Below are 72,089 nucleotides of genomic sequence, written 5' to 3'. Positions count from 1 at the left end.
GCCTGCATGTGCTGCCTCGATTACAGCCTGCTGCGTTGGTGGCACGCTCACGCACGACACAACAGTGCTTACGGGTTCTGAAAAAAGAAACGCTGGCTGCATGGGTGCGAACTGTGTAGTCGGACCAACCTGGATTTATTGGCATAAATAGGTGGTAAAGTCATATGACACAAGTGTATTCTGACTCCACAAGAGGCTGCCTTCGTATGTCTCACCGAACAAACTGCCTGCTTTCTTTAGTGATGCAGACCGCCAGCGTTCCAGAAGTGGACTCGCAGTGTGTGCAGTCATCTCTATACATGGCTTGCACGTGACGTCACGTCTGTCTGCGCCGCTGCGGCCGTGCCCTGGTGGAGCCCCGTGCGCGCCGCCCTTGCGTTGGCTGATCGCGTGCGCTGTAGTGTTGCTGTCTCACTGCCTTTGCTAAGCGGATGTCAGCGCTCCACGCGAGAAATTCCGCCCGTTTACAGTAGGCCTGCGTTTAAGGAGGCCCATTATGCAGGACCGATCGGGTCGGCGCGTGCGCGATGTCAAGAAAGAGTAAAACTGCGCGACGATGTGGACCCGTACACGTTGCGAGCGGGTGTGAATACTACGATGGACGTCAGCGCTTTCCTTGAGGTCTTGCACGGAGACCTTGTCACCTACCTGGTTTTATCTTGAGGCGTGCCGACACTGGAGGAAATGAAGGCTTATAAATCGCTTGAATCCCACAACTACTTCACGAGTGGTTGGGTGAAAACACTCTCGACGAAGCGGCTGCAAGGAGAAAAACTGCTCCCACTAGGAGAGGTAAGCTGGAGCCCTCGTTTTCAGTCTCGCATTTGGTGCAGAACATTCAGAGGCATTCCCTTGTTAGTCAGTGGTGCGTGCAGGAGACATGCAAGATTGGAGCTCGGTGCAGAGAGAAAAGCAACTGACACTATTCATTAAACAATCGCACAAAGGCGTAATTGACATGATGGAGTCAGAAAATCTTGAAACAAGACGTTGCAGCTTGCGCGAGTGTTTTGTGGCTGGAAGAATGCGGTGCCGACATGCTATGTTTTATTTGGATACCTCTGCATGTATGTATTGATCTCAATATTTAAAAGTTTCTTTGATTGGCTTTACAGAGAATTCACAGTGTGTGTGCTTTCCATGCTTTCTAGATATATTTTATTGTGTATATGACGTGTGTTTTGAGCTCAGCAGTTTAATTTTCCCTTAAGTGGTTTTGTAGGTGAACCGTGCACGACTGGGCGAATGTCCACCTAAAGTGTGGATTCTTTGTGAAGACAGTGATACTGTGTCGACTGCACACTGTATATGCATGGCTGGTGTGGGAGAAGCCTGCTAACATGTCGGTGCCTGTTTGGTGTTGACACAGGCGTGAGGATGAGGAACTCGGTTAGCTGCAATAAAAAAAACATTCGGCTCTCTACCAACGTAGAAAAGGTTCAATTCAAAAGATTGAAAGATGATGATTTTGCATCTGCCGAAGAAAAAGAAACGACAGCTTGGTGATAGGATTAAGAGCACCCCCACAAACAAGAATGCGATAAAAGAGAGGTTTCATGTGCCACCATGAAAATGCACCAGCAGAAATGGAACACCTGTGCAGTGTCTTTCAGGGAACTGGTGTTGTTCCTGTGCTTTTTTCCGCGCCTTCTGGCCGTTCCACTGCCTTCAAGGAACCAGTGCCCTGTGCAAATTTGCATGTAGTGATGCTTTGGCAGATGGACTCGACACCCTGGTTGACAAGGGCAACCAGTGTTTCAGCACACTTCATGCCACAGACGAAACAGTGAAGTTGATTGAATCAGAAACATAAAACCAGAACAATTCACCTGACTGGTACCTTTACCGAGCCTGTAGAGTGGTAACAGCATCTCTAATAAAAAACGTCTGCCGAACAGCTCTAGATAATCCTAGCCTGTAGTTACTGAAATTAATGTTACCCAGAAAAATCGCTAAAGGCTCCTGCCACTGCATGGGGTTTGGAGCATGAACGGGATGTACTGAAGGCTTATGAAGATCCAAATCTGGTGTTTGCCTGAGTGCTTCATATTCATTTGCTGGAGCAGCACCAGATGCACTGATTCCATGTGCTCATGCTGTGCTAGAGGCGCAGCCGAAGTGAAATGCCCCTATTTGCTGCGTAATGCCACCTCGTTTACTGGGGCTGGGTCATGTTTGGTAGACATTAATGGAGCTCTGCAGCTTCCTAAGGAACACGAGTATTACTAACAAGTTCAAGCTCTGATGGCTATATACAAAGTTGACTGTTGCGACACTTCGTTGTATGGGGTCCGAACCTCCTTCGTGTACAAAGAAATAAAAGAGACGAGCATTTCTGCAATCGTGTGTTTGCAACTGCAAGGGAATTTTTCGTAAGGGCAATTCTTCCCAAGCTCTTCAGCGAGTTTTTCACACGACATCAGAGAGCCCCAGAAAAGGCATTGCCACCAACAAACGTTGACTGTTTTTGTCAAATACCAGAAACAGGCAAGATGATGGCGTGTGGCAACCCATCGGGCGCACTTAAATGGCTTCGTTCTTCATGCGGGTGAATCACACGCGCACCAAAGGCAAAGAAGTGGCACTGTCCACAATGCAGGCAAGGCGAAGAGAACTGGTTCGCTTGGGATTCATGCAATATTCTGTTGGGCTGGTCTCTTGAATAACCAGTAATCAATTGAATTAGGAAATAAACAAACGCACAAGATCCAAAACAAGCGTGTTATATTTAATGAGGCATTATGCTGTCACTTTAAGAAACAGCAAGGCACTTGTGAGATTTTCGCACTACACGATAATGTAGCCAGATTTCTCTGTTCGGAACAAATGGGTCACGTGTGGCCAGCAGCAGCGCGGCTGCTCGAACCCACGCCAACCTGGTACCACCGCTTGCTCTGGCGCCCGGGCCACGCGGGGCTTGAGGGCAACGAGAGGGTGGACGCGCTGGCTCGCGAACTTTGTAACCGAGCAACGCCGGACGGTCCCTCCCCGCAATATCCTATTTTGCGCTACAGAAATGCTGAAAAGCCAGTGCTTCGAGCGTCAAAAATGCGGGACTCCTCACAAGTCCCTCTCGGGGGAAGAGGTTGTCGAACTTAGAAAGATACAGGATAACGTCTATCTGAATTCACTAAAGTTACACACGCTACATCCTACGCTATACCCAGCTCGTTCGTGGTGCAGAGGTAGGTCCACACTCTACCACATTTCGTGGGGGTGCGTGAGGAAACCCAGAAGTCTAGATAATTAGCTAGGTAAACCATTAACTCCCAGTATGGAACAGCGAGAGGTACAGCTCGCCAGCTCGGACCCAGAGGTGCAAATGACGCGTCTGAGCCAAGTCCGGCGGGCAGCCGAGGCCAGTGGAGCCTAGGAGTTCGGGCCCCACCGATAGTATCTCCATGGCCATCTCACACTCTCAATAAACGTTTTCATCATCAGCATCATCATCCACCTCCGGCATACATGTCTATAGAAGTGCAGTTATTGTTCAAATGAAAAAAAACATGAAAATGAAAAACGACAGTATTGAACAGTATAGTATGAGCAAAGGCTTGTTAAAGCAGTACACACTAATGAAGCTCTAAGGTAGGTGAAGTCCATTCACCGTTACTTCCCTTAGCTCTGCTACAATTGATGGACAAAAATTAGGCAAATCACAGCCTACAGTGACAATTATATCGAGTGGCGGTGTTTCATTATGTTCTCGGCGGGCAACATAATGGGGAAAGTGCCTTTCAAGATGATCGACTTATTCCTTCTAAGCCCAGTCACTCTCTCCACATCAATCCGCACGCTGGCGAGTTTTCTGGTGTTCAAGGCTTTTTCTGCCGACAGTTGTGTTGTGCCTTTAGCGTACGCTGGAACATGCAGCCACGCGCGATAGAAGCCGACACTCAGAGATACTGAAGCCTCTGCCGACAGGCACAACGTCACCAGGACGCAGGTTATCAAAAATGCCACAATGTTTTGTGGTATGCTTATCAGTGCAGCGCCCTCCCAAACCCTCCGAAATGAAAGTGACGACACCTTGAGGGGCAATGCCAATGCGAAACTTAGCAGTGTTACTCTGCTTGTATTGCGACCACATTTTGTTGCCTCATAAGATGATGGCCGCTCTATTCTTATTTCAAAACAGTCAATGACTGTCGCCACATTTGCACTACAGGAATAAAAAATAAAAGCCTGCGGCATTGTATGTTGCACTGAGACTCGGTTTGGCCACGAACTCTATGGTATAAATCGACAATCTGCAATGTACGCCACTTATCAAAAATGCGCGACACTGTGGCCTCCGAAACTCCAAATCTGAAGCCAAAGTCATGATCATCATCGTAATCAGCCTGTATTATGCCCACTGCAGGACGAAGGCCCCTCCCTGTGATCTCCAATTACCCCTGTCCTGCGCCAACCGATTCCAACTAGCGCCCGCGAATTTCCTAATTTCATCCCTCCATCTAGTCTTTTGTCGTCCTCGATTTCATTTTCCTTCTCTTGGTGCCCATTCTGTAACCCTAATAGTCCAACGGTTAGTTTTGTGCAAATTCAGCTTCAGCTTTATTAGAAATATAATAAAGTATTGAAATTTTGATAGACGGTTGTTCACACTGTGTGGGACACATAGCAATCCACTACGTTAAATGTGCCATACAAAATATAAAAGTTTGCCACCCCTGTGTAGTAGACAATCTTGGCTTTACTCTCCCTGAACGCTGCCTCAGTCCAATTTAGTTGGCCCATCTGAGCACGCAGGGCATACATGTTATCATTTAGTCCAGTGCACTGTTGCTCCAATGCTGCAATGTCATGGTCATCTGTCATAGTCATCTCTGCCTACGCAGAAATTCCTGAAATGAACAGTACAAACTTAGAGATCAAAGCAGAATGGTTCGCCAGCATGCGGACGTTTCATGACAGCGATGTAAACACACCAAACAAAAATCCAGAAGGAACGAGATCTGCCTCTGAGACTTAAACAAGGAAGCAATGGATTTACTGGCCTGATTCATTTTCGGCAGCCTGGACTTCACATTCAGCTCGCAGGCAGCGGCGAGCTGTCTTCTGCGTATGTGCCGGCGTCGCCGGCGTCGCTGTGGTTTTGTGGTGGCGTTGCAGTGGCTCCAGAAGCCCTTGCCGGTGCAGCGGTTTCCGCGTCGACCTCGGGAATCATTCGTCTGGACCACCGCCTTGCAGCACGCTCGTAGCGCGTAGTGTCCTCATCCTTTGCTTTGTGATCTAGCAAAAGTGTTGGCACCCAGCCCGGGTTCTTTTCTTCACAGAGCTTGGACCTACAAATGCAAACAACCGCGATTCTAGCATAGTGTTAAGCGCGCCTTATGTAATACTAGCGCAGTGTCACCGCACACTCGAATGTTTGGGAGATCGCCCTTGAGATCGGCGGGATTGATACGCGCAATTCACAGGCTGCGCCGCTTGAAGCTAAGTGCCTCCCGCTTTGTCATTCCACAACCTTCGGAAGCCGAAAAATGTTCGTGTTTGGCGACTCCTTCCTCGAGCTGATTTTGCTGCGATTACAACATCCAACAACTGCGCAAATAGCCATTGCGAAACAGTGCCGTTCGCATACGGCTGACAGCGTGGTTGCCGTTTTCGCGCGGTGCTCCACTATGCCGGAAAACTAACCCGCGTTTGCGGGAAGTTACGTCATTGCAAGCCATGTATTGCTGCCTCGCAGCTTTCTGAACATCTTCGCTCCTTGGCCTTTTTCCTGACTTCATAAAGTTGCGATTAGGGCGGGTAAGGTAGACCGTCTAGACGCGCCGCTCCCCAGTCAATATAGTCGACGCTAGAAGCCGGTATTTTCTGCCCCCGGGGCCTCCTCCAGATTTGTGTCAGTTCCGTATATAACATTTCCGGCGGAGCCCCCACATACGCGTTATCAACAAGCAGCACAAGGACTTTCAACAGTCCGCGAACTATTCGAGACAGACTGGAACCGGCTCAGTGCACACATTGTCGAGAAACCCACCATACAGTCATTCTTAAGTGCTTTATAATTCTTCCATCAGCCTTCGATTTTCAGCAACACTCATCATCTCGCCACATATGCCATGGTTCTCTCGCAAAATGCTTCGATAAATGAATTACAGCAGTTTGTCATATCGTGCGACGCGTATTGGCAGCTTGAATGGTTCGTAATCTTATCTATTTTTTTTTCCTTGTCAAGCACTCTGTCAATGTATCAGTGCACAGTTTTATATCTGTAGCACGGATTTGTATGTAAGCGACGTGCAAACTATCGGTCTCTCGCTGCTTTTCTGTGCGTGGTGCGAGCCTTGTGTAATGTCTTCTTGTCTTGTTATTTTTGATCATTGCTTCATATGTACTGTCCCCTGCTGCCCACGGCCTTCTCTGAAGGCAGGCAGTATTTCTCAAATAAAAAATAAAAAATAAGATGGTGACTTAAGCCATCATATATGGCTGAGCATTCGCATGCACACTCTTTCAAAATACCATCGTCGGACACGACATAAGGTGTTGTAGTCTTCTTTTGGCTCCTGAAGCACTTCGGGCGTACGCGCACCCGCGTGGAATCACTGCATCGAAGTATGAACGCTGAATTGAGTTCTGCAATTACCATAATAAACGCAAAGAGGCATCACATCTGTCATATGGAGCTACACGTTATCCTTCCGCACGGCAAAACACTTTGCACACGCGGGTGAATCAGTTTGTGTGTCTTATGAACGGTCGTTGTATCGTATAACAAAAACGCCACAAAGGAAGCGAGAAGAAAAGGATAGCGAAGATACTTACTTACTGCGTTGTGAAAGGGCGTGTTTCAAACGTCGAGCATTGGACAAAGCTTTCTGCGACGAGGTTATGGCTGCGTTGTGCATTGTGGTTTCCGGCGCTTGTAGACGTTTGATACGTTTCTATTTTGCCTATTTCAAGGCTTTTCGGTATGATAAAGCGCGGCTTTTGAACCAAGGCATCCTGCCGCTGCGCTCCCCGGCGAAGCGACCAGCGAACACAGCATCCCACACGCACATGACCAAGTAATGGCGGACAGGCCATAGAGTAATATAGTAACAGCACGGAAGAGCCTCCTGGGTCGGTGTCGCCAGACTGAATTACGAGAAGGGTTTATACCAGCTTATAAATGTACGCATTGCTCCTGCCTACACTTCTTTTTTTTTTCTTTATCCGTGGTGCTACACTCTTAAACAAATGTACACCGTTTGAGGTGCCACCCTTTATTTGCCACCCTAGAATATACATGATCTGTCTTGCTTGCGTTTCCTTTTTTGAAAACTCTGCGCTCACTACTTTCTTGTCGAAAATTATCTCTCATGTTGATAACATGACATAACATTCGTGACATGGAAGTACCGGGCTTCCGGCATTAAAGGAAGCAAATGCGGACAAGACAAATGACGATTATTGTTCTTTAGCAAGACCCAGAGGGTGTAATTTTGTTTAAGAGTGTACTTGCTTTCCAAACAAGTACACCGCGTTACTGCGCTTCCTAAATTATTTGATCATAGTGAGAGATGTAACCAAGCCAAGAAATTACCGCCACGCTAGGGCCTTTGACTCTAAAAGCAAGGCGGGAACTAAAGTTCATGATTTCAACATGCATCTTTCCATATTGGATGAGTGCGTAAACATGGCTCATGCAAAGCATGCTTTTCATAAATAATCCAATAAGTATTCCCGAAAAACCCGTCCATAAGGCGCTTTCAGCACGCAACACTATTTACGCCCGTTTGGTTAGAAGACTAGCTTTGTTTTTAAGCAATCATTAATTGCGATGTCTTAAATTCGGACTGAGCAGCTTTCCCTTGTGTAATTCTTTTCCCTTGAGGTAAGGCTAAATTCGGCATGCATGTTAAATATTATTACTCGGTAGGGACGACGCACAAGAAAAAGGCTTCCGACTATATTTATCTATCGTTGATTTTATCGCCCTCTTCAGCTGTCTGGTCCGCACGCATGCCTGACTCGCAAGAGAAGAACGCTACAAATCAAATACGATCAAATAAAACATTGTTCTATTCGCAAAAGCTTTAGGGACGCCAGGGCTCTGAAAAAGTACTATCAGCGTCAAATGAAACTTGAACAGCGGAGAGCGTGGCCCGAGCATAAGTGAAGATATAGTGCGCGCCGTCCAGTCATCACCATTGACAGGCGCGCACATCCGGTTTGGCCGCACTGCGCGATCCCCCTCTAGTGAGATAATTTGGCTCCTGTTCTGGTTCTTACACTTGGAAGGAAGAAAATGAAAAATAAAAATGAAGCTAAAATATTGCAGTTTATGGCGAGTCTTGTCGCACAGATCACCGAAACCGCAAGTGCTTTCGGCGCGAACAGCGATGCGCGTGGTGCAGTTTGCACCGTCATCGCAAGGTATATTCGCCCGCGCGGATACCGCTGTTCGCGCCGACAGCACTTGTGGTTTCGGCGATCTGTGCGACAAGACTCGCCATAAACTGCAATATTTTAGCTTCATTTTTATTTTTCGTTTTCTCCCTTACAAATGTAAGAACCAGAACAGAAGCGAAATTATCTCACTAGAGGGGGATCGCGCAATGGGGTCAAACTGGATGTGCGCGCCTGTGAATGGTGATGACTGGACGGCGCGCACCATATCTTAACGTATACTTGGGCCACGCACTCCGCCGTTCAAGTTTCATTTGACGCTGATAGTACATCTTCGATGCAAATAAGACCGCTCTCTCACAGAAACAGCGCAGTGTGCTTTCTGTGTGAGCGAAATATTGTCGTCCATCCGAGGGTATCTCGAAGTCGTAAAGAATATCCAGTGCTTTCTTTCTGTCTTGCTTCAAATTTTTATTTCTGAGAGATTTCATGAGTTTTGATTGCAGCTTCGAGGTACTTTTGGATGGATGAAAAACTTTCACTTTGGCGAAACTACCTCCAGCACATTCCAGATTTTTGCCAGATTGATTTTCGCCAGTGTGTATTGTAATGCCTGGAAGCGTCAGTGGCTTGTCCGCTATGCTAGCAGAAAACAGCCCCATCTGTGCATTCATCACACACTGTTCTTAGCTGCGAGTCTGCCCGGTTGTTTGCGATCTTGGAATGAATCCAGAAAATTCCGCAAGCGTGTAGGCCTCTGAGTAAATACGCGCGAGAGTCAATGTCACACAGTGTGCCTGCCATATCAGCACGCGGCCTTGACCGAGTGCGAAATGGTCTACTGCGCTCGTCCGAGATGTAAACATATTACCAGGATGACAAAAACACGCATGCCCGTTTCCGGTGGTTGCCTGAGGCGCAAAGCTTATGTCGCAACTTTCTGTCGCCGTGTTTCGCTTGAGCATTGATTCATGAATGAGCCACTGAAGGCTGAGTTCCCGCCGCAGTTATAGCGTTCTTTCCGCCCCGCCTTAGTCATCGCAGGTTGACTTGAAAACAATACAGTAGGCATGCGCGGCGAGCACCATTGAAACTAAATCGCAGCAATGGGCTTCCTTGCACCCCGTGCAGCGAAACTGGCTGCAGGGATGAATGCCGGCTGCGCGATATTTGGCGGCACCCTGGGCTCCAGCTTGAATTCGACAAGAACACAAACTTTGGCGCTATTCTGGGAGTGCATGGTTGACCCCATAGCGCCAGTAGGGCGATAACAGAGACAAGGCAATAGAGAGCTTTAGATTAAGTGGCCCCAACGCTTGGCATCCCCTTTATCTAAAACTGTGTAATGTCCTCATGCACAAACTCCGTGGTGTGTTCAGATAAGGACAGACTGAACGGGGGTCTCGACTGCTTGCAGTTTTCAGCGAGATTTTTATATGACGTGGGAATATGTCTCTGTGAAGAGATCAACCTTCGTTTTGCTGAACTTAGCACGAATTTCTCGCAAAAAAAAAAAAAAGACTTAGATTGTATGTCACTAAAGATGGAAAAGAGCGTTTTAACGACTTGGAGATTGTACAGATTTGAAGTCCGTAAGGTTGACCCATTGTACCCCACCAAGAATATTTCGGTAAATATACACCTAGTGCTGTTGCGTCTGAGCGAGCCGGAAATGAGGGCTCTTTGTTTTTTGTGATCGGGGTGCCGGGGGGGGGGGGGGGGGGCATTTTAGCTAGGGCGATCAAGCTGAAATTATTTCTGACAAACTTTCGGAAAGTTTCTCGCAAACTAGAGAAAAGTATGCAACTAGACCACCTATTTATTTCATTAAAAAATACCAGAAATGTCTAAATTGCAAATAGCGAAAATATGAGCATTACAGAGATCATTTTTTTAACTGTCACTGTCAATTTTTATGACAATTCCATCATCATACCTTCCTAGAGAAGCAGCGCACTGACACGGACGCGGCGAAGACACACAAAAATGCACGACACTCGCTGCACTCGCAACTATATTATTTCAGAAGACACACTTCATATTTTATATACCTGCGCACCCTCAGGCGTCAAAAATTGATGACAAAGACATTACTGGTCAATTTCATAGAACCAGGACTGGCAGATATGGTACTGCAAATATATATTACGCTATGTGTTTTAGATTAGCAAATTGAGCCTATTTAAATACCCATATATATGGTCCTTCCAACGACGCGTCTCGTTCTAATATTAAAATAAAATAAAGGTCACACTCATATTGAATTCTGAACTCTTTCTTCTTGCTGTAGTAAAGAAGAGTGACTTAGACTGTGTCTCATTTCCCTCTTTTTAACCTTAAAATGAGCTGAGCCTGAGTATCCAGAGCTGCTGCATCCGGTATTCCTACGACGAGCGTTGAGGTAGCAAGCACGCGAGAGCGGGTACAGCAAGATTTCAAAGACTAGTCGGGGGAGCCTATTTCTGGCACTGATCCCTAATTACATCTGCTGCCTGAAACATTCCCTGTGTAGGTGAACGATGCGCCAGCCTGCTGGGAAAGCACGATGTCGCCATTGCACTAAATGAGCCAGCTGGATGCAGTCGCAAAACGGGTCCCGAATATTTTTTTCATTTTCACTTAAATTTTCAAGATTCCACACCAAGGAACTGCGACTTCTTTTGGAACACTTTTTTTACAAGCAAGCAATCTTAACTGAGACACGGTGCATATATCCCGTTATGAAGTCGCAAAACTTTTTTTTTTATAGTTATGCAACTACCTGCAGAGCAACAAGGGCATTATTGCGGGGGGTACATTTGTCGCGAAAAGGGAAACATAAGCAAAAAAATTCAGAGCCATTCCACTCTGTGAAGGTGGATGACCAGTCGAGCTCTATATATGTTGATAAATCAATCAATCAATCAATCAATCAATCATTCAAAGGTGTTCATTAATGTGCCCAGAAACAACCTCAAGGGTCTTGGTGCTGGCGCACTCGGCGTAATAAAATGCACAGTTAAAACAGTGCAGGCCCACGCACATACACACGCAAGCACACATAAAAAAAAATAATTTGGCAAATATAGATTTTAACACAGCATAAAATGTGTGTGCGAAGGGAATGCAAAGTAAAAGTGGACAAACAGAATATGATTACAGAATGACCGAACACACAACAGATATGCGAGTTGTTTGTTCAGTTATGGAAATTCCTCGGCAACTATTTGCGGAAAGTATTAAAATCAGGTACGGAGATATCCAGCCACTCTGAGTGGGCGTTGTATGTCGCTTGTACTCTAGATAGAGGGTCACGAATATGGGAAGGCTGAAAGGTGCGCTGTTCTTTTTTTGTGTTTTTCTGCAGACTGTAAAAACGAACATTAGAAAGCAAATGCAAGCAGCAGATTTTTCCATGTATTAATTTAATGAGAAAAAGAAAGACATCCGATTTGTCGCGTCTACCGGTGAGGGTAAGTAACGTAAGTGTCTGTGTTAGCTCTTTGGAGATGGAATGCTTTTGACGGAATTCATGTTCAAATAGGGAACTTCTTCGCGCACTTTCGAGAAGTTCACAATATGACCCACAGGAGCCGCACCAAACGACGGAGGCGTACTCAGGAACTGGAACGCACACGCCTTTGATATAAATTTACAAGTGGCGCAGGTTGTTCGAAGTCTCTCGTCACCCGACATACTGTCCCGAGCGTTCGAAGCGCACACTGCCTCGTATCTCGAACGAGGGGCGAGAAACCTAGAGAGCTATCGAAGTACACTGCAAGGTCCTTTGTTCCCTGAGCTCTTGGCAAGAGAACGCATTTAATGCTATAGAGAAATAAGGTCCTGTTGGTATGTTGATAATAAATATGTTGATTGTAAATGAAAGACATACCGCAATGAATTTCATTTTTTCACGATTTTTCGTTGTTGTTTATTTTTAAATTGCATACTCAATGCTTTTTTTTAACCTTCTTTTATTGGCTTTTTTTTCGTATTTACTATTTTGTCAGCAAGGTGACTGTCGCTTTATAATCGCTATGATATACGATTATATACGGACAGTGGCTCTGTGGTGACACAGGAAAAAGTTCTTGGCCAATGCGAGGTGTATACACGACCGACAACGCGTCGTGAGCACACCGAAGTTTGCGCAACATTGCGTGCCGAACCTTTCCAAAAGTTACGCCCCGAACCACTTTCCTTCTGGCCGAAACACGTCTACGCTGAAATCATCCACAATTGCGACAGGCGTGGAATCGGTAAGGGTGATCCAACCAAAGGTGTACACGCTTGGCGTTTGCGGCGCCATCTTCGTCCATGTTACATGCTGCCCGCCGTCGCCGCGCACACTCCCGCTTCTGATCACAACGGTGTTCTTCGTAGGCGTGCTGTTCTTCCGCTGTCCTCATCGCACGAGGCCTCCCCATTGCACGGCTGGAAGGGAACTGAGATAAGGTTACCTGGTTTGCCTATGCAGCCCGTGACGTCAACCCGCGGCCCATAGTTCCCGGGTCTCTTCCGTTTTAACTCCTTTTATTACAATGTTTTTCTTATCATACCACATACGGCGATACATACGCTCGGTGTACGTATATATATATATATATATATATATATATATATATATATATATATATATATATATATATATATATATATATATATATATATATATATATATCTATATATATATATAAACGAGAAAGAAGGGGGTTAACCAAGGGGCCCGATTTTTATTAGTCATATCATAAGAAGCCAACAAACACTGACACCAAGGACAACATAGGGGAAATTACTTCTGCTTAATAAATGAAAATAAAGACGCGATAAATTAATGGAAATTAAAGTGGATGAAAAAACAACTCGCCGCAGGTGGGAACCGAAGGTTGCGACGGCTCTGGGTTCGGTTCCCACCTGCAGCGAGTTTTTTCATCTACTTTAATTTGCACAAGTAATTTCCCCTATGTTGTCCTTGGTGTCAGTGTTTGCTGGCTTCTTAGGATATGACTATATATATATATATATGACTATATATATATATATATATATATATATATATATATATATATATATATATATATATATATATATATATATAGACGCTGCAGCAGTTTCTGTTCTGCCCGCTCGGTCTACGCGATCGTTCTACGCACAAAACGAGCCGCCAGAACCTTGCCTACAACAGCTCCACTGTAAACAGCGTGGCAACAGGCTCGCGGACGCCTTTACGTCTTAGAAAACTAAAGAATCGATTATCGCACGAAGCGCCGATACGCGCTTACAAGAGGTTAGACAATAAAACCGATCGAAACTCCGCACATATAACATTGAACAATACTCTTAGGGAGCTTATTCCTGTTCGTCGAAGTAATAAGGAAAGATGATATGCGGAACATCAGTGGAACAGCGTATCTCAAGAATTTTAAACTATTCATTACTTCGCAACGAAATGAAATAGGGCCGCAAAATTTACAATTTCCTTTTTGTTGCTGTGAGACCAGAGTAAATTGGGCAATAAGAGCCTCAGTTCTTTACTAAGCGGCCTTATAGTAGTGTTTACTAGCCAAAGTTTCTTTAATTAGTGTAATACCGCTGTACAATTTGTAATTTCCATAAACAAACCTGGCAGCGCGATTTCTAATGTCTTCAAGTGTGTCTATAGGATAAGAGGTCTGAGGGTGCCAAGGCGCCACAAGCGTACTATAGAGTACTATTCGAATATTTGTGTTGTAAAGCTGCTCTTTTACACTTTCGGAGGCTTTATGAAAATTACGCCTAATGAGGTTGAGGATTCTCGGTGATAATAAAGTCAGATAATTAATATGTCTATTTCAGGTCACATCTTCGGCTAAGTAGACTTCAACATATTTGTATTGTTCAACCCATTCAAGATGCAGTCCATCGAAATTATAAAAGAATCTCACGGGGAGTCGTTTACGGGTGAAAGACACTAGTTTACATTCTGCACTCTTTAATACATGTGAATATTCTAGCACCAACCTTGAATTGTGTTTAAGTCACTCTGTAGGCAGCTAACGTAATGATCATTTTGTATATCTTTATATATGACGCAGTCTTCTGCATATCATCGCATGTTGCACTAAGCCCTTGAAGAATATCATTTATACAAACAAAAAATAACAACTATCCCAAAACCGACCCATGGGGCAGGTAGAAGTTACAGTAACACCAGTTGATTTAGCTTCGTTGATGAAGACATGCTGCGTTAACCCAGTAAAATAATTTCTCACCCAATCGACTATAGCAGGACGAATGCAGAGACACGATCATTTATGTAGCAGTAAGGCATGATGAACTGTGTCAAATGCCTTTATGAAGTCCAAAGATACACAGTCTACCTGGTAAAAAATTATGGGGCTTTACGTAGTGAAGGACTCACGGCATAGTGGAGGACTCCGGAAGTTTGGACCACCTGGGGCTCCTTAAATCGACGTACAGGGGTGTTTTCGCATTTCGCCCCCATCGAAATGCGACCGCCATGACCGGGATCGAGACTACCTGGTAACCTAAGTGGAAAGAGTAAAACAGATTATCGCAGAATTCTACCAGTTAACTGTACGTACTGCAGATAACGTCTTCAATTATTTTGCAGCCCACGAATGTCAGAGGAATGAGCCTGTAGTTCTGTACTGTATTTTAGAGACTACTTATATGAATTGGCACTACATCAGCTACTTTTTATTATCTTCCAATTTAACAGCTGTGTGATGATTTATTAAACAACTAAGAAAAAAACAATTGCGTGACAGCAAGCGTTGGTTAGCCGAAACGGGATAGAGTCAGGACCTCCAGCAGATGTATTTTTTATATTAGAAATGGGAGCTTCAAAACACCATTATAAGTGACAGTAATTATGGGCCTATTCTCGTAGGCTATTCATGCATTTCAGGATGTGGACTAGTGTTGGCGGAAGAAAACACGGGTTTGAAATAATAATTAAGAGAGGAAGACTTCTCATAATCGTCAGACACTGTTCTTTTTTTTTTCATCGACTAATAAATTAGGGACTGTGGTCATTTCTTTCTGTTAAATTTAACAACCTTGCAAACTATAGAATGACATATTATAGAGAAGTACGTTAACTCTTTCATTCCACATCTATACCCCCTCGGACACGGAATTAAGGCAATTTGAATTTAATTACTCTGAGCACGGTGCGAAAAAAAACGGGGAATCTTCTTTTTTTGAAAGACATGGCATAATTGGCGGATTTAAAACCAATTTTGATGGTAATTTAAGAAAGAAGATGTAACTCTAAACATTTTACGTGTGTGTATGAAACACGTTTCGCAACAAGTCTTTGGACAGAACTGAAATATACAGGAGCATAGTTTTTGGTGATCTCACTAGCATCAATAAGAACTGCGTTGTTTAAGACCAACAAGGAGATAATGCTTGTTATTCAAGTGTTCTTAAGAGAATTATTGAGGGCAAGTATTTTGCGAACAACAGTGTAGATGGCAAACTTAAAACCGTTTTCTTACTGCACATGATGATGATGAAGTAGAATCCTTCAGAGAACGGAAGAAATAAAAACCTATATATGTCAGGCAGGCGCAAGAAATTCAGACAACCTGCATGTGGCAGAACGTAATATCTCACTGGGGAAATTCTTTGTAGTTAGCTTAGTGCGCACACACATAATGGATGAAGTAGTGAACCTGCATTCTGCAAAACTTCATTAACCAACTGATTATTAGTGGTTGTGGACAATCCAAATAAACTATTTTAGAAATGTTAGACCTCAAGCTGCGGCTCTTACGCTTTCATATGACTGTCTCACAACCTCCCTTTCAAGCCACGTTGCGAATGATAATTAGTCAACCTCTATTAGCCCCGTGATAGCTTCGACAGAAACCTGTACTACGATAATGCTCGGGCTGGCTCTGCTTTATTGCGATCAAATCCAGGCTCCATGAAGTTGGTTGCTTTATAAACAAAATCAGGATAAGTACGCCATTGACCGTGATAAGTGAAGGGAATCATTATTCCTACTCTACATAGAATACATCTTTTTATTAGAAGAGTTAGCAACACATTATGGGAAGAAGTTCGTCAAAACACGTTACTGAAGTACCCACAGAAGTTGGAAATTTCTTTATTTAGTCAAAAAGATAGGCGCAGGCTTTACTTTTTGTGCCCTCTTTTTGTAATTTGTTATCTAGTTTCTAGCAAAATTCGTGAATTCTCTATTTTTTTTATTTTGTAGCAGCTGACGAACAACGGAGCAAAATGAAATTTGAAGTTGAACCCTTAAACCAAAGCGCGTTAAAAAAACGCCCGAATAACCCTATAACCTTTTCCCATGCTATCGGACGAATATTAATTAAGTTCAGTTCGCCTTTATTCAGTGTGAGAGGTGGTACAGATGTGAAGCAAAAGGGTTAACGTGTGGAAAACTGTGTTCTCTATACCACTCACTTTCGAAGTTTGCACGTTTTGCGACTTGTTAACCAAATTCTTGCACTTTGTCTCAGTTAGGATTTCTTGCTTGAGAAGAAAAAAAGAACTGTTGAAAAAGTACGCGGACGCGTACACCCGAGTGCAGCAAATCAGGCTCGGTGAAGGCACGTTTGGGGTGGCGGCGTACCTGGCCCCACCCGAGAATACGTGTAGAGGAGTCATAAGAGGAGTCGACGTGGAAGTCATCGAGGCTCAACTCAGAGCGAGAATTGTAAATAATCGGAATGCGGGCGCTTTGGAGGCCAGGCGAATCAAGAACACTACAGCGGTGGTGGTGCTTTTCGAGGGAATGAGGGTGCCCAACTACGTGGCATGTGGCGCGAGCATGTTTCGCTGGAAGTCTGCTACAGTTGCGGAGGACTGGGACACCGGGCTGACGTGTGTCCCAACCCTGGAAGCAAATGGTGTCGCACCTGCGGCAAACGATCGCCGGCGGAAGATCACCAGTGCGATCCGCAATGCACGTTGTGCGGTGGCCCGCACCCCACAGCGGCCAAAGAGTGTAGGGACAAATTTCAAATTCCATATATTGTCAGAAGAAGACGGCGGCAGCGGCGTCGACGCGCCGAGCAGCTGAAGCTGGGAACCGACGTCATCACGGCGGGCGGCAGGAGCCGCTCGCGTACGCCAGCTGTGCAGGAGCGTAGCACCGAAAGAAGCCGCTCTCGCACGCCAGCTGCGCAGAAGCGCGGTGCAATCAGGCAGCGCTCCAGATCAAGAGGGCGCTCGGTGTCCAGCGTGCGGATCCAGGAGGAGCCTACCTGGGCGGATCGTGTCAAAGGGAAGAAGAAGAAGGCGCTACAGAGACCCACGGAGGTAACGCGGTCGGCTTCGCCAGAGCATGGTAGTAGGTCGCACGCGGACGCATTACTTAAGGAAGTTAAGGAGCTTAGAGAGGAGGTACGCCGACTCAAAGCCGCCAAGGCAAACCCAAAGTCCTTTGAAATAGAGGCGTGCGACCAGACGCCACAGGTAGTCGAACATATGCCCCGCGTAGGGCTCACTAAAGCAAAGCGCAAGGCCCCCCTTCCTAACGACGAGAGTGACTCGGAAACGTCTGAGGGAGACGTCCAGCAAAGAAAGATGTTGGAGGAACTACTTAGGATGAGAGAAGAAAATCAGGAAAGCGTAAAGCTTTTGGTCCGAAGAGTGACCGTACTAGAATAAAGGCGGCGATTAAGGCCAAAGCCAAGGTCCGAGCGCAAAGCAAGGCAGTGATTCACTCCGAGGTTGCTCCGGCTGTGGAGCAAGGTATGTTGTTGTAGCATCATGGCGGGCGATCACAAAGAGCTGGTAATATGGCAGTGGAACTGCGCTAGTTTTCAAAGGCGCAAGGCTCCGCTACGGCAACTTTTGGCGAATGAGGTGGAAAAACCGCAGATTTTGTTATTACAGGAAACACTATGTGACGACCCTACCCTTTCTGGCTTCAACACTGTGTCGGTCAGGAACGAGGGAGGCAGAGGACTAGCTACGATGATCAAAAAAATCTAGCCTTTATTGAACATCCAATCCAATCTGGACGGGGTAAGATGGAGGCCCTTTTCGTGGAGGTTATACCGCACGGGCGTCTCAAGCAGAGCGTCTTTGTGCTTAATGTCTATAGCCCGCCGTCGGACCAGAGACAGACGTTTAACTCCCTGCTTAGGAAGGCGACTTCGATAGCCAAACACTCTCCTCTGATAGTTGCTGGGGACTTTAACGTCCCTCATAATGCATGGGGCTACGTCAGACGGACTGCAAAAGGAGAGAACCTGGCGAGGATCCTGGATAATCTTGCGTTTTCGGTAATCACGGACCCAGGGTTCCGCACTAGGCTGGGCACGTCAGTTGCGCGAGACACAACGCCTGATTTGACCTGCGTAAGGAACGTAGGTAACGCAACGTGGGCCAATAAGCAGGAGAACCTGGGCAGTGACCACTTCATAGTAGCGGTAACATTAACGGTGGAAGCCCGACCGGCCAGGGTGTTTCGAGTCACGGACTGGGAGGAGTTCAGGAAACTTAGGAAGGAGCGAACGAGCACATTTTCCTCGTTTGACGAGGCTGTCGAATCGCTAACAGAGGACGTCGAGAAGGCTACTAAGGTAGTACAAACAGAAGCGGAGGTCCCAAGAATGGATCCGCACCTAGCGCATCTGTTGGAGGCGATATCGTCCATTCTGATGAGATGGAAAACACAAAGGTTAAATCGTAGGCTGAGGAAAAAGGTTGCGGAGCTTAATAGAGAGATTGAGAGATATTGTGCGGAGCTCAATAGGCTACAATGGGACGATGTCTGCGCGGCAGTAGACGGGTCCATGCGCTCAGGAGGCAAGTGGAACCTCCTCAAGCACCTCCTGGGTGACGCGCAGACAAAGCATAATCAAAGGCAAACGCTTAGTAAAGTCATACACCGGCACAAACAGGAGGGAGGTACTGAAGAGTAACTTTTGAATGCGATCGCAGATAGATACCTTCCTATAGGGCCGACGCAGGAAGAGGATTATCCGCAGATCGAGTGCGCGACGGTAGAGGAACTGGACGCGCCTTTCACAGAATCAGAGATCAGGGCGGTGATCTACAATTTAAACAGCAGATCGGCTCCGGGTCCGGATAAAGTTTCTAACAGGCTATTACGAAACCTGGACGATAAAGCAGTGGAACTACTTACTAAGGAGGTCAACAGGGTATGGGAGACAGGACAGGTGCCTGACGGATGGAGGTCGGCTATAGTGACACTCATCCCTGAACCAGGAAAACCTCTTCATTTGGACAACATGAGGCCAATATCACTAACCTCGTGCATAGGCAAGGTAGCGGAGCACGCGATCTTGAACAGGGTTTCCGGGTACATAGAGCGCAAAAACCTCTTCCCACATAATATGGTTGGTTTTCGGCCCGGCCTATCGACGCAGGAGGTTATGCTAATGCTAAGGAAGCAAATCTTTGATAGCGGCACCCGACGTGAGAGGGATTCTCGCCCTGGATCTCACTAAGGCGTTCGACACAGTGTTTCATAGATGCATTCTGCAAGCCACGGCCGGGATAGGCCTGGGAGTCAAATTCCAGGCCTTCGTCAGGTCCTTTCTCATGAATAGAACTGCTACTATTCAGGTGGGGCAGATTCGGTCGAGTGTGTACGAATTGGGAGCTCGGGGTACCCCTCAGGGATCAGTCATCTCGCCACTGCTCTTCAATATAGTCATGAAGGGTTTATCAGATAGGCTGGACGGCCTCCAGGGCATAGGTCACGCACTTTATGCAGATGACATCACGATCTGGTGCCCAGGGGGCTCCCTAGCTGAAATGGAGCAAGCTCTACAAGCGGCCTTGGACGAGACGGAGGCTTACCTCGCGGACACGGGTCTCAAGCTGTCTACGAGTAAATCGGAGCTGTTGCTTTACAGACCCGCAAGGCAAGGGGTTCGGGGTCTGACACCCCTCAACCAGCTACCCGTGGCATTATACGCGAATAATGGGCAGAAAATTCCCAGAGTCGACTCAGTTAAGATCCTAGGCCTGCTCATAGACGCGAGGGGCTGTAATGCCAGAACAATTACCCACGTTACAGCCAAAACAGAGAATATGTTGCGGCTAATTGCTAGGGTGTCCAACCAAAAGAAGGGGTTAGGTGAAGACAACCTCCTTCGGATGTACAACGCGTTCCTCATGAGCCATATTAACTATGTCGCGTCAGCTCTAGTGTGGACAAAAACGGAAAAGACCAAATTAAATACACTCATGCGCAAGAGCATCAAGAAAGTGCTCGGCTTGCCTATTGCCACGGGCTCCGACAGGCTAGATCAACTCGGTATGCACAATAACATAGACGAGATTATAGAGGCACAGGTCACTGCCCAGGTGGTTAGGCTATCTCGACCCAAGCTGGCAGGCGAATTCTCGACGAGGTTGGCATGGCTCCTAGGATAATGGAGGACCGGCGTATAACATTGACACGAGAAACGAGGGCGACCTACCTGGTAAGGCCCTTCCCGCGGAACGTACATCCTCAGCATAACGAGGGTAGACGTAAAGCCCGTGCGCGAGCCATATTGAAGAAAGTTAGAGATGACAGAGACTCCGCGCTCTTTGTCGATGCGGCGCAGTACGGGAACAGGAGAGTGTTCGCGCTGTTGGTTGTAGACGGGCGCGGGGTGCTTCGGTCCTCGGCCTCGGTCAGAGCGGCCACCGCGAGTATAGCAGAGCAAATTGCGGTTGCGCTGGCCTTGTGTGATACAGAGCGTTCCTACATTTACACCGACTCGAGAGACGTAATCAGAGCTTTCGAGTCGGGTAACCTCGCACGAGAAGCGGCCTCTATTTTAGAGAAAAGGGCTTACCCCGGTTTTCATTTTATCACGTGGTTCCCCGCACACATGGGGACGAACGTTCTCGAGGGATTCCCAAACCTCAGCGAGCTTGCCCACGACCGTGCGCGAGAACTCACGCGCCGCGACGGTCTGGAGGCTCCGGAGGGGCAGGAAGGGCTTCAGCAGAACGATCCACTCCTCACATTTAATGAAATCCCTACTTGGTCGGAGAATTTATCCTCTGCCTCACCCGAAGCTCAGTAGAGGTCAGTCAGCTACACTTAGAATGCTGCAGACGGGATCTTTCCCGTCGCGGGGATTCCTCAGTAGGATGTACTCGGATGTGGACCCTAGTTGTCCCGACTGCACTGAAACCTTTTGCTCAATGGCTCACATGCTCTGGCGATGTCCCGCGTTGCCTAACGACTTCCTCTCCAGCGAAGCCGAATGGGAGGAAGCCACCAGCAGCACGGTACTCCGAAAGCAAGCCCAGGCTATCCAGAGGGCCCAGGAAAGAGCGGAGCATCACGGCGTTCTGTCCTTTACGTGGGCGCGGGCAGCGGCTACAATGGCCTCCCGTTAGGAGGTCCTGGTAGCTCCTCAGGATTAAATAAAGTTCGTTGTCTGTCTGTCTGTCTGTCTGTCTGTTGAAAAAGTAGTCGTAGCTCTGCGGCGTTGAAGGATGTGCATGCCTTATATAATCATGTATGTTAAAATTAAAAATATTCGTGGCCCGCTTTGCGACTGTCCTCATATCCAACTAACTCATCCACTGCAGTGGCGTTATCGTGCTTTCTCACTAGACTGGTGCATCGTTCACGTACACGGGGAGCATTTGAGGTAGCAGATGCAATTAGAAGTCAGTGCCGAAAATAGGTTCGCCCGACTAGTTTTCGCAAGCTTGCTGTGCGCGCTTTCGCGTGCTTGCTAACTCAACGCACCGTAGCAGGAAAACGGATGCAGGAGCCCTGGAAACTTCAGCTCAACTCATTTCATGGCTAAAAAGAGGCAAGAAATACACAATCTGAGTCTCTCTTTTTTAGTACTAAATAAGAATGAGTCCAGAATTTAATATGAGCGTGATCTTCATTTTATTATTAGTACGAGACACATCGTTCGGATGACCATACATTGGTCTTAAAATGGGCTCGATTTTCTCAAGTAAAATAACATAATGTAACATATTTTTGCAATACTACATTTACCGATCCTGAATTGGTATTCTACGAAATCTCCGAAAAATCTTGGATAATAGTTTTTTTTATGTCTCTATAGTGTTCCAATCGAATGTTTGGCATTTTTTAACAAAATAAATAAGTGAACGAATACCTTTCGAATGAATAAAATTTTCGAAAACTTACTGTAGGGGACGAAAATTCTACTTCCCGTGGGCCAATAGTACTGATGACGAAGTTTTACCGAAAATCTTCTGGCGGCGTGCAGTGAATTCATTTTATAGTGGCATGCATTCGAGGTTGTAATATCTGCGATTTGTTAAAACGGTTTTTTCCATCTTTAGTGGAATAGGATTTCTTTTTTTTTTTTTTTTTGCAAAGAATCGGCGTTTTGCAACGCGAAAGTTAATTGCTTTTTACAGACATATTTTTCCGCCGCATAAACAAACTTAGCGGAAAACTACGCATAGTCGGGACCCCTTTAGTCGGTCCTTATCTGAATACACTTTCAGGCTTCCATATAAGGGGGGGGGGCTTATTTCATTAAACAAGCCGAATTTAACCACCGTAAAAAAATTGTCGAAGAAAAACCAAGCTGAAGCTCGTGCGCCCGAACAAGGTCCGAACTAAGGCAAGGACACTACGGGGCGATACAAGAAAAGATTTTTCAGGACACGCCTGGTTACTGTCAAACAAGTTCACCGAAGGATGCTTGACACACGTGGCATTACTTATTTAATATGGAAGGCGTCAACATTTTCTCGAGTTGAACCACCTTGGCGCTTGAATACAACCGAACTGTCCTGCAATAGCGGTTCGTACCCGCATTTGTGACAATGTAATGCAAGATGCGAATAATAAGACGCCCGTCTAAAGTGCCCAGGTGGCAATTGTACTCTTTGAGCCTCATAATCAAGCAGATATGTAGTTGTCCAATGCAAATGCGCCGACATGAAAAAGGAATGTGGCAGAGTCCGCCACCTACACATGCGCGAAATTTTAGTCCACGCTTTTTCGGACTCTCTGCCTTTCGCACATTCTTTTCCATCGGAGGCGCTCGTACAGAACTCGGGAAATGTCGCCCAGCTTGTTCCTGTCCGAAAAAAAAACCTGCACCCTCATTTCATTCCGGACAACATCTTATTTAGTCGACGCAATAGACCGTGAAGGTCTTGGATTACCATGAACGTTTTTATTCCCCACCCCCGCCCCCCGTTTATTACTCCATAAAGATCGTTACTGCGATACGGCAGACCTCTAATTTCAGAAAGAACCGGCGCTGCTTAGTTACTTCTCGCCGTTTGTTAGGTAGCTGCCATGCGTGTTCAGTTATTCCCAGCCATAATTTCATCCCTAGCATTTTTTTGACCCGCCGTGGTTGCTCAGTGGCTATGGTGGTAGGCTGCTGAGCCCCGGCCACGGCCACGGCGGCCGCATATCGATGGGGGGCGAAATGCGAAAACACCCGTGTACTTAGATTTAGGTGCACGTTAAAGAACCCCAGGTGGTCGAAATTTCCGGAGTCCCCCACTACGGCGTGCCTCATAATCAGAAAGTGGTTTTGGCACGTAAAACCCCATAATTTAATTTTTTTCCCTAGCATTTTGTTCACTTCTCTGTTATTCTTGTGATCCATTGTAAAGATATGAATGGACAAGTATACGGGCAGACAAACGGACGCCGTCAGTGCCTACGAGCGACGCCTGTGTATGCAGAGCGTATCGCGTGGTAGAAAGCGACCCCACATGTCATCATCATGAGTGTATCTTACGTCCAGTATGTACAGTGCAAGAAGAACGCGCCTCGAGCTCCAATTACATCTGTTCGAGTCGCATCTGCCTATTCCATCCTACTGCTACAAATTTCCTGGTATAATCAGACCACCGAATCCGGTGTCCTCCACTGCGTTTTTCGCACCAGTGGCGCACATTCTCTTACTTTCACAGACTATTGGTTGTATGTTGCATCGATTATATGACCTGCACCACTTAACTTCTCTTTTCTTCAATTAATTTCAAACGTAATATGAGCTACACCTACTTCCTCTCTAACCCATCCATGCCTCCTAACGTAACGCCTACGTTGCTTCTTTTTTATTTCACCCCTCTTTGAGCTGTCCATAGCTTCTTCCCAACCCAATTTGATGATCTACAATTTTCAGCGTCAAACTTTAGTACAAGTAGAATATACTGATTGTATACGAAATACTCTATGTGTACTCGCGTATAAGAGGCGCACACCTTTTTTTCGCACTCTGTACGAGGTGCGGCCGTTACGCGCGGGCCGGCCTCTTCGGTCACATTTTTCTGGCCATAGCCGCAATAGCCGTGATTTATTTGTACAAAAAGATCGAATGCTACTGCTTTCATCGAACATCTATTTGGTCACGCATGCACCCGCCACGCACTTGGTTCCCGCCTAGTTCGCTCGTGCTGCCGCTGTCACCTCGACTCAGGTTCGGTTCGGCAGCGTTCTCGGCGCGCTCATCATACGCATAATAGCGTGAAGAAAAGACGAGGACGGACGAGCCAAGACAAAGTGCTTTTTCTTGTCTCGTCCGTTTCCGTACTGTGTTCGCGCCGTTTAACAGGTGATGACGACGAGTTGTTTCTGGCTCTGCAATTTTCTTCCGGCATATGAATCCAGCTAAAGCATAGCCTATGAGATTCGCTTCTGCTACTCGGAAGGAGCCGTCACTTGGGCATGGATTTGGAAAACACGTATGCAGTATTAATTATACACATTGCAAGTACATCGGTAAGCCGCTGGTCGTAACTTGTTCGCCATATGCGCTCCAGCTCGTTTCGATTCGTTCGAAAATTTTTTTCTCGTGATCTCGATCCGCCGTGACTAATCTGTCTGAACTACTGCGGTTTTGGCAAAGTGTGAATTTTACAGCGTCAGCCCTGACACGGAAGGAACGATAGTAACATAGATAGCTTCTTGTTGCATTTGTGTAGTGCGGCGTGCAGTTGAAATCAGCTATATTGCCAAGACGTGGCAGCCAGTCGATCTCATCATGCTGTTAAATATGCATTTGCACGGCTTCAGGAACCTGAGTACAAAACACGAATTCATATTCTCTTGTCATTCTACTGAGAAACCCGTTAGATTTTCGCATATTTATCCACATACCTACACACTGAGACATTGCTCACGTCGACCTATCTGTCCTTCCTGTCAATATATTTTACCTTCTTACCGTTTAACGTCTTCGACCATTTGTTTGTAAATCCGTCCTCATCCTTGTTGCGTACTCCAAGGTAGCGTATCGTGCTGCTGCCGAGTTGTAGCGACGCCGGTTTATCGAAGCTCGACCGACGCTACCATTGGGTAGAATGGCGTTGTCGGCGGGCTGCAGGCATTCGGAAGACCATGGCGACCATGCTAGGACGAGACGATTTTTAGTGGGTAACTTGCACGGTTTATTCAAAGGTTGGTGAAAGATGATGAGAAGAGAACGTAGTGATGAAAAGTACATTTTGGAGCCCCGTAAACAGACTCTCTACAATCGTGGAAGGATCTTGCTCCCGTCGACGTCACGTGACAGGCAGAGTCTGGTTTATCGATGGGCGTCCCGCCTCTATATATACCAAGCCGCTGCAAGGAAAAGGGCGTCCCGCCTCCGGTTATACCAAGCCTGCTGCAAGAAAATGGGCCTCCCGCCTCCGGTTATAACAAGCCTTCTGCAAGGAAGCGCGCGTCCTGCCTCCGTTTGTACCAAGCCTGCAGCAAGGAAAGAGCGTCCCTCCTCCGGTTATACCAAGCCTCAGGTCCAGGAATTGTAGACGCTTGTCCTTCTCTTTTGCGTGTTGCTTGTTCGCGGAAGTTCCCCCGTAGAGCTTGACAGTTCGAGGAAAGGGTCCCTCTAAAGTCGCGCACACACAAAAGGGCCTGTAAACACCAGACTCCAGACGCCAAACTCCAGACTCCAAACGCCAGACCGGTCTACACTCGAGACAACTACGGCAAATTAGGAAATCACACTTTGTTTAGATGAGGCATGGTGGGCGAGAGTCCTTTCTGCACGGGGTGCTAGACGCCAACCGTAACACCCAACTGAGATAAGAAAACTTTTCTTTAGTGCACCCGCCGCGGTAGGCTAATGACTTTGGCATTGCGCTTATGAAATCCAGGTCGTGCTTTCAATCCTGACCGTGGCAGCCGTGTTTTGATGGGTGCAAAATGCAAAAAATGCTGAGTATTTAGATTTAGGTTCACGTTAAAGAACACCAGATAGTCAAAATTATTCCGCAGTCCCCCACTACTGCGTGCCTCATAATCACATCATAGTTTTGAGATATAAACTCTCAGAATTTATTTTTTCTCATGCCATATCAAATATTTTCATATGGTGTACTTAAAATACGGTGTTTTAATAGAGGATCCCCACCCCCTGTGTTCATGTAAGGATGTTTGATATGCAGGTTATGGGGCATATGGCTTTTTTCTCTTTACGACAGCCTTTCCACTATAAGCCGGGGGATCGCACTAAAATCCTGCCATATCAATTTTTACTGCCTTGGTAGGTATTTCTATCCTCTTTCCAGCCACCTCCTTCAGCCTAGTGCAGGGTAGTGAACCAGAAACTCTTAACTGGTGAACCCCTTTCATGCGCTTCCTCTCGTTCTATGCCTTTCTGGCCGCGACTCTGTTGCTGACATCTGACATCTGCAAACACTATATAATTGACGACATATTAACGGTTTATCCTCAATCCTATTCATTCCGAGACTGACATTTACAGTACACATTCCAAGTATCCAGTGAATAGAATGGCAAAAGACTTGTTTTATCGCCCGGTAACCTTGTTAATCAGAATATTACCGCCTTCCTCCTGGAGATATTGTTCTTGTGGAATCTCCTGATTTGTTTCCAAACACATGTAATTACGTATACTTTCTCTAGTCCGAATGGTTTTGTTGCACCGACACCATGTTTTGGCGGGTGACAAATAGTCGAACGAACTAACGAAAGGAGATTTGTAAGCACCTGTGTTACTCACTTATATACGTATAGCACAGTTTGCGCGTATCCTATTCGCCATTGCCTTTACGCCTTTAAGCACGTACCCGGCGTGGTTGCTTAGTGGCTTTGTCGTTATGCTGCTAAGCATGAGGTGGAGGCCGGGGCGACATGCAAGATTCGGGGGGAGGTGAAATGTACATAACGCCCGCGTACCGTGTTTGGGGTGCACACTGAAGAACCCCACGTGGTCGAAATTATTTCCGAGTCCCCCACTTCGGCGTGCCCGATAATCAGACGGACGATTTGTGCAGTTCTGAGCGCAAAACACTCCGGCGAGGTATATATACGCATTACGGCACGCGCGCGCGGTCTCTCTCACCCAATGCAGCGAGCGGAGGTTACGGAGTCGCACGTAATACGAGCAAGGCCAAGAAGGCGACGTCGTAAGGGGCTTCCAAAGGGAGCGTTTTATGGCGGCGCGTCTTGCACGCCTGCGCGGCACTTCGCGCGCTCGTGACAGATAAGATAGGCCCGAAAATACCACAATCTTGAGAGTCACTCGCGGTGACAAGACGCGCGTGGCTGCATTCTCGGGCGCGCAGCTGCTACGCCAAGCGACCAGACGCACACAACTGGCACGCGCGCACTGTAGCGACGCTGCAACGATTTCGGCAGCGCGAACTGCATTCGGGAGGAGCCGACAGAGGTAAGCACATGTTCATTGGTGAATTCCCTGTGCTCTCCCAACGAATATGTTCTGATGCGGCGAATTTCGAGAGTCTGCCCTCGGTATTCCACATAACGTTTTCAGTGGAGCGTCTTCGACTGTAGCTTCTGTTCTACCGTTACGGTTGCCCTCTGTGCCACCTCCGATATTTCCGCGTCTGGGCATAGGGTCCTTCGTGTCTGGATAAAAAACGATAATACCTAGTTTTCGCTCCCCTAGCAAAATTTGTGAAAATTGGGTTAAAACGCATATATCCAGGAAGTTTTCGCTTTTGTAAAAGGTAATAATAAATGCAGGCAGACGTCACAAACCATTAACGCTGCCCATGTTTTGTCAGCGCACCGGGAAGATACATCATAACATTAATAATAATATCAACGTGGTGTGTGCCTCGTTTAACTGGCACATACGTAAAATGTAGTATTCAGTGCCTGCCGCCGGTGAGTGGACGAAAACTCGCGGCTTCGTTAGTAGTGGCGTTTGCATGAATATATTAACGGTGCATTTAATCGGATTTCCCGCAAGCTGCGCACATGTAAAGAACGGTAACGCGCTAGGAAGCGAATTAACGTGGCGCCGACGTTGCTCTCCATTGCGAACGGAAGTTGTGATGTTGAGTTGATATTTACCGAACTGCATTACACTAATAATACACTAGTAAAATTACACTAGTAAAACAAGACAACAAACAACAACGGAAGGCCCTACAGATCTAGGACGAACGCAAAAATGCTTCCAATGCATACGATAATGTAGGTCAAGAAGAGGTTATAAAATCAAGAAAAGCATCGCATCTGCGGCGAAGCATGACCGTGCGCAGTATTTGTCGCATATTTTATTTGTTTCCTTTGTTAATACAATGCAGAGAACAAGGTGAACAAAGGATCGCCAAGCACGTTCCTATTTGTTGTTTTTGTTAATGTGGTTTCTTATAAAACTGTTAATATCGTCTGACAGGGCTTGTAGAGATGAGCTCGTCAATTCATTTGCAAGCAGATTAAGCTATTTGTCATCGCACATTTGTGCAGGTGATTGAACTCGTTTAAACAGAACTTTTTTTTTAAAATAAAATCATTGTTTGCGTTGATGGTTTGTGCTCAAGTTACCAGAAAAAGCTCAAACTTTGGGCTGCTTGACAACAAAAGTCCCGGTTTTTCCCCGGTTTTCATCGTTAATGCAACGCACGAATGTGCACAAATCCACAATTTCTAATTGTAATACGTAGGTATTTTCTCAGCAGAAACTGTCGCAGAAGCAAGACAACCGCCCTGCGAAACACGTGTAGCGAGGCCTGATTCGGTGATCGCGCTACCAGCTCGCCTTTCGCGGCGTGTCGTACCAAGAGCGAAAGGGAGTGTCATCAGTAACAGGCCCATGCGCGGCGTTAATCGCAGTTTCGATTTGGTAGAATGGGCGCGAACACAGTTTGCGGACGAGGCTGCAGCGGCAAGGAAAGGAAGCGGCATCACACTTTGCCGAAACAGCGTATACTCGCAAGACATTTTACAGGCTTCCCTCGCGCTACATCCACGCGCCTCAACGTGGCGCCACCAATTCGGCTGCTTGTCTTTATGACCACACAACCGAGCACATTGCGGAAAGGTTATTGTCTATACGGAAAAGCCAGTAGTCTATATTACTCCAACTGCACATTTGTTTGGTGTTCTGTTTGGTGCTCAGTCGGAATACCGGACAAAATGTGAGCCGGACAATGTAAGGGAGAAAATGCGCGGCATCGAGATTCAACTTGCAGCGAATCCGGGGGCATATTACATGCGATATAAATGAATGTTGGCAGTGCACAAGGTGGTTACAGCGTTCGTTTGAAGTCGCTTACGCACTATAGAGCCGTTATGCGCAATGTTTTCCGGTGTACTCGGACAACAAAGCATGCAACCGGGCTCCCATTTGAATAGAAATGGGGACCATGTTAGGAGTCATATGTGGCCATATCTTAATTAATTATGGGGCTTAATGTGCCAAAACTACTTTCTGATTATGAGGCACGCCGTAGTGGAGGACTCTGGAAATTTCGACCACCTGGGGTTCTTTAACGCGCACCTAAATCTAAGTACACGGGTGTTTTTGGCATTTCGCCCCCACCGAAATGTGGCCGCCGCGGCCGGGATTCGATCCCGCGACCTCGTCCTCAGCAGCCCAACACCATAGCCACTGAGCAACCACGGCGGGTAGTGACCACATCTTAAAGTTGGCGTGTTATTTCCTTCGGACATTCCACGCAATTTATTGAGATTCGCCTTCTCTCTATTTTCGGGAGGCATACAGTCCCCTCCCTGTGTCCTCGGTGAACTAAATTAGCCACGTAGTTTGTGTTCGGTCAAAATATCGGACATGTAACGGCGGATACGCATACTAAGTTTAAGGTGTGTAAGTGAGAGGGCATTTTCAATAAACACGCTCATTCAAGCGATCGTATGCGCTACCTAGCGGTTATTCGCTAGGTGTTCTTGTTCGCGCGGCGTAACAGGGCATCGAATTTAATTTTCAGGGAATGTGGAAAATCCTATGGGTCATGTGCTTGTTAGGTATTAAGTGTGTGGTATAACTGTGGTCTTATTAAATTACGTTTACAAGCGCTCCAAATAGTTATTATACGCGTGTTTACGAGCCCCCTTCAATGTTGTTTTTGCGGGGTCCTGGGAAGACTAACTGTGACGCTAAGTTCCCGGTTATTGGAACATGGGGCCACCTTATGGCTGATGGTTGTTCAATGTATAATGTGTGCGGGCTAATCGTGGCTTTTCAATAAATTACTAATTGCACTGCTCGACAGCGTTACAGAACCATTATATAGGTATGATCTTACGTTATTCGAGGACAACTAAATGTAACACCGAGCTTAAACTTGCAGGAACTACCGGCTATGTTTATTCGACATGTGCGGACAAAGTTTGAAAATGTTTGGTTTAACTACAAGCACGACAAAATTATTAACGCACCTTATCGTAAGAAACAGCTTCTCTGAAAACTGGGCTGCAATCCTGCAATGTTACACAGTTCTGTTGTGCTTTTTAAAGCAGTTAAAGGGGCCCTGAAACACTTTTTGAACAAAGTATGAAAACGTTGACGATTTGTCGAAGAACATGTGAGCCAAATATTGGCAACTTGATTTATTTAACTTTAATATTGTTATGTTTGATCATTGTCCCTGATCACTATTCCACTAACAAGAAGCACGCGTAAAATAACACGATATCAATAAAATTTCCTTACGCAGCCGCATGTTGCAGATAGCCGGTTTCTGTGGCAAAAATTACGTCTTAACACCAGGCTAAAACTGGAATTGTTACCGGTCGGCAGGAGTCGCGCGTGCTCCAAAGCAAGTAAAACAAAAAAAAAACTGGACTGCACAGACTTTCTGCGCGAAAAACTGAGCGTCTGCCAGTGTCTGCGCAACGAACGCGCGCTCGCTAGCAGACGACGCACGTCACAACGACAGCAAAATCGAAGACGTCATCTCCCATGCCCCAAATACGTGTACAGTCGCCCAAATCTTTAACTGGTGTGCGGGAGCGGCGACTTTTCCGTGCGTCAGCGCCGTTTGACGGGGCGAGGCTGGAAACAGTCTGAGGCTAAGCGCATGCGGACAAAGCGCGCTCAGCTGGGCCCATCGTCTACTAGGCTGTTTCCAGCCTTGCCGCGTCATACGGCGCTGACGCCCGGAAAACGCCCGGAAAAGACGCCGCTCCCGCACACCAGTTAAAGATTTGGGCGACTGTACGTAGCAAAGGGGTGTCAATATAAATTTGCAGTTGAAATAAAGCACCATTATAAGCGCGTATGCGCGCAATCGGTCTCAGCGCCCCCAGAGATATTATGTTAAATATCGTTCGCAGCGCCCTCGCACAATTGCTGCACACGCAGCGCCTCAGGGGGAAAGCGCCGTTCGGTCTACTCGACCAAAATCTAGTACCAGGGTAGGGCTTCTCCTCAGTTTTCCGATCAGTACTCTGATCTCTGTACTGCGCGTAGCTGCGTTTTCTGCTTCTGGCCTCCGAGATGAGCAGCGCGCTGCGTTGCGTAGTTTACCGAGGCCGCCACGGGGTGCCGGGACGAGCACTTTCGCCACCGCGACACAACTTTTGGACGGGACTTTGCCTCTCTTGGCTTTTGCGCTTGTACCTGAAAGATACTAAAAACTTTGGGCGTGAGATTCGTGAGACGACGTCCTTTATAGCGAGGCTGTTTTATGATTAGTTAGGGAAGGGTTTCAGAGCCCCATTCATGTTACCTAATAGCACCGGCTCCCGCATTCGCAAAAGTAGACGCCGTACATAAATAACATAAGCGAACGCGGCCGACCTATGAAACTGAGCACTTACGAACGAAAAGGTTTTTGAGTTCACAGCCCCTGGTGCATTTCTCCTCTTAAAAAGAATACAAAGTCGGCCAGATTTCGTCCACTCAGAGCACACCCCATGAACAAGGACGGAAGGTTGCTCGTACGTCACAAACATAACCGCTGCGTAGGCGTTCATACAACCCTTCCGCGAAAACTTCAGCGTAGACGTGCAAACAAAGCGGTGCTCACGCATATGCTAGGAAGCGAAAAATATGTTTGCGTATGAAACTTTTCTGTTGGTTGGCTTTTTTTCCCCTTATCGCTTGTATTACGTTTAAACCAGCAGCGAGTATGCCAAGCCACAGCGAGCGCTTACTCCTTCACGTACGGCACGAGCTATTTTCGCTTATGCAAGAGTCAAACGAATCATCTTGGCTCCCATTGGCGTCATAGAGTTCACGCAGCTACATTGACATTTCTTGGGATCGCGCTGAGCGTAAGCGGCTTACATGAAGTAACAATACTTGCTCCAGCCTTTCTTTCTTGCCTCGTGCTTTCGAAGCCGCCGCGTGTCGTGCTGAAAGAAATGACATCCATCGTAACCGAAAAGTGAGTTTTGCAGCGTACCAATCGCATATGAACTGTACTTTGCTGTAGCTCAAGTTATCTATGTTCCATAGTGATTGCGAAGATCCAGAGAATTCTTTCCATATCGAATACAACCATATGCCCTGTAACTTTCACAGCCTATATGAAACGTACTGGATTCCATAAAAGTAAGCTTATGTTTTTATATACCATGTGGGATTATTAAATATGGGAGTTTTGGGGCATTTGGTTTCTTTCGGCGATGTAATTTCCGGTATTTAAGACCTTATTGGCCCCGCACCTATTGAAGATTCTCTGGCAGACTCCTAGATGGTTGCCTATCATCGTATCTATTATTATTATTATTATTATTATTATTATTATTATTATTATTATTATTATTATTATTATTATTAAAGCGTTAGCGTCGTTAATAATATCTGTGAATAGACGTTCTACGGGGGCTCCTGGTGAGCTTTTTCACAATGAAACTCGCTCAAAATATCAATTGTTATTACTGCATGTACTATTACAGACTTCAAGAACTCATTATTTCACCAAATGCCACGGAAACGGGCTCGAAGCAGTCTGTTCACGCATATTCACGAATCATCATCCCAAGCTAGCATCAAATGACGGGCACGCGTGTTAAGCCTAGAGTGTGTTTGCTTCACGTGCTCATGATGTGGGTTGAATTGAGAGATCTGACGTTATAAATGGGCTACTTGCCCAACTGGACCGATGGACCACATATCTATTTATGCAATCTATGCGGTAGACGAGGCTTCAAATTACGTGCCGCAAATTTGGTGGCTCAGGACAAACGTGCATTTACAAAAAAATGCGCTGCGCAGTGAGCTTGTGTACAAAAACGCCGTATCTAAATTGAAAACTTGCATATAGAAATAATGAAATTGTGCCGCGTGATCTTGGTCGCGAGTCAGAGCGAAATTCTTTATGATTTTCGTTTCCGGAGCCATGATTCGTAAGGATTTCACTGCTGCAATTCTTTTTATTTCTTATAAACCAGCTTATTGTCAATTCATTGGTACCGCCCTCTTGTGGTGTTACCTGAACACTTTCGCAGCTTCGGATGCAGCGAATTGCGCCAAACCAGAGTATATTCAAGCACCCGTCCTCTGATCGTATAGTTCTTTACCGGCATCTACATACATTAACTGAATATATAGAGCGATCTTTAGTGTATCCATATGTCGCTGGTGGGAAAGATTGTGTATTCAGATGTCAGGCTCTTGTGTGCCATCTGTTCCAAGTCTTCCTCGGCCGCGTAAACATAATATTGGAGCAAATGGGCGGTAAAACCGGAGCCATATTTCGTTACGTTGACGTATGTCTGGTCTTTGTTCGTAAGGAGCAATACACCCAAAAAGGGTCGTTAGAGAGTTTTAGAATAGGGACCCCAATAGTTTGGGGTCCTAAAAGAGCTTGGCTGGTGTTAGCGTTGGAGCACGCAGGGGTGAAGAGATTTAGAATAGGGCTTTGCGTTTGCGGATAGCGTCTGGCGCGACAGCGCCACTACGGCGTCAAAGAAAAGCTATTAGAAATAAATAAATAAAATATACAATTTTATGATAAGAATAGTAATTTTGACTTTCGCGTATTCCCGTTTAATTGGAATTTACAAGTTATTCTGTAAGCAGCAAACAATTAGTTGCGCTTACTTTTGAGAGTAGGTCGTGGTTTTGAGTAACCAACTTTACGTGCCTTCACCAGCCAAGCTAAGCCGTGTTAGGCCTACGAGCCATAATATCCACAATCGAATTCGGAATCAGCGGCGTCTAATGAATCAATATTCATAACACACGTTAGTAGAGACAAAGCGATAACCGCAGTCACTTCTCCTAGCTTGCGAACTTCACGCGTTACCATGAATCGAACCCAGTTTGGTGCTAGGTTAGATCCGTCGCTTAGATGGGTGTTGGCATGCTTGTTTACGCAAATCTTTTGGGGCAACTTTTGGAGTTCCCCCTAAATCAGTGAAATAGCGTACCCGACGCAAAACCTAAACGCTGTTGGCTTCTCGCGCATGCGCATTAGCTTCGAGCTATTTCTTTGGGGCCCCACAACGTTTGGGGCCCCTATTCTAAACCTCTGTTACCGTTTTAGAGCTTTTCCGAGACTGCGACTTCGGTTTGAGGTTGCCCGTGGAGCTGGTTCAGGTCAACGTTTTTAGACACCAGGCCTACCTTGAGCTTGGTCACGTATGTTGGCGGTGCAACCTTCAAACGAAGATGTCCCCCTTAAATTTTCGGCTTACCATTCTAATATAATAAAAATGACATTGTCTATTTCTTGTTTGCACTCCTCACTACTGACGTCTTGGCCCCATGAGCTTGAAACCAGCTTTCTCGATAAGATAGTTCGGGTAGTGTAAACCAATGTCTCCAGTCACATAGTAAAATTGCCTGCAGCACCCCTATTTGTAACAGGAAATGGAAAGAGGGGACACGGACATGCTCAACGGCACAAAAAAGGCGCAGGATGCCTCGAAAGGCGAAGCATCGATTGCGATGGCAACTTATTGGACCGCTGTTCGAAGTAAGGATAGCTTTCTTATAGGCTATATAAACTTGTAAACATGCGCACACTAGCGAAATTAACTAGCATGGTGTCACGCGCGCACAAGCAAACATGAACACATCAGACTCGATGAGCGCGGGAACTCGCCGTGAAAACGCTGGCGCGAGGAAACGCGGCAGGAGCAGCGAACGAAGTGACATCCGTGCTGTCTATCGCCTCAACAAAAAGCGAGCGCCGAGAACACACAGCATGCACAAGGCTACGAGCTGCCAACGCACCTATACAACGCCCCCACGCAGATCACACTCAAGATACCGCCGTGCTACCGCGCGCAGCCGCCACATGCGCGCAGTTGCAGCCGGAGTACAACGTAGCCGGCTTCTCTCCCCTCGCCCGGGCGCCTTGCAACGTTGGCTGCGTCGCGCACGACGGGCGACGGCGCACTTCCTGCCCACTTTCGTCTTTCGCGCGGGCGCCATTGAATTGAGCCAGGATCTTCGGCTCCCCTCGCACGGCTTCACTCGCACATACAGCGTAGGGCGCGCGGCGCCGATGTTATCGCCCGTAGACTTTATACGGAACCTCACGGCGACCCCGACGGCGGAGATGCGCTTGGAGTGTATGTATCATTGCTATCGCAATAAAAAGGTTGCAACTTTTGCTTACGTCTATACTGAGCTCTCGCACAGTCTAGGTAATGCGGTGGCACGCTAAAGAATCACGACAGCATTTACCTTGCCAAACAGGGTTTCACAGTTGTGCTGGCGGGTAGGAAAAATATAGAGGCTCCTGTTGCGCGCAGTGAAGGCGGTTGTTTACTAAAGCTCAGGGAGCGCTACACTTTGTGGACGACCGCAGTAGTGCACTAACTCCTATTCACATGTGACAAGTCATACGTCAACAAAAGCAGCATGTACTAACCCCACTTATATGTAACGAATTACATCTAATGAATTATCAGTAACCAATTACATTTGTTGGGAATTTTGTAATTTAGGAATTAATTTTTAGCTCGGTAACGGTCACTGTAATTCAATTGCATTTTCAGTAACGGATTACACGTAACCGCTTACTTTACTTGCGGTACAAAGTGTAAGGAAAGACGCAAGGTTTAGCGCTTTATCTTCGCGGGTAATCCAACGCGGCAGCCTTGTGAATGCACAGATTCAGGCTGGCAAACACTTTTGCACAACTCATTTAGAGGCGCTTTTTATTGGCATTCATAGGGGGTAAGCGCCGCTACTTAATTCTTCGCGTAGTACAGTCTATGGTCTCTCTCACATAGACAATTTTGGGACCGTTAAACTTACAGTCGCGTGCAAGAAGAGCTGCAACATCGTGCTCATTTTCTGAACGGCCCGAACACTAGACTGTACTGCCAACATACGAACAATTGGTGTAATAAATACCAGCAATTGTAGCGGTGTTTAGTACTCCAATCAGTCGTATGTTGGCGCCACGCTGCACGCTAGCTAGGGGCTCTTTTGAACACGTGCACCGTGGTACAGCTCATATTGCACGCGACTGTACATGTTCCTGTCTGTCTGTGTGATACGTGGCTCAAATACACTTTACGATTGTAACACAAGGAGTTTTTTGAGGGCTGAATGATGAACAGTTATATTTTACATTACACTACACGTTTAGTTACCTTTTCGAGGAACGTGAACTTCTGCTGGGTTCGCTTATAGTTCTTCGGTTTAAGTGAAATAGCAAACGAGTGAAGGGGGCTGGCAAGAGCTCCAGCAGATGTTCGCCGTCAAATTAAACCAGCGTTGCTATGACTCCACAACGATGGCCACTTCACCAGTTGTTGGCAGCAAATCAGTTAAGGACGATCTTTTCAGCTTTTGCCTGCGAGGAAAGTCTTCAAACTATAAGATCAATGAAACGCTGCACTTCATAGAGGACCCAGACGCGAGAATTGCCGCGTTGTACAACCGTGATCTCGTGTGCAACGTGTTCTACACTAAAACACTGCCATTCTTCCAGCCCGCACATCGAGCGAGTTTTCATTGTCGCTGCTGATTTCTTTAGAAAACAATTAGGGAGTATGAGCAATGAAAAGCTTGAAAAACAAACATTAGTGAAGTTAACGTGTAAAGTGCTGCAACAGTGCACTGAAAGAGCCAGCCCAGCTTGCTTTATATATTTACTGTGTTAGTGCCACATTAATAAATGTTGGAAGGAAAGTAACGTAAAAGTCACCAATTACTGTTAAATGCGCGAGAATTTCCTTGCTTATCGAATGAGGAAAATCGCCCGTCCTTGCGTCCCTCCGTCCGTCCCTCACGTTAGACGATCGGTTTCAAATAGGACCCGCAGCAGCGAGCGAATTGACTTTCGTGCTGCCTCTCGCTCAACGCGAACTAAGCGGCGAGAACACAGGGCTGACGAAGCTATCGGCATTCACCGCGCTCTGTCCCCATCGCACATCGCTTTCAAGATAGGCCACGCGCAGCCGCACCATACGCACCCGCCGCCGGAGTAGAGGTGTAAAATTTCAGGAAATTTTGAGAGGCCTGAAAGAAACTGGTTTCCTTCATGTTTTTTTAGAAACTACGGAAAAACACAGAAAAAATACATGATTGCTCACATGGCTATAAAATAGACACATGTATTTGTTTCACTCTAACAATAATAGAATAATTGCATCACAGAAGTCCTAGAAGAGTTTCCGGATTCAAAACCTAGGCGCGATTTCACGTTAAGGCATTTATTTCACATCAAAGCCTCAAGACCGACATTTGTATCAATGTGTGTCCGATTAATTTCCGGTTGGCGGGTCAACGCTTCGTTGTGAATCGGACGAAGCCTTTTTGACATTGAGGTTCGAGTGCACGTACACAAGTTTTTGCATGCGATCCCCTGCGAGCCTGTTGCGTAGCTTCGTGTGCACAATACCAAAATTTGGACCAGTTTCTTTCACACATGTCGCAGAAGAAGGAGAAATCTGCAGTACGTGACAGGCGAGGGGGCTCAAGCGTTGGTTGAATCAAAGTCCTTGCCACCACGTGGATGCATCTAGCTGCTTCGCAGGCTCCCGAACTCCTTCTTGTGACCAAACTTTTAGATACGTCGAAAGCTCTCGCATAGCAATAGAAAAATTCAACGGGAAAGCTCTGTTTTTGCAGCGAAGCTGTTAAGGGCTACTTTCCCCACTATCGTGTCCGCGTGTAGGAAAAAATCCAGAAGATAGTGCAATGCCGGGCCGACCCGAGGCGGAGGTCAAGCAGGCGTTAAGCACTCCTCATGCATGGGCCAATCCCGAAGACAGTGAAATACCTGGCCGACCCGCGGTGGAAGTGCAGTTCGCCATTAAGGGGCCCACATACACAGCTTCGCTGGTCATTCTTCTTTGTAGAGTGGAATGGCACTGAAACACTTCTCTTTATTTTTCAATTTTATTCTGGTTGAGAACGAAAACGAAAAAGCCTATCTTTTTTCGCAATTTCCTATGCTTTGTTTTTTCAACCGCTTACATCTCTACGCCGGAGTAGAACGCTCACTCTCCTCCCACTTGAAGCCTTGGACACGATAGAGGGAGACCGACGCGTTATCTCCCCGCTTTCCTCCCTCGCGCAGCCGTGTAATACCCAGCCGCCGCCGCAGTACAGTTCATCACGGCTGATAACGGTTCGACGCGGATGGGTAAATCGCTAAAGAGAGATAACGGCTTATAATTATCGGAACGTCATCAGCGCACCTGGCGCCGCCAGCAGCAGTAGTTTGCTTGCGTCATCAATTCTCTTTGCGCCGCCGTCGGTAGCAGTTCCTCTGGCCGCAGTGCTGTCGCTTATACTGGTACGATCAAGTTTCATAATATTCATAATGACACGGGGCTGCGTGGTGATGAGCAAGTGGCACAATGCTTACGCAACTTAAGCAACTCCGAGAGGAGTCTCTTCACATTTTTACTCATCATCAGTGATCTTCTGTGCCACTGTTCTCGCTTTGATAGCCAACGTCAGACTCTCCAGTGTAACTTAAATAGACTACACGACAGGCCATTTACAGAAACAAAGATCTTGGGAGCCTGGCCTCACAGTTCATTAGCCCAGAAAGCAGTTGGAGCACTTCTTCACTACCTGAAGGCAACAGACTTGAGTGTCCGGCTATAGACATCTTGCATTTAACTTAGTCCATGTGAAAGTGCGGTGCATACTCATGTTTTCTCTCTCTCTCTATTTCACTCCCCATTCCCCTCCCCACGTGTAGGGTAGCAAACTCGACTCAATCTGCTAAACCTCCCTGCCTTCCCCGCCGCCCCTCCGCGAGAGGCGTCTGCGTGAATTCTCTAGTAGTTCTTTAGTAATTACTCAGTTACTTTCGCGGGGCAGTAATCGGTAACTGCAAATAATTGCAGTTCTGATTGAATTAATTGTAATCAGTTAGCTTTTTTCTGCAACATGTACAAGTGGGGTGCTAACTTCGCACACTCTCACTTGGTAGGTCACAGTCGTACTTATCGTTGCAGACGAGCGCTCACGGACTACCGCGTTTGATCAAGCGACGTACGGTCAGCAGATTAACAGAGAAATAATTGAGGCGTTCCACATTACAATGATGGGACACACTCCTGTCAGTCAGCCATCTACTTTGCAGGCAGATAAAGAATGCGCGTACTTGTCCAGCATTAGCCGCCCGATTGACAGTTACGAAAGGCCCGTGGCTCTATGTTAGAATAGTTTAGATAATTGTTTGTTTCGAAGTGGGTTCCCCTACCAGGTGGCGGTTGTAAGAGCTGTTTTCTTATGCAAATTAGCGTTCCTTAAATAAAACTACCACTTCAGAGTTTTCGCTCGTGTTGTCTCTACTTTGTCCTCTCGTTTGTGTTTTTTTGCGCAAGCCACAGTATGAATCGGTACCGACCCGTCCAGCTTTCAGTTCTGCGCCAACGAACATCGGGCTGTATCCTTCTCAAGGTCGCAAACCAAAGGCTCCTAACTCTTATTTGCAGAACGTCACATGATGGTGCTGCAGGCTACTAGTCCTTTTCTTCATGAAATGCAACATTCCGCTTTTCTTACAAGGACACTAAAGAAAAACATTACATCAGTTAATACGGTAAAGTGCTCTTTCAAAACCCTATTTTATAGTTAATTTCACCGTTATAGCTTCATATTACAAGTAAAAATTAAGGTCAAAAACTCCATTTCTTGAATTTCGCACCGAAAGCCCAGCGCCGGTACGTCAGTGTCTCGTGAAGGATGTCAACGCATTTTTTTTTCGTATTTGTCCATTTTTACGGCCAACTTACGCCAGTGACCGTACTTGTGGTTATTTCAATGGGGCCCCGCTGCCAGCAGCGGATCATCCAGTAGCTTACGTACTGGCTGGGAACGAGAACCATCTTTCAGGGCATTTGCACAGCAACACTATGTTTAACCCTCAAAACAAAAGTTCACCAAGGGCGAAGGAGAAATGTCAACGCCTCGGTGACGCGACTTTTTCCGGCGCAGTAGCCGCCTGTCAGAAGAATGTTGTACCTTGTGTGTTTTGTTTTCACTTTGCATATATTCCTTTACATTGAAGGTCAAAATGAAGAACCTGTTTATGTTCGTGCTACACTTTCGTTAAATGACTATGTCTTCCTTCAAGAAAGGGGCTGGTGATTATAGTTAGCTCTGTCCCTAAATCTAAACCTGTGTAAATGAATAACTCCGGTGTCAGACACGTTAGCAAATGTGGAAAAGGAAATCAATCTTCGTAGTTCGCTCTCGCACTTTTATTCTCGCGTAGCCGTACAAAGCTTCCGTGCCTACGAGTAACGCAGAAGATACAATTCGTGGTCACCTCCTTCCTCCGCTACCACACACCTTCGGTCCTTTCTTTTTCTGAATAATTGATTCATCAATTTCTCAATCCAGACACCGAGTTCCAGTGAAGTAGAGCCTCGCGAGCGGAGCGACAAAGGAAGCAAGATGGTCGCACTTACGGTGACGGTGCGCGACTTCCCCGACCTCAAGGACCGCACGCGCGTCCTCCTCGAACAGCGGCCTCCCGAAGGGTCGCTGTGTCTCCGCTGCGGCGACCTCACGGGACTGGCGTGGCGTGCCGTGTGCGGGCACTGCTTCTGTAACGACTGCAAGGATGCCCTCTCGCGGGCGCACGTGCTCACTTGCCCCGTGCACTTCGTGAAGACGCCTAAGGCCATGGTGAGTGGGCACACTGAATGCGCACTATGTGTCGTATCTTTCCCTCTCTCTCTCTCTCTCTGATGAACGCGCCGCGGATTTTGTCGACACCAGCACAGCCGATCCACTGCTGCCGGCCGCGGTAGGGTTAAGGGAAGTAGAAACGAGTTCAACTGGGAAGGTGATTCCCCTGTTTAAAGACTTGGAGGGAGGTCCCGCAAACGGCGAGCTAGAGGGCGAAGACAGAACATTCCCGCTAAGCACTCCTTATACAGAGATGGTTCGGCTATTCCAAACGTCACCAAGAAGCAGATATATATTTTTTTGTTATTGCGATAGCAATTCTATAGACACTCCAAGCGCATTTCTGCCGTCGCCGTCGTCGTGAAGATTAGCATATTGTCCAAAGACGATAAAATCGTCGCCGCTCGCCGTATGCTGCATGTGTGAGTGAAAACTTGCGAGGGTGAGCCGGCGATCGCCAGCTCAATCTGCGCACTAAAGAGAGGAAGCGAGCCGTCTCCGTCACGCGCAAGGCTCCGGAGGGAGGGTAGGTAAGGCAGCTATGTCTTAAAAGCCATCTGTGACGGGGACAAGGTCCGACGTGGGTAGGGAGGGGGCGCGCAGTCATCAGGGCAAGCTGTGCCCCGAAAACCACGTGCGACGCGTACAGAGGCCGTCTGGTGCAAGGGGAGCTCGCTATCGCGGCTCACTCTCTCGCGCCGTATATGGAACAAAGCGCGGAGGCAGCGTGGAAGGCAGGAGGAGTGATAACACCGCCAACAAGTGCGTAGTTAGTACGGCCGCGCGTGCCGTATCTTGAAGGGGATCTCCAAACGGCTCAGACCTTCGTGCGCGCTGTGTTCTCGCCGCTCCTGTGTTCAAACGAAAGACTGCACGATGGTGACTTCGCTCGCTGTTGCTACCGCGCTTGCTCACACCAGCGTTATGACCTGCAGCGACTGTCCGCGTTCACCGAGTGTGATGTGTTCATGTTTGCTTATGAGCGCTGACATCATGCGTGTTAATTCAATTGGTAAGCAAATGTTTTCAAGCACATGCGGCGGATAAAACAATTATGTTTACTTGATATAACTGTGTACTAATTTGCTGTCGGAGTCGATATGTCACATTTCGAGCGACACTGCGTGTTTTGTTATTCTGTGTATTTATCGAAACATTCATCAAGAACAACCACTCTTCAAATGGATAGCTTCACCACCTATCACTGAAAGGTTAATTACGCTGAAGGCCTGGTGAAGGGGTTCTGGTCACGCCTTATGCTCATAAACAACACGTTTCTATGGCAGTAAGTGTCAAAGAGATCACTTCACGCTTCACCCATGCAAAGACCACAGAGACGTTGCCACCTGCGATAAGTCTAGCAAATGGCGAAGAATTAACTACCTTGCGGAAATGCATGGGACAACGAACGAGGAGGAAGGCCATGTTCTGATGCCAACATTTCGCGAAGAGTGTTTTTTTCTCTTCTTTTTTTAAAGGCAAATACATGTCGTAAGGGTGTCACAGGCTGCACGCATGGGCTAAACAGACAGTGGAGTTGTATAGTAGCCAGCGTGATAGTCGTGCGACACGTCTCGACTGAGCGCTTTCATCTTTGCAGCTCAAGCGGACGGACCAAGGTCTTCAGGAGACCAAGGAATTTCCAGCAGGCTGTGCGTGGAACGGCTGCACCGAGTGGGGAACCCTGCAATCCATCCTGGTAAACCCTTCACCCATTTCGATAAATTAAATTGTGGATTTCAAAACTGCGTTTGGCGCCGTAGTGGAGGGATATAGATTATTTTTGACCACCTGCGTTTTTAACAGCCACCTAAATCTAACTACACCAGAATTTTCACACTCCTCCCGCATCAGATGAATGCGGCTGCTGCGGCCAGGAAATGAACCTGCCACCTCGTGCTCATCAGCAGGACGCCATAGGCACTAAGTCACCACGGCAACAACTTAACGAGACATACAGAAAAAATCAAGGGGCATTGATCGAGTACGTTTGCGAATTGGAAAGTAGCTCGTTCTTGCCAACTACAGATTTATTTGTCGCATGAAGCATTATCGAAACACGGAAGGCGAAACTGTCTTTGAATTTTCGAATCAGCTTGTTGCGCTGCCACAGATTAAGAAACATTCCGTCAGTGCTAGTTTTTGCTGCTTGAAAAAGTGACAACCGTTTGATGACAAAAAAATTACCGACGATTACGTTACTCCCTAATGCGAAATTTGAGCGCAGCAAATAAGCTGTTTCACCTTTTCGATAGATTGAGGCAAAGAAATCGAGCAACACATGTATGCGCTATCACAGAATTTTTTTTTATTTTTCACACGTATTCCTTTAACAAAAACTCCGCTAACAGTTCTTGACAGTCATGAAGGAAGCTTTGTGGTCGGAGAAATAGACTGATATAAGTTCGACTTGGTACACCAATGCTTGATTCTCAAAGACGAGATCTATACAAGTGCCTCGCGAGGTTGTCACAGCCGTGGGACGCGTTACGAGCGAGAGGAACGGGATGTTCTCCCGCATAAGTGTTAGGAAATTGCTGTTTGTCTTTATGTCAAGCCGCCACCGATCTGGCTCTCTGATTGCCACCGCACAGGGCGAACGGCAGCGGCAATTTCGGCTCGGCCGGTGCACATATACAGATCCGCCGCCACCGATCTGGCTCTCTGATTGCCACCGCACAGGGGTTGCATTGGAGGAGGAGCGAAGAAAGGAATTAAGTTCGAGCCGGCGCTTTGACAACCGGAGACTCGCAGGAAGAGGGGGGAGGGGGGCGGCGTGTACACCCAGCGGCAAACGATGGGGGCAGAAGCGCGCGCAGCAAGCGGACAACACGATAAAGGGAGGAGGGAAGAGATAGCAGCGACTGACTGATGCAACTGAAGAGCACCCTATCCGCCACACAAGAACAGGGGGGGGGGGACCCTTTCCTCCTCTTTCTGCATGGCGGCGACGGTGTTCTATGCAGTCACGTTATCTTGACTCTCTAGCGGCGACAGCGGCATCAAGCGGTATCAGTCGGTCGCTGCTAGCGCTGGGGGGATGAAAGGGGGGCGGAGCTGGTTACGAGGCCGACGACAACGCCGACGACGACGCGAAACCCAGGAACGGACGCCAAAGAGCTGCGCTCTAAAAAAAAAAAAAGAAAATCAGAAGTGGCACTACCGACCCATTCTGCAATTATACACACACACACACACACACACACACACACGCGCGCACGCACACACACACACACATATATATATATATATATATATATATATATATATATATATATATATATATATATATATATATATATATATATAATCACGATATCATCGAGCGATGCTCAAGGGACGAGCCGCCGCGAGGACGACGACGAAGTGGGTCTGTGCCCTTGGCGCGAGCGCGTGTCGGCCTGGCGATCTGTCTCCAGTGTAAATAGCCTGTATATAGCCTCTCCAATCTGTGTCTTTCCACACGTAACATCCTGGCGGAGGTCGGCGATCCCCGTCCTCACCACGGAACTCCGGAGTGGTCGGTACATCGAGCTTGTCACCATGCCTCCCGGTGACGAGACCGCCTCTGCAACGGCTTCGGCTTGTCCGGCTGCTCCAGTCATCACGGTTGCCCAACATCGCGACCCTGGTGTGTTCTCTGGCCTGGAGGGAGAGGACGTTGACGAATGGATCAAGCTCTATGAACACGCCAGTGCTAATAACAGGTGGGACCCAACTATCATGCTCGCCAATGTCATCTTTTATCTCGGCGGCACCGCACATGTGTAGCACCAAACGCATGACGACAAGATAAACAGTTGGGACAGCTTCAAAGAAAAACTCAGGGAACTGTTCGGCGACTCCATTGGGCGCAAGGCTGCCGCGAGAAAGGCTCTTGCGTCTCGTGTTCAGACATCTGCAGAGCCGTACGTTTCATACATCCTCGACGTCTTGGCGCTCTGCCGCAAAGCTGATGATACTATGTCTGAAGCAGATAAAGTGTCGCATGTACTAAAAGGCATCGCCGACGATGCTTTAAATTTGTTTGTTTTCGGCCACGTCTCGACTATCGACGCCATCATCAAAGAATGCCGTCGCCTTGAACAAGCTAAGAGCCGCCGTATCACACATCACATCACGCAGCTATAGCCAACACTGCTGCTACGTCGACATGTGAGGGTCGACCGCGTCAGACCACCCCCTCTGACGACGCAACTCGTATTGTTCGCCGCGAGCTCGAAGCTGCCTGTTTGCCAGCTTTCTCCGCGACGCCTCCCGATTCCCCAGTAACCACGATTGCGCTGATTCAGGCCGTCGTCAGACAGGAATTTGAGAACATGGGTCTCAACTCCGTGTGTTCATCGTCTACACCCACGGTTCCCCAGTTCTCTAGCAGCCCTCCTAGTCCCCGGAAGTCCTTTTCTGTCACATCTCGCCGCAACCCGGCCGAATGGCGTACCCCTGATGACAGGCCGATCTGCTTTCACTGCTGTCGCATCGGCCACGTCGCTCGTCACAGCCGCAACCGAGGGCCACCATCTCCTCGGACATACACCGCCGCTCATTTCCGCCCCTTTGGACCTTCTGTTCCCTATGCCACCCGTCATGAACCTATTGCCGCTGATGCTCCTGCCCCGAAACTTCGCTACAGCCGCTCGCCCTCACCTGGACGCCATCAGTCTAGTTCGCCCCAACCCCGTCGCTTCTCTCTGTCGCCTATCGCCTCACGGATCCAGCCGGAAAACTAGGCACTGCAGCTTCTGGAGCTGAAGCTGCGTTGTCCACCCAGCCTTCAAATTTTCTGCTCACGCTACACACGAACCAAAACCTTCTTGACGTTCACGTTGATGGCTATCCTGTGACAGTATTCATCGACGGTTTTGAACACTCTCCGGCCGACGCCACTCTACGCCTCTTCGTCCTCCGCGACGGCACTCTGTACCGTCGTAACCTTCATCCGGACGGCTCTGAGTTCCTACTTGTCATACCTAAACACCTCCGCTCAACCGTTTTACAAGAGCTTCATGACGCACCAACGGCAGGACACCTCGGCGTATCTCGAACCTATTACCGTGTACGTCGCCGTGTTTCTGGCCGGCCCTTGCCCGTTCCGTACGACGTTACGTTGCCGCTTGTGAACTTTGTCAACGACGCAACAAGCCTTCCCAGCTCCCCGCTGGTTACCTGCAGCCGCTTGACATCCCCGCCGAGCCCTTGCATCGTGTCGGCTTAGAGCTTCTCGGCTCATTTCCGGAATCTGCATCAGGAAACAAGTGGGTTGCAGTCGCGGTGGACTACGCGACCTGCTATGCCGTAACCCGCGCTCTTCCGACCAGTTGCGCAACTGATGTTGCGGACTTCCTCCTGCATGATATCATTTGGTTCATGGTGCTCCGCGTCAATTGCTAACAGACCATGGCCGTACGTTCTTAGCCAAAGTCATTGACGACACCATGTGTGCCTGCTCAATACAGCATAAATTTACCACCTGCTATCACCCTCAAACGAACGGCCTCACTGAGCGTTTGAACGGCACCCTTACAGACATGCTATCCAAATACGTTTCAGACGACCACCGTGACTGCGAACAGGCTCCACCTTACATTACATTTGCGTATAACTCCCCGTCTCGAAACTGCTGACTTTTCGCCTTTTTACCTCTTGTATGACCGTGATGCCCATTTTATTCCCGGCACCCTCGTGTTGCTTTGGTCGCCATCGCGTAAAGTTGGCCTTTGTGAAAAACTGCTTTGCTTCTACACTGGCCCATATCGCGTGCTTCACCAAGTAACCTATGTCACCTACGAAATAGCTCTAGCCACGCCCACTACGTCCTCCGCTGTGACAACCAGTGACATTGTCCACGCCGCCCGACTCAAACCCTACAACTCTCCACGCCGCTTGGATGTTTAACAGCACTGTGACGGCGCTTTTGCCGCCGGGGGGTAGTATTACGATATCATCGAGCGATGCTCAAGGGACGAGGCGCCGCGAGGACGACGACGAAGTGGGTCTGTGCCCTTGGCGCGAGCGACTGTCGGCCTGGCGATCTGTCTCCAGTGTAAATAGCCGGTATATAGTCTCTTTAATCTGTGTCTTTCCACGCGTAACACTATATATATATATATATATATATATATATATATATATATATATATATATATATATTCAGTTAGTAACTACAAGTAATTTCCCGTATGTTCTCCTTGGTATCCTCGTTTTCTTCTCTTGATATTATTATTAAAAATTGTGCCCCTTGGCTGCCGCCCTTTGTTCTCGTTCATTATATATGTGCGTGTGTGTATGTGTGTTGTTATGCAGATCTTGAGCACTTCTGTAAACAGTGTATTCGAAGCTAGTTGAACTTGTAACAAACAATGCATCGCAAAAAGATATGCACGGCAGCCATCCGACGTACACCAAACCGCAGCATCTGAGCAAAGAAAGTGTCGCTTTAACACTCCTTCTATTCCGGAAGGTAAGCAAAACTGTAGAGCACTGAACATGATTTTTCAGTTTGGTTCAGTGTTCCCTTTGATGGCGTAGCTGGCTTTCGCACGCAGAGAGCGCAAGACTTGAGTGACTTCGTGTGCATAGTGCAGAGTACATAAAATAACAAGGAAAACGAAGACGGGAATGGGTACTAAATACACCCAGAGTCTGCTCAGTGTAATTGTTTGCACAGGACAGACAGAAAGAAAAGCTGGCAAGTCTGCCTTGGCTAGTATGCCTAGTATTGGCTAGTATTGCCTAGTATGGCTAGTATTGTAGGGGCTGCTGGCATGCTAGGTGCATGGCACCCCGGCAATACTAAGCAGCAGACGGCTACCAAAGCATTGTTACGATTTTTGAGACTGACAAACTTGCACAATTGTCTTCAGCACTGACTAAGTGCAGTTTCTCAAACTTTCCCACTACGTGACAAGCTTTAGCAGTACCAAACCTACCATGGCTCTCCCCCCCCCCTTTCTTTTTCTTTTCTCGCAATTCAAGACTTCTGAAAATTTGCTTTTTTGAATGACGGAAGATACATTCACGCCTTAATTTATTCAGTGGACATTAACCGCGTAAGAGCCAGCTACCAAAAAATACTTATTAATGTGTTTAACAAGGATTGATTGAATCATTTAGTCTAAGGAGAAGGATGTATTTGTTTTCTTGATACAACTGCATCTGCTAAACCCCAACTCTACAGTTTTGGCGAGACAGAACTGGCCGTGTTCGGTGAGCTTGCTTTGCGGTGACCGAAGGTTAGACCGCCGTTAGGCTTGCTGATTATTGTCTCTTTTGCGGCCGTAACAAGTATTACACTCGACAAAATAATCATACACACACACGCATATATATATATATATATATATATATATATATATATATATATATATATATATATATATATATATATATATATATATATGTGTGTGTGTGTGTGTGTGTGTGTGTGTGTGTGTGTGCATGCATAACTTATTTGTACACATGGTCTCCGCGTGCCTCCCAGTGCCTAAATTTAGGAAAACCATAAAGCTTAATTTGAATACCCTGTATATAAATTATAGCGAAGAAGAGGAACGTTATAGTGGGCCATGCTCTCCAGCGCTTTCTAGTGGCTCAATCTCTCCATGCTTTGCTCGAGAAACGCCGCTCGTGCTTCGAGTCCGTAAACTTGCTCAGACGGTCGGCCCAAACGCTGGTGACTAATAAACACCTTTACAAGTGGGGGAGAGGGCTTCATCCTACAACGTCACTTCCGTAACTTCGAGCTGGTACCCTGCGCTGAACCATGCCTGAAAACGCATCCCAGCAAGCGCCTCCTCAATCATTCATGTGCTCTGATGTGCGTCGCAAAATCGCCCCTGCCATTTTCAGCCTGGCGGACGATAGTGACGTGGAGGTCTTTCTGGCGACGTCTGGGAGGGTCAGGGTCCACAACAAATGAGACGATCTCGCAAAGCTGAGCAACGTACTCTACTATCTCTCGGGTGTCACTAGTCTCTGGTACAACAACCATGAGACCAGCTTTCGGACGTGGTCCACGTTCAAGCCCTCTTCAATGGCTTTGTTTGGTCGCCCTGATGTGCGCGCGCTGCTTGCGGAGTCGCGTTTGCGAGGCCGTACGCTGCAGCCGGGTGAATCATTTCCCAGCTACATTTAAGATGTTCGGGACTTGTGCAAGAGAGTCAACGCGACGATGTCGGAGTCTGGCAGAATCTGAAATGTGATGAAAGAGATAGCGGACGATGCTTTTAACACGCTACTTGCAAAAAATCCTCAGTCCGTGACTGACATCGTCACTTTGCCAAGGCTACGAGGAGCTACGTAGGCATCGCTCGTTGACACGTCGCCCTTTATCGCGTGACGACCTCATTGCTGGTTTGGCTATCATACCCGACGAGTCAGCGCTGTCTCCAGAAATGACAGCGTTCTTCCGGGAGGAATTTGCACACCAGCTCTGCTTGATGTCCTCCGATCAGCCGCCGCATATGCAACAGCCTGCCTCTAATATTATGATTTCGCTCCATCACGCGATCAAGCAAGAAATCACCGAGGTCATGCCAGACCAACGCCAACATCTTCCTGCTGATGCAGTTCTCAGCTACGCTGAAGTCGTTGCCACGGCCCAACCGCTATCTCCAAGTATGCGTCTCCGTTATGGCGAGGACCCGACTACAGCCCGCCATAGAGCCGTATCGCACGTTATTGTAATCGTGTGCAGCCGCCTAGCGCCGCACCCCCCGCGACAAGCCAGCCCAACCGTCCATATTACGACCCCGTCGGCTATGTCACCGACATTGCGTCTGACGTCTTCAACCCACCATTCCCTCCTCTCCATCACTCACTGTCGCCGATGCGACCTCGCCTCGTAAAGGCTGTTTCACATGCTGCGACTGGAACGATGAAAATCGGGGCAGTCGCACGCGTCGCAATGCGATTTTTAGAGGGCTCATTTCACATGATTGCGATTTCAACAATGCGATTGGTGCGACGCCCAGGGTTGCTTACTGCCAGGTTTCGTGGCATACGCTGTATAATTATTTTAATGTAATGAATGAAACGTTTACATTATAATATTGTGGACATTTATTTATTAGGAGCAAGTAATATGCGTGTTTTATGATTCTAAAACGTGTTGAAGTTGAGACTTGTTTTGGAGTGCGCAGCGGCGGTTTCTGAAGTTCAGTGCGACGTGGCTGTTCGCAGGTGGTTCGGGGCTGTGTGTTTTCTCATCTGCGTTCTATGACCGTTTCGTTCTGCCTGCGCTACAACAATCTACAAGATGACCTAACGACAAGTTCATATAGCTACCCTCACCGAATATGCAGTATTCGAAATTCGGCGGCCACGAAGTCGTCGTGACAGCCCAACAAGATCCTCGCGCTACCCGTGCTCGGCGTCAGCTTCTGCAGAAATGATGTGTGTATATTGCTCGTGGTTGCGCATATGCGGTGCCTGCTGCTAGCCACGTTCTTGCGCTAAACGCAACAAGCATCAACCCGAAAGTCCTCGTGTGCCCCTCAACGAAGCCGCAAATGATCTGTGTGATTACTGGACGTGGAATGAAAATTGTGTTGTGAAATTCAACATTAGCGCTAGCCTGGTTCGTCCATCGCCATGCGTGTGCTGTGAGTATATATATGGGAGTCCCCTCTGAATATTTCTAAAGGCGCCAAAGGCGACGCATCAAATGTTTTGAGTAGTTACCGTCACTTTTGTAGGAACCTGTACGTTGTAACATAGCATTCTAAAAGACACGCTTCTCATCCACTTTGCTGTCCTGTTTCTCGCGCTGGTAGTATACTCTGAACTTTTAACAAGAATATCACATCAATACGCGCTATCCATAATGCAGAATCGCAGGCACACGGCAGGCGCACTTGCCGTATCGTTTTTCAGCTTTCTGCTCAGCCTCGAACGTCGCTGACGGTTAGCCTGTTTCGTGGAAATAAATATTATTATTAGATTATTAATGTTATTAGATATTATAGTTTCTTCACTAATTTATAGCAATCATCCATATTTCTTATATTAGTCATGTATTTAAGCTGTAATTAGATCAACATTGTTACGACATGCTTATGGAAGTCATTTCAAACTAGATTGCCAACCAAACAAGAGATAGTAAAAATGCAATTCTCAATGTTTATTCCAATTTGGTTTTCCTCAAACGGATTATATTGGTAGAATTTTATGCCTGCTTGTATTGCCTGCAATTCAATGTTCAGAGCTGGAAAAACTGATTCCTTTTCTTGCTGTCGAAAGGCTGCGTCAATGTCGATAGCAAGCTATAATTATTCATTTCGAATGTGTTAACAATGACTATATCTCTAAGCTCATCAATGCGTTTTTGTTCCACGAAGACAATTAAGTTTTCTTTCTCCCTCTCATTGACTGTCATGGAATGAAACTGTTCACTTATATAAGTATCAGGATGCAAACATTCTGGAGTTTGTCCTGAGCATTTGTCTGCATCTTATAGTGCGCATGTTTGTATCAAGTTCTGGTGTTGCAAGCGCAGTGATCTACGCATATTGTTATATTGCAAGAAACGAATTTGTTGAACTTTGTTCTCAAATCTACAATGTGGCCATGCAGTAACGACCGCATTAATAAGCAAAAACAAACTGCAGATTCAGTGTATGTGTTGGAATCTATGCGAAGTGAAGTTTTTGTCAAGTGGTCAATTAAATGCTGTTAAAGCAACTACGACATATACAATTTGACTTATTTTCAACAATCCAACATGTCATCTTTTGCAAGGTTTGCTTGTGCACTGCATAGGTCACAACCTTAATATCATGCAATCTTTATGCATTACACTGTTCACAAACTATACCGAAATGCAAACGGCAGTTAATGTAGATGCACCCTGCGAGACATCAGCACAGTGACGTTTGTGCGAGGTGTATGCAGATGAATGAATGACATGTGCTTATGTACTTATTTATTTATATACCTCGCAGGCTGCAAGGTTGGAGTATTATGTGAGGGGGAATAAAAAAGTAATTTAAGAAGGAAGAACGGCACAACATTAAGAAAAAACAGCAAATAAACAATACCAATAAATGCACCAACTAGCCCAACGTGTTTTACTGGCACAACGTTATACAATACTTAACAAGCAATAACAGAAAAAGGTACTGCCCATGCACGCTGTACAGATGGTAAACCAGCGAAGCTCGAATGTGCGGCCCCGGTGTTTATCACTGCGTTAATTCCGATGGTTTATTCAAGTCTTTCTATATTATTGGTTATGTCTATGTTTCTTAATGAGGTTATGCACATGTTTGGCTTGGGTTTATCACATTGTTTATTTGGAATGACACACATCGCGCTTTGCAAGATCACCATCATCGAAGGTGCAATGAGTGGTTCATTGTGTTAATCCAGCGGGTCCATCAAATTCTTTTTGAATTATGTTACGCATTTGTGTTTTGTAATGCGTTAATCATAGTATTTATGACTCGGTTATGCACTGTAGTTACCAAGTGACACACCGGGGCTGCACATTTCATTTAATTAAGTAGAGGGACACATTTTTGAACCTACTGGGAAGTCGGAGAGAGACTGCTGCACGTGCGTTCTGCTGCTAGAGAGAAACGACGGCACTACTGGTGTAACCAATGGCCCACCACACCTTTGCTGCGAGATAATTATGACTTCATGATCTTGTCTTAACCCCGTCCCCCTCTGTGTACCTTCCCTGCAATAATACGTAGATATATGTATCTTTGAAATGCATAAGCATTTCTATGCCTACCCAACAAGAAATTTCTCCGTCCATCATGTAAGACGAATAATGGCTCACAACCCCCTGAACAATGGCTCATACCCCTCCACTAGGGTTTTTGTGATCGGACCACGAGTGTTTCGCCTAGGCATATACAGCTGCACTGTAAAAAGAATGAACACCTTTCTGCTAGAGACCAAGACGACCATGAGGCGTACTAACAAATGAAAGTTTATTGAACATGCCGAGAACATGCCGAGTGGTTGACAAGCAATAAATGGAAGTTACACAAAAAGGAGAAGCAAAAAGTGATGTGTGTCCATACAGATCCCAACAGAAAACGTATCCGTCTCTGAAAGTGTAACTTAGGTCATGCTGACAAGATTCTCCCAGTCTCCTTGCATCTAAAGCTTCTGTAATTACTCTAGACATCCGATCTCCACAGAATGCTAGCTTCCTCCGCTACAGTGCACTCTCGACATCTGAGCGTGCATTGTAGAGAAAGAAGCTAGCATTCTGTGCAGATCGGCTGCCTAGACAAATTACGGGAGCTGTAGATCTAAATATGCTGGGAGAATCTTGTCAGCACAGCCTCCGTTAGAAATGGATGCATTTCCTGTCAGGAAACACACATGAATTTTTGCTTCTCCTTTTTGTGTATGTTTGGTTTAGTGCTTGTCAGCCAGCATTTACTCGGTGTGTACATTAAACTTTTGGTTCGTAGATCATCTCGGTTTTCTTGTTCGTGCTTTGTGTTCTCTGGTGCCATTTGCAACCAGGCTATTAATTATTTTTTAACTGCAACAAGTCACTTTAGTGGCCCTTATGATGCATCTGTGTACCTTATACCATCTTTTATTTGGCCAATGTAGCAAGAATGTATAGTGTGAAGCAGTAAGAACAGGGTACGCTAACTTCTAATTAAGAGGTTTACTGTGAAAATGCAGTGATCTATAAAGATTACCAGAAAGTAGTAAGAATGGATAGTGTGAAGCAGTAAGAACAGGGTACGCTAACTTCTAATTAAGAGGTTTACTGTGAAAATGCAGTGATAAATGCAATGATTACCAGAAAGTAGTGCAGCAATAAAACCTGATAAAAACTAGTACTTGATGAAACCAAACATAAAAGCAGGAAAGGGAGGATATACATATAAATATACAAGTCCAGGGAAATAAGCATTGGGATCACCATGTGTGCTTGTGGCTACCTTCCAAGAAACTCTTTTTTTTTTCAAATGGCATGGAACTGGAAGAATGTGCTTGCATAAGCAAGCTGTCAGTCTGTCTATCGGAATAACAACAGTGTTTCTTGAAAGGTGCTGGCATGCAGGATTGGCAATTGTAATGATTTTTTCCTGCACTTGGAATTTTACTGTATCTTCTTTCTGTAGCATTTTTATTTATGTTTGGCTGCATCAAGCACCCATTTTTATCTAGTCTTCAAAGATGTCTTTCTTTTTCTGTGGAAAACACGGGGAAAGCGGGAGACGGAAATTCAAGACGATGAGCAAAAGGAGAACAAGCTGAAAACAGGAGCCAACGTTTCGACAAGTGGACCTTGAAGAAGACAAGTCCACTTGTCGAAACGTTGGCTCCTGTTTTCACCTTGTTCTCGTTTTGCTCATCGTCATTCTTTTCTTTAATAAAATTAAAACATGTGGTTTTACGTGCCAAAACCACTTTCTGATTATGAGGCACGCCGTAGTGGAGGACTCCGGAAATTTTGACCACCTGGGGTTCTTTAACGTGAACCTAAATCTAAGTTTTCGCATTTCGCCCCATCGAAATGCGGCCGCCGTGGCTGGTCTTTCTTTTCTGGTAATTTGTATGCAAATTGGTTATACAAAGTGACACTGCTTCATGCACTATCAACAGGATGACACCCTTGCAACATTTGTGTGTGTGTGCGTGCGTGCGTGCGTGCGTGCGCGCGTGTGTGTGTGTGTGTGTGTGTGCGTGTGTGTGTGTGTGTGCGCGTGTGCGTGTGTGTGTGTGTGTGTGTGTGTGTGTACGTGCACACGCGTGGATTTGGATGTGAAATCGGGCCCTTGGGCGGAGGTATGATTCTTCTCCTGTGCAGCCTTATGAATTCATTAACTATAGTGCAACAGAAATACGATGGACAAAAGAGAAGTGAACACACAGAGCGCTTCGTACTTGTCCGTTGTCTTCCTGTGCGCATTAGTTAATAAAGAACACACACCAACTCGTCCAGTTTTCAGTCACCATGTCGGGCTTATAAACCCGCTTGTGTCCTGGAATATATGCATGGCTATGCATCTGTAATTTAATTTCTGGCCATGTGCTTGCAAGTCGCGTGTCAATCTCCTGATTTTCCTGACAATATCGTGTGATGTGCAGGGTGTAATCTGCACTACAAGTGCTGCTTTGATTGCTTTCAGTTCAGCTTTGCTTCCAGTTCAGTTCATGACCTGGAATGGTACTCACTTATATGGGGTTTAGTTTTATGTAGTGCCATACTACTGTTGCACTGCTACTGCAACATCAGTGTACTATGTGTGTCTGATGTTTGCTTGCATATTCATGATTAGCAACCTCCTCTGTGTTTTTGACAGTAGCATATAGACTCCTGGCCTAATTGTTTGCCCCCATATTGCACGGTATGGGCCTGTTGTGTTTCAAGTTCAGGTGCTCTCGAGGTTGTTTCTGAAGGGAGGGGTAGTCGTCTTTGCATCTCATATGCTAGCTGGCATAGTATCTTGGGACGAGGTTCTGAGCTCTTGAGACAATGGATTTGTGCTGCAGGCTGCAACTCTACTCTGTCTAGGTGCTTGTTCGTTAGCTCTTTCTCATAGAGGTCTTCAAGCGTGGTATAGTTGGAAAGACCTGTTATTACTACCCGATGTCTGTACTCGATGAGTTGTATTTTTTGTGTGCTGCTGGTAATTCATACCGTACCATACCTTGGACACAAGCACAGCATCTGCGATTTTCCATAGTATCCACTCGTCCACTCCCCGTGATTTCAAGATTATTCTTGTCACTAGGTGAATAATTTGCGTCCAGGCATGACATAATTTTTTCACCCACGTTCTGGCTCTGCCGTTATGGTCTTACACTAGCTGAGGATTTGTGGATGCTGACTTGCAGGTATGTTTCTCCAGCTATTGGCAGCACAATATGCAATCTGGAGTAGTTCTTGATTCTAGTCTTTTTTTTTCCGACGTCGATGTAAGCTGACTTATCAGAAAGCGAGAGGCCAGACTCGCCAAGAAAGTCTGCAGTGTTGTCGAGCGCTTGTTGCATCATTCTTGAATTCTGTATAGATAGCTTTCCCATAGGCTGTAGTACACCATAGGCTGTAGTATTTCCTGTAGTATACCTGTGTTGTTGGTGTGGGTGTGCCAAATGTACCTCCAACTCTCACCTGGAATTTTCTGTCTTTCAGAAATTTACTGTTTAACTTAAGTGCTCTAGCAGAAATGTTTTTGCTCATAGCTCCTCTTATTAGAGGAGCATGAGGTACTGCTGTTAGAAGCCTCTTCACTCTCTTAATTCTTACATAAGCAGTATTACATAATGCCCTGCAATAAAGTTTCTGCTGCTTATGGCCCACTCATATCTGCCAGAACGGACAACTCTTAAAAAAAGGTTTTCTTTGTGCTGTGTGCGCGACGTAGTATGAGCATTCATGTCTTGACATTTATGCATCTGTAAAACCAGCATCCTGACAAGAGTACTTGCTGTACCTGATTATGCTTATTTGTGCAATGTTGCTGAACAATACATATTGATGCAATGAATGTTTACACACTCGAATTATCATCAAAGATGGTTGTTTTACAATTGTGCCCTTTGCTTTCGATTGGTGTTAGATTTTGCATACGCATGCCCCCTTATGCCTGAGTTTTGAAATTTAAGGGTTCAATAAAAGGTGATGAACTAAATCTAAGTGCAACAGCTTTTTTTTTACCTATGACTCCCATCGAAATGCGACTTCCATAGCTGGCAAATCAACCCCTCGCCTTGTGTTAGCAGCAGAATGCTATAGCCCCAGTGGCAGGTGAATAAAGTAAAGAAGAATATTTTTACTGATATATTTTTCTTGCCTGTATGTAAGTAAAATTTGGAATAAGTTTGTAATTACGAAAAAGCCTCATGTGTGGTCCTTTATTGAATAAACCACATATTGTGTATACCGTAATTGAAATGCACAAATTTGTTCTAAAATCATCGGGTGACATGTCCTTGCAAGTAGCATGGTATTTCATTACTTATAAAGAGTAATCACAACGCATATTGCTGTATGGGTTTACGCACTAATATATGTGATCATAAACTCATTAGAAGCTTATTAGAAACATGTAAGGCATGAATGTTTCTGCACACTTGGTCAGCTGTGAACGTGCAAGAACTGCTTGAACTGGCTGACTTCACTGCACAGTTTTGATTTACTTTTATTCAACGTGTCGTTTTCTACTGTTTTATCCCCCCAATAATGGCTGTTTGCCGGCTTTTCGCATTGTTGCACGAGTTTTAAATGACGGTGCAGGAAGTTACGTTGCCACTGTGCTACTATAGCAAGCGAATAATTTACTTAATTAGCTGTAGATTTAATAACCTTTCAAAGCAAATGCTAATACAGGTGCAGTAAGGATACAAAGTCCACAACGTAGTCAATCTATCGGTTCCTGTGCAAGAAAAAAAATTATCCAGAGAAGAGGCGCAACTTAACGTGCATGTAATATTCAAAAAGGAATTAACGACGCTGTTTATTCAAGCCACGGATTTGATGCTATTGTAGAAAATTCATTACGATAGCATATGCTTTTGCTCTGTGAAATTTAATGAGTGAGGTAAGATAACCTTTCAAGATGCATCGGCAAATCTACGCTTGAAAACTTACAAGAAAATGCAACTGAACGGTACCGCGTACAGCCCAACCTTGAAACTTGGGTACTTTGCTGTCTCGTCATTTGCCCTTGCCGAGGTTGAAATAATTCAAGCTGCTCCGTAAGCGCGATTTTTGCATGCTACTCAACAAAAGAAAACTGGCAGAAATAATATATATATATATAGATATAGTCATAAGAAGCCAACAAAGACTGACACCAAAGGACAGCATAGGGGAAATTACTTGTGCCTAATCAATGAAATAAAGAAACAATAAATTATTGGAAACGAAAGTGGATGAAAAAACAACTTGCCGCAAGTGGGGAACGATCCCACAGCCTTCGCATTTCGCGTGCGATGCTCTACCAATTGAGCCACCGCGGCACCGTTTCTCCATCCGCTTTCTTGGGTATTTATGTTTCCTAGTAGAACCCTGGGAGTGTTAGCCAGCGCCACCACTCACAGACCTTGGCGGCTGATGTGGAACATCCTTTCTGCCGCAGGCGTCACGAGAACGTGGTCTCTTTGGGTGAAGGCAACCGGTCAATAAACCCACACCTACTACCTGAAGGCATCATTGTTGCCGGATTCGTGACCCTCGTTATGTAATAAACGAGAAGAAAGGGGGTTAACCGAGGGGTCTGATTTGTATTAATCATATCACAAGAAGCCAACAAGCAGTGACCCCGAGAACAACATAGGGGAAATTACTTGTGCTTAATAAACGAAATAAAGAAACGATAAATTAATGGACGACGCCACACGTCGACGTCATACCATCGTCATCACTGCATGATCGTCATGCCATTGTTGACGTCCCGTCGCAACGACAAAATCGCCGTATGGCGCCATGGTCGTTCCATCGTCATTTTGCAGTAAAAGTGCGCTGTCGTCAACCCATCGCCCTCATAGCTTAGTCGTCTTGCCATCGTCGTGGGTTGACTTTCGTCATCCCTTTGTCGTCATGCCATTGTCGACGCGTCATCGTCGCCACATGATTGCTATCATTTTAACATCGATATGCAATCGGCGTCACCCCAACATCGCCAGCACATTGTCGTCATGCCGTTTTCAATCTAGCACCGTCATACCGTGGTCATCCTGTGGCCTTCGTCACGCCATCGTCGTCATACCATCTTCCCTCGTCTTTGCCACATTTGCGTCGCCTACACCTTTAATAAATGCTTCGCATTACAAATAATTATCAAAGATAGCTTCTTCCCGAATTATTTTGCTTCTCCATCCTTTACTAATAACATAATCTCGTTGGTGTCATTGTTCATAGGTGTGATTTATCCTTTTGTATTACTGAACCAATCCTTTTATTCTTTTGCAGAAACATTGTGAAAATTGTCCCAAGAAGCCTAAGATGCGGCGGAACTACTCTTGGCAATGCTTTGAAGAGGAGCTGGAGGTGAGAACCCCCAGTGACGTCAAGCACTAATTACGGCTGTAAATTTCCAGCTGTTAAAGTTTTCTGCAATGTACATCACACTTTACGCGTTTAGATGTTCTCTGCGTCGTATTCGTATTCTTCATACTTATTAGCCTGTGCTCGCAACTGTGGCGGCAGCCAATTATTTTGTGTTCTTGTAGTGATCAATGCCGGACAACGTCTACATATCTAAACGTCCCATTCCAACCAGCACATTGTTTTTTTCTAACATCTTTCTCACCAGGATAACCTCCACTGTGGACTTGTGAAGATCATCAAGCCACACTCTCCGCCGTCGCATAAGGTCGAGGTACCGTTGTTCCGCCTGAAACAAACATGTTTCCTCTAACTATATCACGCATGTTTCACATACTAAACAAGCTGTCATATATTCGTGCAGCAAGACGCTCCGTCTTCGATAAGTGCACGACACGGTGAAATGTTAGGCTGTTGTGCCAGGGAACGCTAATTTATTCTATCTTGTTTTCTTTCACGCAGGTGCCACATCCCCTGGAATTGCCTGTGGTCAATCAGTGCCCCGCCTTATAGCCTCCAAGTCAAATTTCACTTATTCCGTCCACCATTACGTGCTCATTGCTTGTCTTTGTGCTTTGCATACACCGGTTCCTAAGCTCCTTTTGAACGAAGTGCTACAGCAGCATTCGATATATTGCGAAAAAGCAATATCTACTACGGGATCGGTCACCTGCTTTTATGCTCCGCGTTCTCCGTATTCGCCTATGTTTCCGCTTTGGTTTTGAACTCCCTCAATGCTAACTTCACCTGACGCCACAAATTTTCGTGAGAGTACGCAGAAACTACAACTGCATGGTGATGGACAATAGGATTGCACAGACATTTCTGCAGTTTCAGCATAAGGCAAATTTGGAAACTTTGCCTCGAGTTTACTTTATTCCCCGTATGTCTTTGGCAAATTCTCCCAAATAAAATAAATATTAGTCGTTAAACATCTAAGATTCCGTCACATAGACTCGTTTGCATGATCGCGAATTATAATTTAGGTAACTGATGTTCCGGAGTACCTGTTATCACAGTGTCATGACAAATTCACCAAAACCAGCACTTCCTGTGACCACCATCGTCATCGTCATAATTTTTCGACGCCATCATCATAAGACCAACGCTTCGTTCAGCACTCTGGCAAACTCGTTTTTCTGCTGCCATTCGCTTTGCCTGGCATATATATCTTTATTGATAATTATTCAGCGTGCGACAATAAAATTCCATTTTTTTTACAGCACAAGGAACCACTGCTTGTCCTACCGAGCAAACAACAATGTTTGAATGTGTCTTGCGCATAAAGACGTGGAAACTACTTGCTTCTTCGAAGCGTTTGACTTGATGTACTTTGCGCCGAAATAACATACAGAGATTTCGATTTGAATTTCGCCCTGAAATGAGAACACACACTTCTACGTACTGGGGCTCACGCCGACTTCTTTCTCTGACGATAGACGTCGGCTGGAGTAATAAAAGGTTCTATTTGAGTCTATTCTTTTTTTTTTTTTGCTTTACAGCTACTCCTATAATTTCTCCGAGCGGTATGTTTTCAGCAGGATTGGTTGGTCGCGATGGGTGGATGATATAAAAGAAACACCATCGAGAAAATGGATTGTTAAATTGTACCTACCCAGTGCTTCTAGCGGTACAGTAGGTCGCTGAAAATTTGCTGCTGCGAAAACAACTACCGTATCTTTTCGGATATAGGTCGAGCATTGTTTCTTCTTTTCTTTTTCTTTTGCAAAGGTCACCTAACGTGATTTATCTACTATGTCACTGACCAAAGAAGATCGACATATATTTGTGAACAAAGCTACGAAAAGGGCGGAGCTAACAGAGTGCCTCCGTCGCGCCCACCGTAAATATACTCTTGAAATTATCCAAGCTGCATATTTCTGCATATTCAGTGCACTTGACGGCACCAACGCCGTCATTTGAAGTATTGAGGACGCCTGCGTAGCATCCGACGAGGACGACTTTGGCGTTTCCGAACAAGAGGTGAAGGACAGATAGGTTAACCAGATTAAGTGTCGCGTTGGCTACTCTGCCCACGGCAGAAAAAAATCAGAAAAGAGGAGATTTCCAAAAATAAAACAAATAAAATGCATCAGTACAAAGGGAATGCCAAAAGATCATCATCACCATCGTTCGCGTCATATCGTGCCACTTGTCAAATCAGGGTGACTAGTTGACTATGTCAGAGCGGCGTTTCAAAGGGATGCCAGTAAATAATCATCATCATTAGCGTCGTATCGTGCCACTTGCTTTGCGATGTGAGATGCGCGCCGCGTAGCGTCTATACGTGCGCCATTTGCATTGCCATTGCATATTATTATATCAGGTGGCACGCCAATTAGCAGTTGCATAGTTAGTGCTACAAGCAAGGAGTTTTTCAAACCTCCTTCGGTACAACGTAGATAAGTATTGAGTAAGGAAAAGAATATTATAGAGATGTATAAATATTTATGTTATGAAAAACATGTATGACATACCTGATTAATTCAAGTAGCGTAGGTGACTGTCACAGTCCCGTTTCAAAGGCAATGTCATTAAATCATCATCATTACCACCGTATCGTACCACTTGACACGCGATGTAACATGCGCGCCGCGTAACGTCGATATGTAGAAACTGTGCATTGCAGTTCTGTTGTATTCCGCCAAGTGTCCCGACATGTAGCATGCAGTTGCATATGGCAGAAGCACGCTGCTTGTAGCTGGACCTGGTTGACTCGGGCAGGCTAGGAGACTAGTTTTCACCACGCTGTATAGAAGGGGACGCCAGTAGACCATCATTATCACCATCATCGAAAGCAGCGTACCGTGCCACGGGTGAAGGTATGCGACATGTGCGCCTCGTAGTCTGGACCCCTTTTACCCTTCGGTACACGTTACGGTGCCTCCTCGCAATGTATGAACTGCTGCTGAAGAAGAGAATCGTAGAGCTACACGGGTGGCTTCAACCAGGCAAAATCGGGCCTCAGCTGACCGCTGTGAAGAGATCAAAACAAGTCGCAGCGCAAGCCGCAGCTCGTCGTCGATGCCGGGAGGACAGCTCGGATCGTTCTCGGGGAAACGACGCAAAGAGATTTCGCCGCGAAGACCCCGTTGTGCGTGTTGCCGAAAATGGAGCTCCTATGAAGCCGCACCTCCAGCTTACGCTGTGACTGTGCTGCGTGTGTCGTGCAGACCTGTGACTTTGTCGATATTATTGAGGTCAGCCGTTTGTTTTTACGCTGCTCGGACTAGAGAGGCAGCGCTGAGCAGTAAGTGGTTCTATTTCCATTTAGCAGATGGCGCCACAGCAATAGCGCTGGTGATGCGTTGACAATGCGGAACACTACGAGGGCCTAATTGCTTACTGCATCATTAATTTAGTACTCTGATCCGGTATGGTAGTTGGAGACAGTGGTGAGCAAACGCCAAATAGACGGTGAGCGGATGGTGCGGAGCGTGTGAGCACTTATCAGGGTGTTCACTGTTAGTAAAACTGTCTATGGAGGCTGCATTGAACTGCTCAGGAAGCGTTTAGGTGAAGCGACGCCCCGCAGTGCCATTGATGGAAACATAGCATATAGTTACAACACAATATTTTTTGTGTCACTGCACTAACAGTGGCGAATGTATCGTGAGGATGGCAAGCAAACGCTGAGCAGACGACGCGGCACGGAGGAACACATATTGAGAAGCATTCAGCCTTCCTACTGGCTTAAGATCCCTACGGCTTCCCCAGTGCTTCAAGGAACTAGTAAGGTAGAGTACAGCTCGCAGAGCACATTGCTAGCGCGAAAGGTTGGTCAGTGGCAGACAAGGTGCTTGGCTGTGCCGCGTATTTGCATAGTTTACATTGCAGTGCATCATGCATAGGCGCCGACTACGGCGGAGAGGGGGGGGGGGGGGAGCTCAGGGGCTCGAGCACCCTCCTGAGTTTTCCGGGGGTCCCGAGACCCCTCCCCCCAGGCGATGTCGAAAGTCCTACCCCCTCCCACACACACTTAAAGTGTCATTACTAGAGTTTTTTCACCCACATCACTTGAGGTTTCTTTTCACTTGCCTCCACCAATTCACTTACATTTTTATTGCGTAATAGCTTACTGCATTATTGCTGGCGCGGCCGTACTTGGCTTTTAATACATACTTTCGCTTTATTTCTGCAAATATTCGCAATAGGAGGACCAGTGCATTAGAAGCACCAGCGGCGGCTGCCATCAGGGGCGTAGCCAGGGGGGGGGGGGGGAGGCGCGGCGTATGGAACCTCAGCCCCCCGAAATATTTTCGTGCTGTCATGCACTGCCGACCCAAACAACCCCGGCGCCGGAAACCATTCTGGATTTTGTTTAGAATGCTTTTTCTGCGCTCGAACAGACATTTCAGCACGAGCATCGCTAATTCGGTCTGGATTTCGCGGCAACGCCCATACACCGAGAGTCACATAACGCAAGGAGCGTAATCCAAGCGCAAAGTTTCAAGTAGACTGTACTAGGATACCACGCTCTAGTTTCAAGAGCGTTTTCATGGCGAGCGAGCTCGTCGCGGCATCTCGCGGAGGCCGCGGAGTGTACGAAGCACATGGATTTCAATTCCGAAACTTTATGAGCATAAAGTGTGAGAAACTTTTGATGCGAAAGGTGCATTGACATTTCCATGCTTTAAATTTTCAATTCCGGAACTTTATGGGTATAATGTTCTTATAAACACTTGACGCCAAAGGTGCATTGACTTTTCTAAAGTCATACATCGGCCCATACGGCTACGTACATTTAAATATTTTGTTGCGTGGTATTGTGTGTATACGTGCACTGAACTTTATTTCCAGTGACACTTTCTGCCCTTTATCGAGCTGTATCTTCGCATTTGTATATTCCATTGTATCTTCGCATCTATAATGTATTAGGGCGAGTCGAAGGAAAGTGAGCATACCCACCTCGCGCAATAATTGTTCTGTTCGTTATCTGCGAGGCATGCATGTAGCCCACAGGCATCTCCCATTTACAGAAGTAACACGCAGGTGTGAGGATAAAGGCTCTGTAATACTCTCATACACTGGGTTGAACTTGGTTGCGTGACATAATGGACACTCCAAAAGTTGAACAACGTGGTGTTGTGAGGTTTTTGACAGCTGAAGGTATTTCCCAAACAGAAATTATTCGCCTTATTGCTGCCGTGTGCGTTGAACACGGCATTTCATTGGCCACTGTGAAGCGTTCGAGCAAACGGTTCAAAGGACGTGAAAATTGCAAAGACGATCCAAGACTGGGCCCGCCATGCAATCACCCCAACGTAATTTCAAAGGTTGATGAGCTCATTAGACAAGAACGGAGGATAAGCATCGATAAACTGGCAGAGCATGTGAAGCTCGGTTCACGCCATAACCCATGAACATTTCGGTTATCGGCTCTTGTGTGTGAAATGGATGCCAAGATTGTAGAAATAACCGCCAGAAGATGGAGAGGTTCGGCGCTGCCTTGACTCATCTGATCCGGTAACATAATGAAACTGACGACTTCTTGCCTGTAATTGTGACCGTGAACGAATCATGGTGCCACTACTGCGAGCCTGAAACACAACGACAAAGCTTACAGTGGAAACATTCGAAATCACCACCCCCCAAAGAAAGCAAAGGCCATCATTTCCGCCGGAATGATGTCGACTTTTTTTTTCCGATCGTCAGGGGCCATTACTGATGAAATTTGCTAAACCTGGAGTGACTATCAATCGTTTCCTATATTGTGAAACGCCGGATCGGCTGCGTGTCTCAGTCAAGAACAAATGACGTGGAAAATATAAAAAAATATACGAATAGGGCCATCTTGCTCCACCACAATGCCCGTCCCCACGTCGCTGATGTGGTTAGCACTAAACTGGCAAACTTCACGTGGGAAACGCTGCAACATCCGCCATACAGCCCAGACCTTGTCGCCTTGCGACTTCCACATTTTGGGGCAATTTAATAACCAGCTCATGGGAACCAGGTTCGTGTCGGACGATGACGTGAAAGAGTCACTTAGAGGCATTTTGAAGCAGCAACCGAAGGATCTTTTTGACGGGAATCACGCGACTCGTTAGCCAGTGGGACAAATGTCTAAATGCTCATGGAGACTGCTTTTAGATAAAGCACGGCGTTTGTCTTATATTCGCATTGGCTCACTTTCATTTGACCCGTCCTTGAATATTTTGCAGAACGCCTGCCTTCTATATGGCCTCTCCGTTGCGACTATAATTTCAGTGCAATTACTCACAATATATAAGACCAGTGACACCTGCTTCAGCGCAATACATTGGAACAAAGGACAGTGTCATTGAGATTTTCCCTGGCCGTTGTATATGTATAAAAATCCAAACAAGGTTCTTGAATGACAACGTTTCATTAAAATATGCGTCCTCAACTTGTTCATTTCATGGTCTTTACATTTTTCATTTTTTTTCTTTAATGTGCCAAAACAACTTTCTGATTATGAGGCATGGCGTAGTAGGGGTCTCCAGAAATTTGTACCGCCTGGAGTTTTTTAACGTGCACTTAAATCTAAGTACACTGGTGTGTTCGCATTTCACCCCCATAGAAATGCGGCCGCCGTAGCCGGGATTCGATCCTGTGATCTTGTGCTTAGCAGCGTAACACCATAACCCCTAAGCAACCACGGCGGGTACATTCTTCATATCAGCGGCATGCACTGCTTTGCTGGTTTCGAACTGATGTGGTTGTAAAGTTCGTGTGATGTTTTCTTTACATATTAAATAGAGAAAAAGCATGGAACCGTTGATATCAGTTATTTCGGGCACAATTTTTGAGATATACAAGTATATTCTTTTATGAGAAAATGCAAATTTTACTTGCCGTGACAGTGCGTAGCGTTCAAGAATTCATTGGCAGCATCTTTGGCAATGGCAGTGTGCCTATTCATGTATTTGATCCCTCGACAAATTCTATAAGGAGGAGGCCGAGCTATCATGAGACCCCCCCCCCTCCCGAACGAGATTTCTGGCTACGCCACTGGGCGCCATATCTGTATTTTCTCACTTCAACATTGTTTTAAATATACACTGTAAGCACTATGCCCGTACATAATATATCTGAATATACACAGAGGATAAATTTCATTATATTTCTGAAAGAGGAGATAGCCAATAAACAATTATTTCTAAAAATATGGATAGCCTATGCCTAGAGAATGAATATGTTGCTGTATGTTCACCTCGCTTGAAATTGCTTTGCGTACTTTATAGACCCTCAGAAAAAAAAAACTATAGATTTCAGTGACTGAAGGTTTATCAATTCCAATGCCTTCACACTTGGCTTCGTGTGGCACAGACCCAAAAAGGCATGCTCGAAAAATGTGAGTAGTCGGTGTGCCTTTTTGGGGTCATCATCATCATCATCATCAGCCTAGTTACGCCCACTGCAGGGCAAAGGCCTCTCCCATACTTCTCCAACTACCCCGGTCATGTACTAATTGTGGCCATGTTGTCCCTGCAAACGTCTTAATGTCATCCGCCCACCTAACTTTCTGCCGCCCCCTGCTACGCATCCCTTCCCTTGGAATCCAGTCCGTAACCCTTAGTGACCATCGGTTATCTTCCCTCCTCATTACATGTCCGGCCCATGCCCATTTCTTTTTCTTGATTTCAACTAAGATGTCGTTTACCCGCGTTTGTTGCCTCACCCAATCTGCTCTTTTCTTATCCCTTAACGTCACACCCGTCATTCTTCTTTCCATAGCTCGTTGCGTCGTCCTCAATTTCAGCAGAACCCTTTTCGTAAGTCTCCAGGTTTCTGCCCCATATGTGAGTACTGGTAACACACAGCTGTTATACACTTTCCTTTTGAGGGATAGTGGCAACCTGCTGTTCATGATTTGAGAATGCCTGCCAAACGCACCCCAGCCCATTCTTATTCTTCTGGTTATTTCAGTCTCATGATCCGGATCCGTGGTCACTACCTGCCCTAAGTAGATGTAGTCCCTTACCCCTTCCAGTGCTTCGCTACCTATCGTAAACTGCTGTTCTCTTCCGAGCCTGTTAAACATTACTTTAGTTTTCTGCAGATTAATTTTCAGACCCACCCTTCTGCTTTGCCTCTCCAGGTCAGTGAGCATGCATTGCAATTGGTCTCCTGAGTTACTAAGCAAGGCAATATCATCAGCGAATCGCAAGTTGCTAAGGTATTCTCCATCAACTTTTATCCCCAATTCTTCCCACTCCAGGCCTCTGAATACCTCCTGTAAACATGCTGTGAATAGCATTGGAGATATCGTATCTCCCTGTCTGACGCCTTTCTTTATAGGGATTTTGTTGCTTTCTTTGTGGAGGACTACGGTGGCTGTGGAGCCGCTATAGATATCTTCCAGTAGCTTTACATATGGCTCATCTACACCCTGATTCCGTAATGCCTCCATGACTGCTGAGGTTTCGACTGAATCAAACGCTTTCTCGTAATCAATGAAAGCTATATATAACGGTTGGTTATATTCTGCACATTTCTCTATCACTTGATTGATAGTGTGAATATGGTCTATTGTTGAGTAGCCTTTACGGAATCCTGCCTGGTCCTTTGGTTGACAGAAGTCTAAGGTGTTCCTGATTCTATTTGCGATTACCTTAGTAAATACTTTGTAGGCAACGGACAGTAAGCTGATCGGTCTATAATTTTTCAAGTCTTTGGCGTCCCCTTTCTTATGGATTAGGATTATGTTAGCGTTCTTCCAAGATTCCGGTACGCTCGAGGTTATGAGGCATTGCGTATACAGGGTGGCCAGTTTCTCTAGAACAATCTGACCACCATCCTTCAACAAATCTGCTGTTACCTGATCCTCCCCGGCTGCCTTCCCCCTTTGCATAGCTCCTAAGGCTTTCTTTACTTCTTCTGGCGTTACCTGTGGGATTTCGAATTCCTCTAGGCTATTCTCTCTTCCACTATCGTCGTGGGTGCCACTGGTACTGTATAAATCTCTATAGAACTCCTCAGCCACTTGAACTATCTCATCCATATTAGTAACGATATTGCCGGCTTTGTCTCTTAACGCACACATCTGATTCTTGCCTATTCCTAGTTTCTTCTTCACTGTTTTTAGGCTTCCTCCGTTCCTGAGAGCCTGTTCAATTCTATCCATATTATAGTTCCTGATGTCCGCTGTCTTACGCTTGTTGATTAACTTAGAAAGTTCTGCCAGTTCTATTCTAGCTGTAGGGTTAGAGGCTTTCATACATTGGCGTTTCTTGATCAGATCTTTCGTCTCCTGCGATAGCTTACTGGTTTCCTGTCTAACGGAGTTACCACCGACTTCTATTGCGCACTCCTTAATGGTTCCCATGAGATAGTCGTTCATTGCTTCAACACTAAGGTCCTCTTCCTGAGTTAAAGCCGAATACCTGTTCTGTAGCTTGATCCGGAATTCCTCTAGTTTCCCTCTTACCGCTAATTCATTGATTGGCTTCTTGTGTACCAGTTTCTTCCGTTCCCTCCTCAAGTCTAGGCTAATTCAAGTTCTTACCATCCTATGGTCACTGCAGCGTACCTTGCCGAGTACGTCTACATCTTCTATGATGCCAGGGTTCGCGCAGAGTATGAAGTCGATTTCATTTCTAGTCTCACCATTCGGGCTCCTCCACGTCCACTTTCGACTAACCCGCTTGCGGAAAAAGGTGTTCATTATCCGCATATTATTCTGTTCTGCAAACTCTACTAATAATTCTCCTCTGCTATTCCTAGAGCCTATGCCATATTCCCCCACTGACTTGTCTCCAGCCTGCTTCTTGCCTACCCTGGCATTGAAGTCGCCCATCAGTATAGTGTATCTTGTTTTGACTTTACCCATCGCCGATTCCACGTCTTCATAAAAGCTTTCGACTTCCTGATCATCATGACTGCATGTAGGGGCATAGACTTGTACTACCTTCAATTTGTACCTCTTATTAAGTTTCACAACAAGACCTGCCACCCTCTCGTTAATGCTATAGAATTCCTGTATGTTACCAGCTATTTCCTTATTAATCAGGAATCCGACTCCTAGTTCTCGTCTCTCCGCTAAGCCCCGGTAACACAGTACATGCCCGCTTTTTAGCACTTTATATGCTTCTTTTGTCCTCCTAACCTCACTGAGCCCTATTATATCCCATTTACTACCCTCTAATTCCTCCAATAATACTGCTAGACTCGCCTCACTAGATAGCGTTCTAACGTTAAACGTTGCCAGGTTCAGATTCCAATGGCGGCCTGTCCGGAGCCAGGTATTCTTAGCACCCTCTGCAGCGTTACAGATCTGACCGCCGCCGTGGTCAGTTGCTTCGCGGCTGCTGGGGACTGAGGACCGGGGTTTGATTGTTGTATTCATATAGGAGGTTGTGGCCAAGTACTGCACCAGGGTGGCCAATCCTGCTCTGGTGAGAGAGTGCGTTACCGGTTCTGGTCACCGGGATCAGGCCGCACTCCAGGCCTGTTTGTGCAATTTCTCAACACACGGTTTTTTTTTCTTTTTTTTTCTTTTTGTATTTCCCGGAGGAGAATTGCGCGGCACCGGGATTTGAATCACGGTCCTCTTGCACTGGAGACGGATACTCTACCGTCCCCGCAGGAGCTAAATTAAAAATTGAATTATGGTGTTTTGCGTGACAAAAACCACTTTCTGATTATGCACGCCGTAGTGGAGGACTCCGAAAATTTCGACCACCTGGGGTTCTTTAACGTGCACCTAATTCTAAGTACACGGGTGTTTTCGCATTTCGCCCCCATCGAAATGCGGCCGCCGTGGCCGGGGTCCGATCCCGCGACCTCGTGCTCGGCAGTCTAACACCATGACCACTGAGCAACCACGGCGGGTCCCGCAGGAGTTGTACGCCTCATTTAACCTACAGTGGAGCCCTATTTGATCAGTCAAGGTGAACCAATCTGAGCTCGGTTATACCGCATGGATGACACTCGGCTAGAGAACCTGGTATTTATGACCTGCACATGTGTGGCCACACATAATTGAGGATATATAATTTTTTTTTTTTAGGAGGGTTTCCGTACAGTGATAAAAGGAAGGAAAATACCTTTAAAAAAAAGAAAAAAAAAGGAACATAACATGTGATTTGAACTCGTGATCCTTCAATGTTGCCCAGAAAGGTAGCTCAGTCGGTTGGTTCGTCAAGCCAGGTTACTTTCAAGCGCCATAGCTCCTGCTCCGAGCCTCATACTTATGTGGAAAGGGGCTGGTGTTGTCCGCGACAGTCGATTTTTGCTGATTCTGAGTGGTTGGAAGGCATAATTTCTTGGAAAAATGGCCGCCAGAGGAGCAGCGTGAACTCGAGCGGCTTTAGAGACTAGGACAACTGCCTTAACGTATTTAGAATTGAGGGGTAGTTTCGTTAACAAACTATAACACGGCAATCAGCACTCGAATATAATTATAACCCTAATAATAATTGTAAATATTCGTCTCATCTATAGTATCTAAAGCGCGCGCTGTTTCTTGCCTCTGCGTGTAGTAGGTAAGAGAGTCAGCTTAAGGGCGGAGAAGAGGGAAGGAAAGGAAAGCAAACTTGCAGCGCCGTGGTTTTTAAAGCGCAACCGTGGTAGAGAAACGGAAAGGCGATATAAGCATGCGTGGCCATGATACGCACACGACAAACTGCCTTACAATATTTAGACTTGAGGGGAAGCTTCGTTAACAAACTATAACACGGCAATGAGCACTCGAATACGACGAGAGAAATAATTGAGACGTGGAAAATTCCCTTGAAATAAATCTGGTTTGCGAGACAAATGCTTGTATGTATTGAATCTCTTAAAAGATGAGGGGGGAAATATGCGCTCACCGAGAGGGCATCGTCCGCACGAGACCACCAGCAGGCTCCTTACGGGGACGTGGAGAGCTTCGCGGCCGGAACGAAGCCCCCCCTCTCCGCCGGCCAGGCGTGGAAAACGCGCTTTCCGATCACTCAAGGTTGCGTAAGAATAGTATAGTTCTAGCGTCTAGGAAAAGTTTTAACAGGTGCGAGGACGGCACGCATAGCGTGGGAAGCTAGCCGCCGGAATAGCTATCTTCGAGGGCTATTCTATATTATATTATATTATACTTCGAGAGCTATGACTGATGCTTTTCTATATATATGTATTCATAGTTCATGTATTCATTCATGTATTCATAGTTTGTTAACGAAACTACCCCTCAATTCTAAATATTGTAAGGCAGTTTGTCGTGTGCGTATCATGCCCACGCATGCTTATATCGCCTTTCCGTTTCTCTACCACGGTTGCGCTTCAAAAACCACGGCGCTGCAAGTTTGCTTTCCTTTCCTTCCCTCTTCTCCGCCCTTAAACTGACTCTCTTAACTACTACACGCAGAGACAAAGAAACAGCACGCGCATGCGATCGCATAGATGAGATGAATACATATATATAGAAAAGCATCAGTCATAGCTCTCGAAGTATAATATAATATAATATAGAATAGCCCTCGAAGATAGCTATTCCGGCGGCTAGCTTCCCACGCTATGCGTGCCGTCCTCGCACCTGTTAAAACTTTTCCTAG

General features: G+C 46.3%; 1 protein-coding gene across 3 annotated transcripts; it reads left to right on the top strand.

Moving 5' to 3' along the window:
* Positions 1 to 27,639: 27,639 nt before the first annotated feature.
* Positions 27,640 to 61,065, top strand: LOC142573056 (uncharacterized). Of its 3 annotated transcripts, none has more exons than XM_075682558.1 (6): positions 27,644 to 27,947; positions 41,271 to 41,558; positions 43,162 to 43,260; positions 59,461 to 59,538; positions 59,804 to 59,869; positions 60,058 to 61,065. In XM_075682558.1, the coding sequence occupies exons 2-6, from the start codon at positions 41,325 to 41,327 to the stop codon at positions 60,106 to 60,108; spliced, it is 528 nt and encodes a 175-aa protein (XP_075538673.1). In that variant the 5' UTR covers positions 27,644 to 27,947; positions 41,271 to 41,324; the 3' UTR covers positions 60,109 to 61,065. The 3 variants fall into 3 exon arrangements, with proteins under 3 accessions (XP_075538675.1, XP_075538673.1, XP_075538674.1); XM_075682559.1 differs by lacking the exon at positions 27,644 to 27,947 and adding an exon at positions 32,752 to 32,880; XM_075682560.1 differs by lacking the exon at positions 59,804 to 59,869 and having other exon boundaries at positions 27,640 to 27,947.
* The last annotated feature ends 11,024 nt before the right edge of the window (positions 61,066 to 72,089 follow it).

This window comes from Dermacentor variabilis, chromosome 2 (assembly GCF_050947875.1).
Source record: "Dermacentor variabilis isolate Ectoservices chromosome 2, ASM5094787v1, whole genome shotgun sequence".
NCBI classification, from domain to species: Eukaryota; Metazoa; Arthropoda; class Arachnida; order Ixodida; family Ixodidae; genus Dermacentor; species Dermacentor variabilis.
The sequence above is the reverse complement of the archived record's forward strand: the minus strand, read 5'-3'. Positions and strand labels throughout refer to the sequence as shown.

Bases quoted from the DNA above. Each gene is read 5' to 3' on its own strand.
- LOC142573056 (XM_075682558.1), top strand. From the start codon at position 41,325: ATGGTCGCACTTACGGTGACGGTGCGCGACTTCCCCGACCTCAAGGAC. The intron at 59,539-59,803 runs GTGAGAACCCCC...CTTTCTCACCAG, and splicing joins GCTTTGAAGAGGAGCTGGAG to GATAACCTCCACTGTGGACT. The intron at 59,870-60,057 runs GTACCGTTGTTC...TCTTTCACGCAG, and splicing joins CGCCGTCGCATAAGGTCGAG to GTGCCACATCCCCTGGAATT.